At 40.3% G+C, this 72,089-nt stretch overlaps 2 protein-coding genes and 1 long non-coding RNA gene across 4 annotated transcripts; 2 read left to right on the top strand and 1 right to left on the bottom strand.

Annotated features, from left to right (window-relative positions):
- Positions 1 to 32,043: 32,043 nt before the first annotated feature.
- On the top strand, positions 32,044 to 33,383 carry LOC121190920. Its single transcript, XR_005895046.1, has 3 exons — positions 32,044 to 32,125; positions 32,235 to 32,281; positions 33,342 to 33,383. It is a non-coding gene; the product is annotated as an uncharacterized LOC121190920 (long non-coding RNA).
- A 5,759-nt stretch (positions 33,384 to 39,142) lies between these two features.
- LOC121190895 lies at positions 39,143 to 42,818 on the top strand. Of its 2 annotated transcripts, none has more exons than XM_041051927.1 (13): positions 39,143 to 39,239; positions 39,326 to 39,424; positions 39,508 to 39,740; positions 39,833 to 40,011; positions 40,104 to 40,197; positions 40,323 to 40,667; positions 40,790 to 40,835; positions 40,983 to 41,074; positions 41,150 to 41,267; positions 41,351 to 41,458; positions 41,534 to 41,719; positions 41,835 to 41,987; positions 42,095 to 42,818. In XM_041051927.1, exons 1-13 carry the CDS (start codon positions 39,203 to 39,205, stop codon positions 42,289 to 42,291), a joined length of 1,887 nt encoding a protein of 628 aa, XP_040907861.1. In that variant the 5' UTR covers positions 39,143 to 39,202; the 3' UTR covers positions 42,292 to 42,818. The 2 variants fall into 2 exon arrangements, with proteins under 2 accessions (XP_040907861.1, XP_040907860.1); XM_041051926.1 differs by having other exon boundaries at positions 40,790 to 40,907.
- A 26,668-nt stretch (positions 42,819 to 69,486) lies between these two features.
- LOC121190953 (proteoglycan 4-like) lies at positions 69,487 to 70,231 on the bottom strand. Its single transcript, XM_041051975.1, has 2 exons — positions 70,193 to 70,231; positions 69,487 to 70,101 (listed from the first exon to the last, which is right to left on the bottom strand). Exon 2 carries the CDS (start codon positions 70,090 to 70,092, stop codon positions 69,487 to 69,489), a length of 606 nt encoding a protein of 201 aa, XP_040907909.1. The 5' UTR covers positions 70,093 to 70,101; positions 70,193 to 70,231.
- Between the last annotated feature and the right edge of the window lie 1,858 nt (positions 70,232 to 72,089).

Raw genomic sequence — 72,089 nt, 5'->3', positions numbered from 1 at the left:
GACCCTCGACTTACTGCACCTTTTTCATGTCTGGTGGTGGGACCCAGCGGTTGTGGGAAAACCCATTTCTATTCTAAGTGTTTTAGAAAAGATGTTGTAAATATTGTACCTGAAAATGTAGTGTGGATTTATATTTCCTTTCAACCTATGTATGCTGAGCTGCAAAAGATGAATAAAAATATTAAATTTGTTGAAGGTCTGCCTGAGTCTTTTGAAGACAACCTGTTTCCTCCCGAGCAGAGTCACCTGATTATTCTGGATGACGTTATTTTTCAGGCCTCTGACCATCCTGAAGTGGTTAGAATTTTCACACAGTACAGACATCATAGATGTATGAGCATCATGATGCTCACTCAAAATGTATTTCATCGAGGCAAATACAGCACCATCAGTCTGAACAGTAATTATATGGTGCTCTTTAAAAATCCTCGGGATAAATTACACGTGAATGTATTAGCTCATCAGATCTTTCCTTCCCAAAAAGCATTTTTTCTGTTAAGTTTTGAAGACGCCATCAAAGACCCTCACGGCTATTTAATCGTCGACCTCACACCCACCTGCCCAGAACGGTACAGACAGAACTGGGATACTCCCTGGTCAGTGGCTGACGGTTTACGTTCCAAAACCCAGATAAATTCCTCCTCCTCCTCCTCCCCATGTTGACCCTTATAAAAAAGGAATGGTCCCTTACTCAAAGCTCTGTACCTGGCTACGCCTCAGAAACATTGAGATATTCTAGTTCACTCCTTGCCAGACTTTCTCAATGCCTTGTGTGAGATTGCAGTCAATTTTTTGAAAGGCAACATTCCCCTCTCATCTCAGCAATATACAAAACTAAAGAGACAGAAAAAAAATTATCATACTGCTGGCAGACAGGAAAGTGGGTTTGAAATGCAAAAAGCAAGTGCTGAAGAAGCAGACAGGCAGATTTCTTTTACCCCTACTTTCAGCCACTATACCTATCATCGGAAACCTCGTAGGAGGACTTATTAGAAAATGTCTCTGAAGACGACCCAGAAAATGTTTCTCCTCTCACCCCAGCAGTTGAGCCGCCTGATCCGCCCTGAATCTTCTACTTCTATCAGACAGCCGAAGAGGATTTGGATGTTCAAATGAGGGAGATTTTAAGTGAACGCGAATTGAGTTCTTATGAAAAAGCTTAAAAATATGCAGGTGAACAGTGTCATCGTCTCAAAACGGACGACATGCCTGGCAAGGCATCTTTAAACATTTGAAAAAAGCAAGTCAGGTGGGTAAAAGAGTCACAGGGTGTAGACTTTCGGATACAGCGTTAGTATTTTTTCACAAAGTCAGAGACAGTCATCATTTTTGGATGCATCCTGGTGGTACAAAGACAGTACACGTCGAAACAATAATCCGCAGGCACGCTGGCAGAGAAGATAAATGCAGTTTTGGCCACAGGTGGTGGACAGGGGGTGCTGAAGCTGTCGATTGGTTGAAGCTGTTGGTATAATATCTCAGTAGATCGGTCTTCCAAAAACTGCAAGATACTTGAAGGGTAATGAGCAAAGTCAAGGGGCAGACCGTAAGAGTCAAAAAAGGTGGTTATGCCATTTTCTTCCAGGGTTAAAGCCAGCCAGTGTTCACCAAGCATGTGAGACGGGTGTGTGTTGATGATAAAGCACGCGGGGGTTCTGAACGACAAAGTCAGCAAGGGGAGCTGGTCCGAGGCCCACACGCCGCAAAATACATCACCCAGCAGATGATGCAAAAGATTTTCCAGCTAATGATTATCCATTTTTTTAGTTAATAATAATCCACCAGCACCTGTCGTTTAGAGTTGATCTCCAAAATGGAATCTTAACAAGCGTACACAGAGTGGTAGTGTGGGGCAGGGGAACTCATTTCCAGTCTTAGATTTCTATTGGAAACGGGGGACAAAGCGTCTTCTCCCGAGTTGAGATTGAATACAAAGAGTAACCTTTGTTAAATTCTTGATGGTTGATGCTCAGAGGTAAAGCTTTGAGATGCCTCCCAGTGGCCACAAACATGTTGTAAAACTCTCCCTATTTCTTTATATTTATTTCATCTCATGTCGTCTTGGGTGGGTGGGGGTGTAGGAAGTGATATCAGAGAAGGGGCATGAATGTAGGGGGTGGAGGAAGTGATGTCAGAAAAGGGACAGGGATCAAGTGGGAGATGCATAAGAAGTGACATCATAAACAGGGCGGGGCTCAGGCCACGTGGTCAGACCACATGGTCAGGTCGGTCGGGGGTGGGGGGAGGGTTATCAATCATTTTGACAGAAGGGTGTACTCTTACTCTCTTATGAGATCCTCTGGTTAATGTACCTGTGCACATTTTTATTTCCCTTATCAATAAAATCTCTGCCTGAGATCATCTCTCCTCCATATGTCAGACCTGCTGCTGTCAGTCAGGAGAGATTCAGATATTTTTTGTGCCAAACCTCATTCAACCTCTGATATTTTCTCTTTTTCTTTGAAGATGACATCTCAAATACAATTTATTCTTTTAATAACTATGACTACATTTTAAAACACATCATGTGCTTTAACCTCCAAATGATATTGAACTGCTTTATTCTGGAATGCAACCCTTTTAGTTTATCAGGATCAGCACTGAACCACAATACTCTCATTTTTTTTTCTTTCTGGTTTCTATGAACAAGTGAAGAGTCATCAGCTGTGACAAATTCAATGTGACTCCTGCTGCAGGAGGTTGTTAAAAGGACGAGACAGAGAGAGCAAAACCAAAGCTAATATCAGAGTGTGAAAGTACAAACATGGTGTGAAACTGTTTGGAGCTGCTCGTGTTTTCTTCTCTGACATGTCAGTTTTTTAGAACAGCCTGCTCCAGACAGACATACATCATTCACCATGTCACACTCCTTCCATTTCATAGTGATTGGTTTAACTGTTCTTCAAGGGAAGTTCAGTGACTTGGAAATTCTCTTGTATCCAGCCACTGATTTCTGCTTTTCAATCCCATTTTCTCAACACTCAGTGTTGTTCTGTCTTCATGGTGGAGAGTTTCTCTGCTCACTCACCAAAAGCTGGATCCTCCAGATGCAGGTGTATTTATACTACAATCACCTGAAAGCCCTTGGCTGCACACAGGTGATCTCCATTTATCTAATTATGTGACTTTTCAAACCAACTGGCTTCACCACTGATGATTTAGATGTGTCCTGAGTGTTTTGTGTTTTACATTAATAATGAATTCAGATCACATCATTGAGATCTGTTTATCTTTGTCATTAAAGGGACTTTTTCTGTTTGCGAGTGTCAAAAGAAATTCAATTAAATTAAATTCCCTTTGATTCAGTGTTATGTTGTTGTACAACACTGAATCAAAGGGAATTTAATTTAATTTAACAGAGACCCAGAGCATAACTGTACTCTGGGTCTCTGTTCCTGAAAATTCAGAAATGTTGGGAACTGCATCACACACTCATTCAAGTCCCCCAAGAAGGCTGGTCGTCCACGAAAGACAAATGCAAGAGAGGACAGGATAATGCGGAGAATCTCAATGGGCAATCGGTTCAATGCTGCAGCTGGAATTGCTCGCCAGTTCAGCGCTGAACAGAGTAAGGATATGTCTCGTCATACAGTGTCTCGACGTTTAACAAAATTTGGACTCAAAGCCCAGAGTCCTGATCTAAACCCAACAGAAAATCTCTGGAAAATCCTTGGCGACAAAGTTATGGCTAAGAAACCCACTACAAACATCGAACTGTGGAACAAACTGGTAGAAAAGTGGACCAAAATCACATCAGAGCAGTGTGAGAGACAAGTGATGTCCTGTGGCCGCAGATGTGCTGAAGTCATTCAAAGCAAGGGCCTGTATACTTCCTACTAATTGTTGACTGTTGGAACCTTGGGAAATTTTAGTTGTAATCTTTCTCCGTGCTACAGTCATTACTGTTCTCTAATTTTGATCACTGTGTTTTCCTCAAAAAAAAAAAGATTTTTGTTGACGTGCCTTGGTTATTTTGTAAAACACTGTTCTTGTAGCATGGTATAGCCACAACAAAGATTCCTTCAAATTTTGAGCAATGAAGATTACATTATTTCTGAAAAAATCTAGTTTTCATAAATTCTCTAATTTTGATCTCCACTGTACACTGCAGGCTGAGGGTGTGGCTGATGAGGTGATTGCAGACAGGTGAGCAGGAGCTCTGGAGGGAAACCCAAAGTAAGTCAACCACACCCAGGCCTACACACACACAGACAAGAACACAGACAAACAGGGGACAAACAAGAAGCACTAGGGAGGTTCTACCAGAAACACGAGGAAGGAGGGAGAGACTGTCGGCTCCTAACATGACTTTGTACCACGCTCTCCACTAAAAGATGGTGAAGAGACAAGTTTCAAATTTCAAATAGATAATTAACCAAATGTGAATCAGGCCCATTTTCAATCTATACTGACTGATTAACAAAATGCTGATTTTATCTATTTAAAATTAAATCTACAACAGTGAAGTCTGCAAAAACTGAAGGGGTCTGAACCAAGGGGGCAGTTGTAGGTTTCAGCAGTGAGGATCACTTCCACATTCAAAAAGCTGCAGTTCCTCGGCTGCCGCTGGGGGCTGGCTCCAGAAGTGAGCAATTCTCCATTGACCCCCATGTTAAAATGGCCAACTTTACAGCCTAAAAAAACCTATTTAAAGCCTGGTACATTTTTTGTTTTTGGTCTCTATTGATAGTTTCCACCTCCGTGAACACTGTGAGGGGGGTGAATTTTTTTGTACCACAACCGTTTTAGTGTTATTTAGGCTTAATAAATTGGGGCGTGGTTACGTTGAGTGACAGTCCGTAGACAGACACTGACAGTTAGCTCTTTGCTAAAGCATCGGCTGGGCTAGGCGGCTACATCCAGAGGCTTCCGGCTACCTCCAGTGGTTGACTGCAGTGCTGCAGTGTCCGTGTTTGTTTGCCAATGTTCGGATAGGTTTTTGTGACAGTATGGCTTGTTGTAGTGTAGACTGTACTAACCGACCATCAAAGGAGTCTGTGTTACAGTTTTTCCGGTAAGTAAATTTCTCACTATTTTACCTGGATGTTTGCACTAATTAGTACCGGCATATTTTGCCGCTGGCTTATGACTTAATTGCCGATTTATGGTCGCTGCTGATACAGATAGAGGATTGGAGCGGATAATGTTAGGAACACTGCTGCGGTGTGTTCCGTGCTCTCAGAGTCCGTTTATTGCGGGAATACTAGGCTACAACTTTATTTCGTCTCATTTTTCTGTTTAAAAAGTCCGACATTGCATGGACAGAGGAGCTCCGTCAGTAAGCGGCTGCTGTAACTGTAAGTGGATAGTGGGTGGAGGCAGAGGTGAAAACTGGTAAATATTAAATATTAAACATTTTAATATATTATTATCATAAATTTTTATCGTTCTCATTAATAATGACAATAATAATAATAATGTTTTTAACTTTTTAATATATTTTATCAATATGAAATAATGATTGTTTCACAGATAAATAATAGGCTAGAAATAAATTTCTCCCCACAACTCCACCAAACCCTGCAGCTCCACCTAAAACAGTCATGTTTAAAACACAGCAGCAACAGTGTTTCATCTGCTGCTTCCTCTTCACATCCCACTGGCTGAAGCTCACAGTTGTTTAATGTCAGTGTAACTGAATCACTTCATTTAAGAAGTGGAGAGTTTTTCAGGCAGCTACACTGAACCACACATAAAGTCTAGTTTACTGAGCCCTGTTCATGGCCAGAAATCTGATTTCAGGCTTCATGACCTAAGTATATATGATGTGTTTCTTTGGTGAATTAGCATAGAAATAACTGCCACTGCTTATCAAGCTTTATTTAAGAGGCCAGAACAGAGAAAGAAGGAGTGTGTGAGAGAGAACAACTTGCTTACTTTGGAAAGTGTCACTAAAATCTATCATTTCTTATCTAAATGGATTAATACTTTTCTTCTTTTTTTCTGTTAAATGTTTATGTCATTGTGTAGCTGTTGATTTAAAGTGCAGGTGTTTCACCTGCTTGGAAATTAAATTAAATTCAGTGTTGTACAACAACATAACATTGAATAAAATGGAATTTGATTTAATTTAATTTCTTTTAACACTCACAGAAAAAAAGTCCTTTTAATGACAAAGATAAACAGATCTCAATAATGTGATCTGAAATCATTATTAATGTAAAACACAAAACACTCAGGACACATCTAAATCATCAGTGGTGAAGCCAGCTGGTTTGAAAAGTCACATAATTAGATAAATGGAGATCACCTGTGTGCAGCCAAGGGCTTTCAGGTGATTGTAGTATAAATACACCTGCATCTGGAGGATCCAGCTTTTGCTGAGTGAGCAGAGAAACTCTCCACCATGAAGACAGAACAACACTGAGTGTCTCTGAGAAAATGGGATTGAAAAGCAGAAATCAGTGGCTGGATACAAAAGAATTTCCAAGTCACTGAACTTCCCTTGAAGAACAGTTAAACCAGTCACTATGAAATGGAAGGAGTTTGACATGGTGAATGATGTATGTCTGTCTGGAGCAGGCTGTTCTAAAAAACTGACATGTCAGAGAAGAAAACACGAGCAGCTCCAAACAGTTTCACACCATGTTTGTACGTTCACACTCTGATATTAGCTTTGGTTTTTCTCTCGGTCTCGTCCTTTTAACAATCTCCTGCAGCAGGAGTCACATTGAATTTGTCACATTTCACTTGTTCATAGAAACCAGAAAAAAAATGAAAATAATGTGAAAACATCAAACATGGAGGATGAAAAGATTTACAATATACTTCACACAACTATAAATGTTTGAACCATATATTATCAATTTCTTGTGAGTTTCATATTGTCAATAACTTTTAAAAGATTTGTTTAAAAAGACTTGTACTGAATATAAGATTTTAAAAATCATTCTGAAAGTTAAAATAAATAAATAAACACACTCATGATTCAAACTAATATTCACTGAGATACTTTAGCATTTGGTCAGATTATTAGGAGGTGGTGATGCCTGGAGGGGGGGCTTCTTCTAATCTCCCTGCCACACTTTATTTGCCCTCTAATGAACATTAATCCAAAAGAATAAAAGCAGCTCAGAACCAAATGAAGCATTTAGTTTGGCTCATTTCAAATTTTCTGTGAGACAAGAAAGTTCATAACATTAAAGTCTTTACATGTGGAATAATAACCTCAGCTCATCATTCTCAAATATGGTTTGTTTACATACAGTGACTTCAGAAAGTAGACCAGTTTAACACATTTTCAAATGAACCTTTGCACTTTCTCATTATGTCTCACCCTCCACCTTTGGCCATGGCAAATTCATTTAGCATCCATAGTGGATTCCTGTTAAATCAGAGCATCAGCCTCATATTCTGGATTCCACTTTCCATGTAACTGAAACCCAGAGTAGTAAAAGTACCGCTACTACTATTGCTGACTACCACAAAGTCAGCAATAGATGATGATTTAAATATGTCATCATTAAAGTCTCCTACAAGAGCAACTGTTTCTCCAAGACTATCTACTGACTCCAACAACTTCCCTAAATTCTCTTTAAACAATGACAGAGGACATGATGGTGGACGATAAACAATCACTAACACTATGTTGTACATAAAGATTCTACACACTGTGCAAACTATATTGACCTGTGGTATGTGTATAATATCACCTACCACATTCCCTTTACAATACATGCCAACACCACCATGTTGTTGGGCTTGCAATTCTAGCAAAGCAGCATAATTGCTAGTATACGACACACTTCATGGACAGTGGTTGAAACTGTAACCAGCAATCTGGATCATATCTAGCAAGGAGTCTGCAGTAAGCCATGTTTCTGTTACAGTAATACAGTTAGGCTGCAAATGCTGTGTACACATCACCACATCTGCAACGTGCTGAGTTAAACTTTGCACGTTCATACAAAACACTCTAAAAATATGTGGACTTGATGTGCCCCTTGGAACATCCTCTGTAAGAAACTGGCACATGTTATTAATGACATCTAAAATGCTCTTTACAATAAATCTTCTTCTGTTCAAAGTTCTCAGTAATTAACTCTGACAGACTCCTAACACGGCTTAAAGCCACATATGCTTGTCCTGCTGCAAAAATCTTTCCTAAATTAAAAAAAATAAATTAACATCATCAAACATCACAAAGACCTTGTGAGGAAACCTCTTGTTTTCTAAGAAAACAATGTGAGTCACTGTACCACAAACACCATTAACAAGACCATTTAAAACATATAAATTCTTACACAACATGACATGTGCACCCTTGCCTAAAAACAATTTCTCTGACAAACAAGTATTGGAAGCTTTGGCATGATGCCCTTCTAATAGCTTCAGTTTGTCATTAACATAGTCTCTCGCCTCTACAACAACATATTCTGGTCTCTACAACAACATATTCTGGTCAGGACTTCAACAACTGTTGATTATTATGCTCATTTACTTCTTGATTTGTAGCAAAAATATGTAAGGCAGAGCTGACCTCACCAGTTTCACAACTCTTTAACAACTGCACGTCACTGTCCAGCATCACTGTTCCCTTTGAACACGTTCTAACCCGATTTAACAGTTGTGCAAAAACACAATCTTTCTGCTGCATTATTTCCTTTAATTCTACCACCTTAAATACATTTGTCCATTATGTATTTCTAACATCATCTACATACAGTGGCTTCCCTTTAACAGGAGGCAGTTGGAAAAAATCAGCAACCACACTAACATTTCCAAAGGTTGACAGGTCACCACTTTGTTTAATTCGCCGCAACTTCCTGTGAATATATGCTAACAAACTGTGATCTATCATAGAAATTTCATCTATAATCACAAGCTGTAGATCACGATATTTGGCACGAAGAGAATTTAACTTCTCTTCGCCCAAAGGAGAATACGGCAGCTTAACATTCCTCCCTATACTAAAGGTGGTGTGAATGGTTGTTGCTTTCAAATTATAAGCAGGAATCCCTGTAGGAGCAGTCAGTAAGACACAAACAGAGTCAGGATGGGTACATGTCACTGACAACAATCTCATTGATTCATACTGAATCGCCCTTATCAAATGACTTTTACCAGTACCTGTGGTACTGTGCAACGGTGCAGGATTTTTACCATTAACCTTCTCTAAACACCTCTGTCTAATTTGGTAGAAAACAGACAACTGTGTCTCATTAAGAGACCGAACAAGAGCTAAACACAGACTGTTCTTTCCTTTAACTCATCTATGCTCTCTAAACGCTCTAATTCCTGCTGTGGACAGAGCTCACACCACAAATCTTCACCAACACCATCACAATCTATGCTACTCTGAATGTTTTCTAAATCCTCTGTCTCCTTCTCAAACATGCTCCTACTCAGATCAACTACAGACTTAACAGAATGTAGTGATCCATCCCTAAACCTGACCTGGTGTGACTCATAGACCTCCTGAGATTCACAGTTGAAATGGATTAACCATATATCAACTCTGTGGCAGAAACAACTGCAGAATACTCTGGTAAAACTTCTCAGAACTTCTCTTTGTGAGTGAAAAGCGAGCCTAACGGACAACTGCTGTCTGTGTTTGTGTTCTTTTAGCTATAAATCCACCACCATTATTTAATTCTATCCATGACACATATTTCTCACTCTTAGACAGGACACAGTATTCAGAGGCAAAAGACGCCAGAGACATATCATCAAAGGTGCTGTCACTTGGCCTGTTCTTATTTCTATCAACAAAACCTGTCATCCACATCTCATCTGTAGTATCAGCACCTTCTGCCTCAACACACTCAAAGGCAAACTCATCTTAACTACTTATTGTCCCCAGTGGGCACAAACACAACCTTCCTAGAGCACTCCTTCAGGTGCATGTTACTCAACCTATAAACTGCCTCCTGAGCACTGACATCCCTGTTGTGTAAATACACACTGCCAAGGCTTTTTAAAGCTTCTTACATTGGCATCTTTTTGTGCCTCTTTCTAGGCACAACAACAGCTTTCCTAACAACAAACCCATCTCTTTCTCTGCCTTAGAGATGTAAGAAATGATATAAACAACAAACTGGATATCTAAATTTGAGTTCCAACACTTTAACAAAGGCCTACTATACTGATTAATCTAAGCTTCAGTAACTTGCCGCTTCAACACAACATGCATATTGTGCACCCATTTGTGCGCAGTCTCATATAACTGCTGACTCACACCTACACTACAAAACAACTGTGCTACAATATCAAATGAGCAATTCTCATCTGAGAGTGCAGTCTTAATGGCAGATAAAATCTCAAATGCTCGTTCTTTCTTCATGATGTTTTGCTTAACAGCACATGCACAAAGAGTTATGTGTGGTGGACAAGTACACTCAACTACTACTCAACAACACACTGTCTTATTTTTCTTACATGTTTTTGAGTGTTGCTTCGAGTGCTGCTGAACAGGTGTGACAGTGTCCAATAATACATCATCATCTGACGTTAGTCCACACGTTACATATTTATCAATAAACTGAACTACCTCTTCATCACTATCCCTATCTATCACAGACGCACCCTCAACCCAAAACAAACAGTGAACATGTGGAGAACCACGCTGCTGAAACTCTGCCCTATTAAAATAATCCATAATCTTACCAACAAGATGCAACAGAGACATCAAGACCTCCCTCAAAAAACAATGGCACCGGAAATCAAACATTCTAGCTGCAGTGACAGGATTCTGACGTAACAATTCACACCTATCAGCTCACTCTAAATCATCCACTGTCCCTGTTCTAACCTCCTGCTTTAAAATACTTGTCAAAAGATTCTGCCAGTGCAAATCAGCAGAAGAAAACAGGCAAAACCAAGTGGGAACACCAAGCTGACACACACAGGCCAGTAGGTCACACTGTGCTCCCTGCCAAAAAGCAGGAGTACCTCTAATAGGTTTAAGGAAACGATAACCATCATCAAACTCTAACAATTTCTTCAGAGCTTCTTCATCCTGCAAAAGATTTACTCTCTCTGAAGCACAACCTCTGTTTCCTTTCTGCAGAGCTGTGGACACATTGGACACAGCCTGCTCAACCTCTGACATATATTGTAAAAAGAAAATGTATTCTACATTTCATGCAAACCTGCCATCTGCATGCAAAATCCTATTATTAAAGTAACGGGACAAGGTTAAACGATGCTGTCTAACACTGTGATAAGTAAAATGTCCATGTGGAAGCAACACAGGAAAACATTTAGCTTCATTAGCATGATCAGACAGCAGCCTAACAGGACTATTTCCCTCTCCTGGTGCTACATTCAATACATCATTGAAATACTGATCCAAAACATCCTGACCAATGTCCACAGGCATAAGACAAGTATCCTGGAACATACAGTGCTGCTGTCTATCATGGAGAAGCTCATCCTGACCACCTTCAACAACATCAGGGTTGCTTTGTGCAACATTGTCACAGTGTGCCACCACTGTAACCTCATTATCTTCCTCCCTACAAAATGCATTAATCCATGCATCATTAAATTCAACATCTTTATAATGAATGTTATTCACCTTCAAATACTGCAACGCTTGCCTAACATGCATAGTATCAACAAACTGATACTCATAGTGGCCTTTATATCAGTCAGTTTGAGTTTTAATTCAACTCACAACAAAGACCCTTCCATGTTAGAACGAGGCAGCAGATTGGTTGTGTCTACAACGTTGGCAGGAACACAGGTCACTGGTCCATGTACTCCATTTTGCCCACCTTTAGGCAATGCCACCATCTTCATAAAAGGAATATGTAATGCAACCAAATGTTGCTCTAAACTATTCAAACATGCCAGTTCAGCTGGAACCATCAAATTGTTCCCTACATATTCACCTTTACTAATTTTAGAATGGTATGTATGACAAATCCATAGCTGACCTCTAGGTGAACCAATCCACTGACATGGCAATATGCAGTCATCATTACATGTGTGCAGGTATTGGTCAGTAATACACTGCTCTGCAGTTGTACGTATTCCCTCCTTGCTATCATACTGTTCTCTCTTACAATGTAAAACCTGGTGCCTGAACAACAACCTGTGAAAAACACAACAAACAAAATCAGGCCCATCTTTAACTTTGTCTAAAAACTGCTCCATAACTACATTAAACTGCTCTGACAGTTTTTTATTCTGCTGTCTCTTTAATTTCACAGCAGCCACAACACGCTGCCTATGTTGTGGATTTACTTGATACTTCCTAATGCTGGTAGCTTTGACTTACTGTTGATGCACCTTATTTAACATGTACTACTGCCTACTTGCAGCTTTAACACTATCCCTATGCACCTTATTTAACATGTACTACTGCCTACTTGCAGCTTTAACACTATCCCTATGCACCTTATTTAACATGTACTTCTGCCTACTTGCAGCTTTAACACTATCCCTATGCGCTTTGTCTACTAAATATTTCCTAACACTGAAGGCTTTCACATAGGCTCTATGCACCTTGTTTAACCTATAGTTCTTAACACTGAAATCTTTTAACTTCTGTCTGTATAAATCATTTTGCATATATTTAACTTTTTTCTATATCTGTCTCTGCTGCCTGTGCAGCACATTTGACTTGTATTTAATTACATGTTGCAACAACTTCTTCTTTTTTAAATATTTTGAATGGGTCAAATTCAAGTGCGTCCCTCCTACCAACCCCACTGTTGCCTGTACTATGCAGTCTAAGATTATATCTCCTACAACCAGGTGTGTTAACTGTACAGTAGCCATAACATGTCTGTGTCAGGGGCTGGTTAACACACACAACAGTCTCATAATGATTACCATGTACATTCACTAAATAAACACCATGATGTGACACATGCTTCTGCTTACAACTATATTCAAGCCAGCGATCATTACAATATGTAAAGACATTAACACCAAAGCAGTCAGCTGCTGCTTGAATCTCTAACTCAGTGGCCCAGTTACCAACATAGCGCATCCTTGACACATTGACATTCTGAAATTGAGGAAAACTCACTTCTCAGAATACTCTCATATGCCACAGGATCGCTCTCTAACTGCTTGACAACTGCATGTCTAATTTTCCTATGATACTCTTGTGTACCACTAATGGCCTGGCTAAGAGCCCTGAAAAAACAGTTCCCATCACCCTTAATCTTTTCTGTCTTACAAGGAGTTCCTAAAGGACCAACAGCAGAAGATGTAGAATCAACCTTCTCTAAATCTACATCTAACTATTTACATAAGGCAAGAGCAACTTCCTTACAAGATGTTTGTCTCTCACTTGCTGGTAATCCAGTTAGCGTGAAACAACCACGCCAGCAATCGAAAGTGAAGAGTATTTATAGAACGTGTTTATACGAAGACCTGCCCAACCAATCAAGGCATAGCGGAGGCGGGGACTAAACCGGAGACACGCAAACAATGAAATAAATTTCTAACTGAAAAAAACAAAAATGACATACCACAGTAAAACTTATATTAAATCCTGCTGCAGCCTGTACATTTCATGTAAAGACAATAAAAACAAAAACAAATATGGATTATTAACACAATGGTGTTAATAATACTGTCATAGTAAAATTTGGTTTATATTCTAAACCAGGAGTGGCCAACCCGTGGCTCCCGAGCCGCATGTAGCTTTTTGCATGATTTCATGTGGCTCTTACGTTCATATCGAAGTTTGTGATTGTGTTTTTCTTTTGTTTTTTAATTCGCGTGTTCGCTTCGCTTAAGTTCAATATGGTATTTTCGTCAAATGCGCATGTGCGTGAGATAAAAATACCGCAGTTTCCCAGTAGGGGCAAGATCATTTAAGTAAACAATTTCTGTCAACTTCGCTCTAAAAATGGCAGGGAAAAAATGCATAGCAAAACGAAAAACAAAGATGAAAACAGGATGTTTTTAACAGAGTGGGAGAGTTTATATATTTTGTTAAACATAATGACAAGCCATTCTGCTTTATATGTCAGGCGCCATTAGTACATTTCAAAGCTTCAAATCTTCAGCGCCACTTCAACTCACTCCATGCTAACATCGACCAGGAATTTCCAAAAGGAGCTGAACTTCACAAGCACAACTTGGTCACTTTGAAAAGTCAGGCAGAAATTTACAAAGCACTCACAGACCATAATGCTTGCATCATGTCAACTGGCTTGGAACAGTTAGAACCACAACAAGAACTAAACTATTAAATTAAAACATGGTGAAAAGAAAAGCATGTTTATATGTATTACTGCAGTCCTGTTCTAACTGTACATGTCAAACATCACATTTATACATTGTGATTGTGCATAACTTAATAACATGCCAATAAAAAATAACATGACTGATAAACATCATAGATAAATGATGTATAAATCCATGTCACTATGTTTCATATAAAATACAGATAAACCTACTACATATTTAAAATGGTCACAAACATCAGTTTCAGTGTGAAAAACATGTAGGTGAGTCACAGGAATTTCACACCTAAAGGTGGTCTGACCAGTTGCTCCCCCTCCCTATTGTTGAAGGCCTGTCTTTATTCAAATGTACAAAAATGAGACTTGTTAGTAAGTCACTGCTACAAAGTTATGGTTGTAGGAGTACCTATTTTTGTTCATGAAGCACTTGTTTTGTGAAAATGACAACTTGTATTGCTACAACTTGCCTATTTCCCAAAATAGAGACATCAAAGTGCCAAAGTACTCCTACATGGTAAAAGCTGTAAACATGATTTCAACTAACTTGTAAAACATGTTGATGACATTTACACTTTGAGTTTGTGTGCTGCAGTGAAAAGCTGAAATAATTGTAATAATTGTATGCATTTTTAAACCTACTGTCATGTACAGTTTACAACTTTGTGCAAGCTGAGATCCCAAATACTCAACCACAGGAGCAGGACAGGAAAAAGACAGAATGAGAGAACAGGGAAGGGTATGCTACAACATACTAATTTTATGCTCTCACATTCTCTACTCTGACCAAACTCTGCATTTTCAGACACTAAAAACAAACACCAATTTTGCCATGAAGGGTATGAAGCATTCCATGTTTAAAATCACCTTAACCAACAAGTGCCACTTAGAACACTTCTGCCAATTGCCAGATTTCTTCACATCAAGTGGACATCATTCCCTGCTCTTCAAAAACCAGTAAGTACACTTTTAACACTTATCTTGAAAACTCAGATTCATTCATATTCTGATTCAGATTCAGAAAACTTTATTTGTCAACAGGGAGCAATTTAAGGCACACTGACAACATAAAGTGAAAAAGGAACATTTCAATCAAGCCATACACAAAAAAACCACAATATATACACAGTGGATATAGTAGGGTGGATAAAGTGCAGAAAGTGTAAATGTAAATTGGGATTACAGGGATTATATATTTACATCTTATTGCAGATGAAGTATGGTTAATAAATAGTAATACATAGTCACAGAAAGGTGCACTCAAAGAAAATGCATAAAAAAGTGAACAGAAAAAAGTGTAGAGTACAGATAGAGAAAGAAAAAAGAGGAGGACAGAGTGTGTGTGTGGGGGGGGGGGCGGGGGGGCGTGGACATACAGAGCACGACAATGGGGGGGGTGATGAGGTAGGAGTTTAAGTTTAACAGCAGAATAGCTTTAAAACAAAGATGGTCGTTCTCCTCTGGCTTTGGCAGACAAGACAACAAAACCACCGAGAGAGGATCCACTCAATGCTAAGTAAAGGACTTATGACAGATCTTTGATTATCTTGCCTACCAACCTGAGTGCCTCTTGATCATGAATATATGAAAGAGATCAGACAGGCAGGCTACACTCTTGGAACACACTGAAACACTGCGTTGTAGCCAGTGTATTTTCTGGAGACTAATGGAGTGTAACCACCATGTTATAGAGAACATACTGCATCTATACTACATAAATTTAAATATAGTTTCCATTTTCTTCACAAACATGGCCTTTTCATTACCATCAAAATTGCCATCAATGAACCACTCCCACATACAAGAAATCCTACAATCTCTGCAGCTACTTAATGAAAGTGCCTTCCTATTTCTGCAGACTAATATACTAGAACTTTGTCCATTTCCTTGACACATCTTCTAACTAACTAATTTGTTTGGTTCCAGTACACTGCATGTGGCTCCCAGGTGCTTCAACTTGAACTACATAACAACATAACAACAACAGCTCCCAAATACTCAACCACAGGAGCAGGACAGAAAAAAGACAAATGAGAGGACAGGGGAGGGTATGCTACAACAAATTAATTTTGTGCTTTACATAGTATATGAACACTCTATTTTTTTCTTTGTTTACAAGCAAACATGACATTTATTAATGCATACACTGTAATACAGGTTCCCATACTCATCTCCTAAACATTAATGGAAAACAACACGTCTTTCATAAAACACATATGCTAAAACTCACTCATACTCTCACAGAACAAAGACTGCCTGACTTAACTTAAACCTACCTTAAAAATGCAGCTCTAAAAAAAAGTCACATTATACCTTAATACCTTTTGCATAAAAATCAGGATTAAAACAATACCTGCTCTGTCAAACCTCTGCACTTTCTAACACTAAAAACAAACACCTATTTTGCATAGAGAGGAGGAGCCACTCTGCAGCACTTTGACCTACAACTGCCACTAAAAATCAGAATCAGCTTTATTCGCCAAGTACGCAAACACATACAAGGATTTTTTTGCCGGCAGTTGTTGTCTCTCTAGTGGTAGAAACCAAAACAAAAAAAACAAACAAGTCTATATAAAATATTTTCAAATATACAAATATACAATCATACAAATATGTAATATACATGAAACATGAAATGCATACCAGTCCAGTAGTGAAAACAGGCCGGGTCCGAATAAAAAGTTGGAAAAGAGTCCGAAGTGAGCTTCCCAATGTTTAGGAGCTCATCCCTACTATAGGTGATGAGGTTTGAGTACGCAGGTACGCAAAAAAGGACAAAAACTACACAAAGTACTAGAGAGCGCAGTACCGAGGCCTCCATCCGCAGCGCCATCTTGAAGAATGAAACACTTCTCCCTGTTGCCAGATTCTTTCACCTCACGTAGACATCATTCACTACTATTCGAAAAACAGCAAGTACATTTTTAACACTAAACTCTGTCTAAATAAGTTACATTCACTGCATGCATACATGTTAAACCTTACTTTACCTGTACAATTTCAAACTCATTCACATTCTGATTCAGATCCAGAGAACTTTATTTGACCCCAAGCAGCAATTTAACACACACTGAGCAGCATAAAGTGGAAAAGCAACATTTCAAACAAGACACAAAACAAAACAAAACAAAACAAAACAATATATACACATATTTATAGCAGGGTGGATAAATGCAAAAAGTGTAAATGTAAATTGAGATTACAAGAATTAAGAGTTACTTTATTAATCCCAATGGAGAAATTCAAAACAAAATTCAGTGCTTATAAATTTAAATGTTATTGCAGATGTAGTATGGTCAATAAAAAGTAATAACTAATCACAGTGCATTTAAAGTGAAAAAAAATCAAGTGCATTTAAAAAAAATGAATAACAAAGGGTAGTAAAATAAAGTGTAGATTACGAATAGGGAAAGAAAAAACAGGAGGAGACAGTGTTTGGGGGGAGGGTGTGAAAATACACAGCAAAACAGTGGGGGGATGATGTGCTAGAAGTTGGAGTTTAACAGCAGGATAGCTTTAGCAGAAAAACTTTGGCAGAAAAACCACCAAGAGAGGACCCACTCAATGCTAAGTAAAGGACTTATGACAGATCTTTGATTATCTTGCCTACCAACCTGAGTGCATATAGATCATGCATGTGTGAGGGAGTTCAGACAGACAGGATACAATCTTCAAGCACACTGAGCGGTGCTTTGCAGCCAGTTTCAGTTCTGGAGACTGATGGAGTGAAAGCAGCAGGTTATAGAGAAGATACTGCATCTATACTACATTGTTTATAAGTTTCCATTTTCTTCACAGACATGGCATTTTCATCACCATCTAAGCTACCATCAATGAATGACCCCAGTGTACGAGAAATCAGACAGTCTCTGCAGCTACTATATGTAAGTGCCTTCTTATTTCTACGGACTAAATTACTAGAAATATGACCATATCCTTGTCACTACTTCTAACTAATATTTGTTTGCTTCCAGTACACTGCATGTGACCCTCAGGTGCTTCGACCACAACTACAAAACATCATTTACCAAACCTCAACAGATGTGATAAACAACACAATAAGACAAGCACGAAGACTCACAGCACAACAAAAAAAGCTGGAATTCACCCAAAAACAACTCACAAAAACAGAAGAAGAACTACAGTGTTGCAAAGAAGCCCTGCATGCACTCATTCCAGCAGGTACTGAAAATTCACAAAAGTATCTCTACATTTACAAACCAATACAAAATGTTTCTGTCACATTCTGCTCTGCCCCTCTCCTGCCCTGCTGCTCAGCCACACCCCCTCATCAGCCCAACTACTTCCACCTGCTGCAGTCACCAATCAACCCAGTATATATGCAGCCTTATCCCCTCACTCTTTGCCAGATTGTCTTTGCTCTCATGCCTGACTCTCCAGCACTTGTTCCTGGACTGCTTACCTGTTATCGACCCGTCTTGCTCCTGACCTTGCTTCACGTCTCTGCCCCGGTAACCCACCAGCCTTCTGTCTTTGACTACGAGTACTGCCTGCCTGTTCTCCATTCTTCACCTGCCTGTGGCTGCTCGGCACTCAGCTTCCCCTCTCCGGCTCACCCCCTCTGTCCTCAGCTCCTCCGACTCTGCCTAAGGTCCGGATCCACGCCAGGCCCTCATTCAACCACCTTCCAGCAAGACTTCACCAGCAGTGAGTTAGAGACATTTTGCTTCCTCGAACTCGTTGAGCCTGTTAAGAACTGTTGGACTGATTACCTGCTCACGAGTCTCCCATACTCCCTGTCTGCCCCGTTGGTCCTGTGGTTAAGTGCTTGCTTAGCACACGGGAGACCTGGGTTTGAATCCTGTTGTACTCACCTGCACTGCATCCTCTGGTTGATTGTGTACTTGCTGAATAAAGACTGTTTATGCTGATTCGTGCTGCAATTGGGTTCATTCAATACCCGTTACAGTTTCACATGTCCTGCTTTGAATTTTCTCAAACTAATTTACTTTTGTATTCCACTAGAAATGGAAGAAGACACAACACTGCACATGCCACGCGCAGACAACACCACTGTTCAGCATAACCTCTTAATGCAACAACCCACAAAAGGTATAGTGGACCTAAACTTTGTACATCAAGATTAACATCACATCAACATAAAACTGTCGCTCCAAACTCATGATCAACATCTCATCTGTCTAATTTCCCTTAGAACCCACATCCTGAAAAACACACACACTCATTCTGTCCACAAATGCAAACATATTTTTTATATATTTTTTAGAAACTGTTGACATCAACCCTTTGGACACAACCGACGATCCTGAACAGCACCCTTCACCTGATCAAACAACACAGGGCAAAACACTGAACCATATGCAGCAATATCTTAACATCACCAAACAAGAAATGTTACTATATTAAAACATCCTATTATAAACACTAATTATATCTCTTTTCTTTTTTAACCAGATATTGGACAGAAGACCACACCACCAAAGAAGAAAAGATGCAAACTACAAGAACCATAAACCTGGACCCACAAACACTTGACCTGTTATTACAGTGGCCTTATAATACTTATATATCATAGTGTGCGTAATTGAGTGTGTTTAAACTTGTTTAATATTTGTATTTGACAAACCACTGTATAAAAAAACATTTGTGTAAATGTTCATATTTGTTTTACAATAAAAACACTATCACAAATTCAACTGTTCTTTTTGCACAATCACACAGATTTTGATAAGAGACTTCTTTCACAGCTTCTGCTGTTAAACTAATGTGGATGTTAACTCACTTTGTGATAATATCTTCAGTTAAAACACAATCACATGAGCTGCAGCCAAACCACAGGCTCCTATAACTGCACTTATCATCTCTCTGAATTTCTTCTTCCAACAGACGTTAAACTACATGAAATGATCAGGAAGTCAGTTTGGACGCAGTGGACAAAACACACACTTGGTATTTGTTGAACTGACTTCAGGTTTCATGCTGTTCCAGCAGAAACATTGTGACTCTACAATATCCACATGCTGAGCAACACACTGCACAACAACATGATACAACACTGTGTTTGTGGAAAACAGCATCATTGTCATTGAGCTGATGAGTGTCTGTCTCATTTATTTTCCTCTTATCTGTTTTGTCTTTGTCTCCATCTATCTGTCCTCTGCCTCTAACAACTCTTCATGTGTCTGTATGTGCATGTTCATTTTAAAGGCTCAGGATGGTTTCCATGTGAACAGGCCTTTCTCTGGAGGAAATATTTGCCTACAGTGGTGGTCCTGCTGCTGTCTCCCTCCACTGCTCTGTGATCTGACTGGACTCCAGTCCAACTCATTCTTCTGTCTTTACAGGTTTACAGTTACAGAGCAGCTGCTGCTGTATTTTATTGCTACTTATCAGTCTCACTTTCTGCAGCAGGAGCCACATCCCATCTCTCAAATCTGATGCTGCTTGTCCACAGAAAGTCAACAATGAGAATACTGAAGATACAGCTGCCTTCCACGGACAATATGAAAACTTCAGTAGTATAAATTATAGAGCAACACAAGAGAAATGAAGAGATGAAAACCAACACCAACAGCAATCACGTCTACAAATGTTAGAAACATTCATTTTCATGAGTTACTGATTTTCCCTCCATCTCCATCTAAACCTCCACCTGAACATCACATACAAAGGAACATTAGTCAGTTTGTGTCTCTTCTGTATCATTTTCAGCAGGTAACCAGCCAACATTACATCACCTTGATCTATGACAGGATCCTGTCACATTTATTGCCTCAGTGTCACTGTAAATCTTTTCCTTATTGAACTTCATATGCAGTGTGTATATTTGAACATGTCTGTGCTCAGAGATTCACTTTGAGTTATGAGGTTTGGTCTCAACTGCAGAAGTAAACTGGCAGAACAGTGAGACCTTAAATGAGATTAGTTTCTTTGTGAGCTCATTATCAAGTCTGTCGAGGGCACAGGATGAAGCAGGATGAACGGTTTGTATTTTTAGGTAAGAAGTTTTTGGCCACAATCCCAGTTGTCATTTAAAGCACAGACTCATCACTCTGCCTCCACAAAGGCTCTAATCTAGTCACACACTGCTTCAGTCAAAGAGAGAGAAACAAATAAATAAAACAATAAGAACAGAAGATAAAATACAAGAGAGGAGCAGATATAGAACACAAGTGTAAAATACTACGTTACCTAAAAACCTGTCTGAACAGATGGATTTGTATCTGCTTTGTGAAAGAGTCCACAGAGTCCACACACCTCAGACTCACTGGGAGATTATTCCAAAGTTTAGAGGCTGCAAACTGGAAAGCACAATCTTCCTGAGACTTAAAACATGTCCGAGGTACATTTAGAAAGTCCTGACCTAAGAGATCAGCTCATGGTGTGGGGGTGCAGAAGGTCCATGGTATACTGTGGAGCCTGGACATGTAACAGTCACTTCTGCACAATGAACTTCAGTGATGGTTTAGGAATTCATTTTTTTGGAGTCAGCACATTATACAGGGACAGTGATACACCTGGATGTGTTTCATCCAAAATAAAAATACTACCTTCTTCAACTAATACTGTATGTCAGCTTTCAGAGAGTCTGAAGACGCCAACCACCAACAGTGTGAGCTGCACACTGAATGTGATATTTCAGTGTTATTTGAATTAAACATTGTGATTTTTGAAGTCCTCATATTAAAATGTGAAGTTGAAGGAGCTGGAAAAGTAAAACACTGATAACTACAATCAATATTCCTACAACTTTTCCCAGTTAAGCAGGAAAAGTTTGGTTTGCATTATCAGTAACATAACACAGCTCTGATATGGCTGTAATTGATCAGTAAACAGTGACATAAGGCTGATATCCCAAAGTACAAACAAGAGCACAGGAGTGAGACTAAACTCCAAACTGTAGAGACTGAGGTAGAAGCTGCAAAAGTCCTGAGAGCTGAAAACAGAGAGACGTTTTAGAACAGAGCTTTCTCTCTAATCTTCAGCATAGATACACAAGTTTAGCTACTGAAGACACAGCTAAGGAGAGGAGAATGTTAAGAGTTGGCAATGGCCGACTGTGTTACCAAGCCGGGTCACAGCAGCAGTGCAGCCATCCCCTACTACCCTGGAACATTGTGTTCCCAGAATGCAGGTTTACTTGTGGTTCCTAAAGTCTCCAATAGAGAGAATGGGAGGCAGAGCCCTCAGATATCAGGCTCCTCTACTGTGGAACCATCTACTAGTTTGGGTCTTGGAGGCAGACGCCCTCTCCATGTTTAAGAGGAGGCTTCAAACTTTCCCTTTGATGAACCTTATAGTCAGAGCTGAGTAAGGCTTTCCTGAATGAGCCACTAGTTATGCTGCTATAGGTCTACACTGCTGGAAGACTTCACATGATGCACTGATTTCCTCTCTCCTCCTCTCCCTCTCCATCTGTACACATTCATATCCCATTAATGTATGTTACTAACTTGGCTTCTTCTCTCTCCCATGGTGTTGTGCTTTCTCGTCTCTGCAGTTACTTCCACCTCCAGAGCTGCAGAGTCTGGATCTGTGGCTGCAGGCAAACTACTGTTCCACATGCAAAGCACTGGTGGTTGATCTTCAACATAAATGATAAAAAAGACTTGGGGGATGCCTGTTTCAACTATATAAGTCAGACTGCTGAAGCCTCATGTTTGCTTCTTTTGAACTTTGGAAGTCCCTTTTACACAGGACATGGACTGTGGATTTTATGCTCCATCATTTAGGAGGATCCAAAGCAACAACCACAAATGATTTCAATTTACATAAAAGCATGTGAATGTTTTTGAACATTTGAAGTTTAAAAGATAAACTTGAAAAAAATAGGCACCTTTCCTTTAACACAAACCATAATGTTTTGAAGACAAAAATGGAAACCTACGTTGACAATAGGAAAATCTCACAGATACAATCAGCATAAATAAACTGAACATGTACTGAAACCTTTGGGCTGAAGTTCTTGTGTGATTAGACATCATGTCAGTTTAACAAACATCCCACTGAACTGAAACACTGACATCAACTAAAAAAGGTTTGACTTACTGAAAACCTTGGAGCTGATCTGGACTTTCCTGTAGTTTCCTCTTGTCCTTGTAACAGCAGTAGCTCCTCCCTTCCTTGTCAATAATTGTGCAGAAATATCTGAGTGCTTCTTTCTTCCTAAATCATGAGCAAGTCCTGTCCAGTCCAACTGTTTCTGCTCCTGTTTGACTTCTGAACTTGTCTCTGGCTGTGTGTCCACTTACTGCAGCCTGTGACATCAGACTGTAGAATATTGATACATCAAAGGAATCAAAGGACAAACACACACACTCTCTCTCTCTCTCTATTTTCTTACTATAGTTGTGAGGACACATGTTACCATAATGCATTCCCTTGCCCCTTAACCTAACCTAACCTTAACCATCATAACTGAAAGCCTAACTCTAACCAAAACATAACTCATACTAATGATATTCAATCTTCTCAAAAATACCAAATGAATTACAACAATAAGCACTCAGGACCATTCAGCTGGGTTGGTGAATTCAGCACCAAGGACAGCAGCAGCTGAACTGTACACAACTACATGTACTAACACACAGCAAATTCACAAAGTACTAAAATCTGGAGTCAGGCAAAAAAAAAGTGTGAAAGAGTTACATTTCTGGAGTTTATTTTATAACTCTGACTACAGTTTGTGTTAAGGTGTACACCCAGGCCGAGTTGAATTTCGGAGTTTATTCCCTGGTGTTCAGGATCTGGTTTTAACTCTGTCCCTGGAGTTCACGACGCATTTTATCGCGGCATGAGCAGCACAAGGAACGTCGTCACAAGGCTGGTAAGAGCATGATTTTTATCAGAAAGTACTTTAAATGTGTGATATTTTGTCATTGTTCTCACTTTATCTACTTACTTAGTACCGCTAATGACTGCGAACTTGATGTTGAACGTAACCCCATTGCTTTTACTCCATTAATTAGAGCAAGTAGCTCCCGCAGCATTAGTTAGCTAACTGTCCTTAGCTGCCATTGTGGAGCTGTTAGCTTTCACTCAAACGTTAATGTCGGCCATACTGTCTGTGGCGTGTGATGTGTCTGTATGACGGTAATGACAAACTGTTTGATAAGCTTCACAAATTAATGACGACGCGCATCTTGAAGGTAATTAATACTGTTTTGGAAATAACCATCCAACAATGCAACCGCATGTCGGTGTTTTAAGAGTATAATTTCCGGCTCAACGGCGCAGACGCAGCTGAAAAGTCAGTTTTGGCTAGCATGCTAACAGTTGAGCTTATAAACTGTAGCCTTGCTGTTTTGAACAGCGATGAGAAACGTGTATTTTAACAGTATGTAGTTGGGATAAACTTTAACTTGAACATGTTATTCTCAGACATATGACATTTTCTTCCTTTATGTCAAACCAACATGTTGATCAAAGTACAACATGGAGGGAAGAAGAAGGACATTAAACTGGAAGAGGCTTGCTTCTCAGATTTTCTCAGTGCAGGTCAGTCAGATGTTTAGTATTAAATTAATAAAGATGTAAACATTTTGTAACGTGGAGTTGTTATGGTATAGTCCAGCAGAAGTTTCTTATCCCAGAGACTACAACACTGAAAGTCACAGATCAACAGGGAGCAGAGGTGGATGAGGATGTTTCAAAGATCTGTGTTTCTTCATCTACAGTGATGATGGTAGGACATTTAAACATTCATATTTTGCTGCACTTATATTTTGAGAGATTTGTGTCTTGACACAGACAAAAATATGTGATTGTGAGAAGTGGATGATAAGAATTCCAAAGTACAGTATTTAATCAGTTCATATTAAGCTGTATGTGTTGTCTGCATTTCAGACCTCCCATCTACTGAAGCATCTATGAACCTGGCTGATCGTTCAGACCTGACAGAATATGTGACCCTCACTACTTGTGGTAAGCAGAGTTATAGGTAATGCTAATGTTTTGTCTTGAGACAGGTAATATCCAGCCAGGTATGTGATATAGTTTTAATGTACTGGACTTTAGATTTTATTTGCCTTATACTTGTGTGTGTGTGATCTTCAGATCTAAGTGTCCTGCAGCAAGGGTGTGAAGGCTCCTCCTCTCCAAGTCTGACAGATACACTGTCAGTCTCAAGCACTTTAAGCAGAGACACAAGTGATTCTGGATGCCAGCCTTTGATGGACAGTGTGCTTGCAAAAAATTTAATGGTTTTCCAACTTGTATACAACTGGATTTTAATTATTATTTATTAGACACAATTCCTAAAAAATGCAAGTAATATGTACAGGTATTAGATAAATGTATTTGTTTACAACATAGATCTAAGTGTAGTTGTAAATATGTTTCTAATGTTTTCTTTTTTAGAATGTGGAGCAAATTCTTACTTCAAAACCAGCAGTGATGTGATTGTGACTGTGATTAAAGAGTATGAAGAGACTGGAAGTTTGAAAGATTCCACCACACGGTTACTGTGAGACAATAAGAGACTCCATTCGAGATCAGGTCTGAAAAATACCAGGAAAAAAAGATCTGACGTAGAATTTAAAACAAGTAAAAACACACCAACCAAACAAAGGCAAATAGAAAGGGACATGCCCAGTTACACCCAGACCTGTCCCAGAACCTGGTCAACAGTCTGCCACTGGTCATGTGTAAAGGCCACGTGATGTACATTTTTCATACAAGATGGGAAGGGCTAAATTTTAGATACAAGTAGAATCATCCCAAAAATAACTAATGAAAGGGAAAAAGGGGCAAGGTCAGACATGCCCCTTGGTCTGAAACACACCTACAATTTACAATATAATAAGTGATGCACAGATGGTAAAAGTCAGTTTTTTCTGCAGAAGAAACTCACGCTTTTGAATTCTGTTTTTGAGGAATAAAGCTTTCTGGATTCAACTTCTCTGATCTCCTGTATTTGATTGACTTTGTGAATTTTTTCTCAGCAAAAGACTTGAATACTTAGAAGTTTTTGGAAGAAAAAGACTTAGAGAATAAAAGAGAGAGTAAAAGAGTAAGGTGAGAGGACTCAGCTTCAACTGGCCCTTGGTGGGGTCCACAGCCTGGCCAGAAAAATCTGCATCAATCCCCCTCTTCAGGTCAGCTCTAGTGGCGCTGTACCGTGCCCTATCACCTGACCTGAAGGCGGAGTCAGGGACTCTGAGGAATGACCGGATGTGGCTGTTCATCCAGGCTTTCTGATTGGAGAAGTCCTGGATGAGTCTTTTTGTTGTCACATGTTCCACAGAGAACCTGATGTAGTTCAGTACAGCTTCTGTGTGTTCAGCCAGGTCCTCGTGTTTGAGGAGCTCCCACTCTGTCTGTGAGAAGCAGTCTGAGAGCTGAGTGAGTGCTTCCTCAGGCCAGCTCCAACACTGCTTCTCACAGACAGCGTGGGAGCTGCATCAACTCATCTTCAGGGGATTCCTCACCTGTTCAAGACACCAAAGAAGAAAATGGGACCTTTCTGTACCTGGAAATGAAAACAAATACCTGAAGGTAACTTAACCTTCCTCTCACCTTCTTTAACCCTTGTATTGTCTTCCCATTTACTACGCACCTTTTGTCCTCCCGGGTCAAATTGACCCGTCTATTTTGACTGCTTATAAAGCATGAGGTATAAAATGATCACCAAATTTTTTTGTTTCATCTTTTCAGTGAACTTGTTTCCAACACATTAACATATATTTTACTCTTATTTTTGTAATTTATGGTATAATAGACCTCATTTACATAAAATTACACCTCATTTTTGGGTAAAAAAAAGCAAAAATTGTGAATTATTTTGACTGTAGTTATGATCAGAGGCACATATGTTGATGCATTATCACAGACTGGTATATGTAAGAGTTTAGTCAGGATACTGTTTTGAAACCATTTAAAATTTTTTAATGGCAGCAAACAGTCACACCTGTTGTCCTCCCGGGTCAAATTGACCCAGTCTATTTTGACTGCTTATAAAGTATGAGGAATGAAATAATCACCATTTTTTTGTTTCTCCTTTTTAGTGAACTTGTTTCCAACACATAAACATATATTTTACACTTATTTTTGTAATGTATTGTATAATAGACCTAATTTACATGAAATTATACCTCGTTTTTGAGTAAAAAAAGCAGAAATTACGAATTATTTTGACTGTAGTTATGATCAGAGGCACAAATGTTGATGCATTATCACAGACTGGTATATGGCAGAGTTCAGTCAGGATATTGGTTTGAAACCATTTAAAATTTTTTAGTGGCAGCAAATAGTCACACCTGTTGTCCTCCCGGGTCAAATTGACCTATCTATGGAATTGATTACTGGTTGACCCCCCCCACCCCGCCTTGGCAACAATAACCTCAACCAGGCGCTTCCTGTAGCTGTGAATCAGACCTGCGCATCATTCAGGAGGAATTTTAGCCTATTCATCCTGGCAGAACTGCTTTAGCTTTGTCATATTTGACGTCTCGTGTGTATGGCTCTCTTCAAGTCATTCTATTGCATTTTGCATCTGTATTGGGTTGAGGTCTGGGCTCTGACTTGGCCACTCCAAAAGGTGGATTTTGTTTTTCTGAAGCCAGTCTGTTGTGGACTTGCTCTGGTGTTTTGGGTCATTGTCCTTTTGGATCATCCAAATACTACAGAGTTTCAGCTGACATTCTTACATTATCCTGAAGAATTTTTTTTCAATTCAATTTTCAATTCAATTTTATTTATATAGCGCCTTCCACAATCAAATTTGTCTCAAAGCGCTTTACAGAGACCCAGAGCCTGACCCCAGAGCAAGCACTTAAGGCGACAGTGGCAAGGAAACTCCCTTTTAACAGGAAGAAACCTTGAGCAGAACCTGGCTCAGATGGGGGACCCTCCTGCCGATGGCCGGGCTGGGTGAAAGGAGGAAAAGGAGGAAGATAGGACAGCTAGGAATGGAGGAGAGGGGGAGAAAGACATGCAGCATAATACAGACAATGTGGGTCAGTATTTACATTACAGTTAGTGAACAGTTATTGGATAATGTGTGCTCAGCAGATTAGAATTATGAAACAGAGCACGGAGGCAAAAAGCTGTCATGACTGGTAATTATTTACATTACAGTTTGCAAAGAATATTAATCAAATATTTTTCTGTAGCAGAACGGAACATTAAACATGTTAGAAATAGATCATTGTAAACAATAAACAGCAGCAGGTGGGTGGAGCCAGGACCATAGGACAAGCAGCTCCGGAGCCAGAGGTACCTGCAGAAAGGTACAGAGACAGAGAGACCAGAGAGAAACAAGCACAGGACTACGGGACAGAGAGGACACAGAGTTAATGACATGTAATAAAGGCTAATAAATTTGAGAGTGGGTCTGAGGAGAGAAAGAGAAAGAAGAAGAAGTGCGCAGTAAATCATGGGATGTCCCCCAGCAGCCTAGGCCTATAGCAGCATAACTAGGGGATGATTCAGTTGCCTGAGCCAGCCCTACTAAGGGCTATATCCTTAACTGTAACAGTGTATATAGAGATAATTGTGACTAACTATAAGTTTAATAAATAACTAGGACTGTAACTACAACTAATTATAAGCTTTATCAAACAAGAAGGTTTTAAGCTTCGTTTTAAAATTAGAGAGGGTGTCTGCTTCCCGAACCCAAACTGGCAGTTGGTTCCATAGGAGAGGGGCCTGATAGCTAAAGGCTCGGCCTCCCATTCTACTTTTAGAGATTTTGGGAACCATAAGCAAACCTGCATTCTGGGAACGAAGCAATCTGTTAGGATGATATGGTACTATCAGCTCTTTGAGATATGAAGGAGCCTGGCCATTGAGGGCCTTATATGTAAGGAGAAGGATTTTAAAATCAATTCTGGATTTTACAGGAAGCCAATGAAGAGAAGTTAGTACAGGAGTAATGTGATCTCTCTTGCTAATTCCAGTCAGTACTCTCGCTGCAGCATTTTGGATCAGCTGGATTTTTAGAGAGTTAACTGGACATCCTGATAATAGGGAATTACAGTAGTCCAGCCTAGAAGTAACAAAAGCATGGACTAATTTTTCAGCATCACTCTGCGACAGAATGTTCCTAATCTTACTGATATTGCGCAGGTGAAAGAAGGCGGTCCTAGAGACTTGTTTTATATGTGAGTTAAAGGACAGATCCTGATCAAAAATAACTCCAAGGTTCCTCACAGTCGTACTGGAGGCTAAATTAATGCCATCCAGAGTAACTATATGATTAGATAAACTGTTTCTGAGGTGTTTGGGACCAAACAAAATAACCTCAGTTTTGTCTGAATTCAGAAGAAGAAAGTTACAGGTCATCCAGGCCTTTATGTCTTTAAGACATGCCTGAAGTATGGTTAACTGATCTGTTTCGTCTGGTTTCATAGATAAATATAGCTGGGTATCATCCGCATAGCAATGGAAATTTATTCCATGCTTCCTAATAATATTGCCTAGGGGAAGCATGTATAAGGTGAACAGTATCGGTCCAAGCACAGAACCCTGTGGAACTCCATGACTTACTCTGGTATATATGGAGGGATCATCATTAACATGAACAAACTGGTATCTATCTGATAGATATGATTTAAACCAGCCTAGTGCTGTTCCTTTAATCCCAATAACATGTTCCAATCTATCCAATAGGATATTATGATCAATGGTGTCAAATGCAGCACTAAGATCTAGCAGGACAAGTATAGAGACGAGTCCATTATCTGATGCTATAAGAAGGTCGTTGGTAACTTTCACCAGTGCTGTCTCTGTGCTATGATGAACTCTAAATCCTGACTGAAAAACTTCAAACAAACCGTTCCTATGTAGATGGTCACACAACTGAGTTGCAACAGTCTTTTCAAGAATTTTAGAATTAAAGGGGAGATTGGATATAGGTCTATAGTTTGCCAAAATGTCAGAGTCCAGAGAAGGCTTTTTAAGTAAAGGTTTGATAACTGCAACCTTAAAAGCCTGTGGAACATATCCTGTAACCAACGAGAGATTTATCTGATCTAATATGTGAGTGCCAATCAAAGGCAACACATCTTTAAGAAGTCTGGTCGGGATAGGATCCAAAAGACATGTTGATGATTTAGATTTAGAAACTATTGAAGTCAATTCAGCTAGACAAATCAGGACTGGCAGACATTTCTAAAGATGCTGTTCTAGACATACCTACATCATTAACAGTTGTAGGCAGGATGAGATGGATTCTGTCTCTAATGTCTACTATTTTCTTGCTAAAGAAGCTCATAAAGTCATTACTAGTGAGAGCTAGAGGGATGGATGGTACAACAGAGCTATGGCTCTTTGTCAGCCTGGCTACAGTGCTGAAAAGAAACCTAGGGTTGTTCTTGTTTTCCTCTATTAATGATGAGTTCTTGCCTTACGAAGGGCTTTTTTATACGTTATAAAGCTGTCTTTCCAGGCTAGGCGGAATTCCTCTAAATTAGTGGATAACCATTTCCTTTCCAGCTTTCGTGATATCTGTTTTAAAGTACGTATTTGTGAACTGTACCATGGAGCTAGCTTCCTCTGATTACTGACCTTCTTTTTCAAAGGGGCAACAGAGTCAAGGGTTGAACGCAATGAAGCAGCAGTATTATCAACTAGATAGTCTATATCTGCTGGAGTAACGTTTAGGCCATTGCCCTCTGTAAAACTGGCACATGGCAGCGGAGATAATAAAGATGGAATAGCTTCCTTATATTTGATAACAGCATTATCAGACAGAAATCTACAGTAGTTAATTTTTTTCTCAGATGCTGTGCAGTTCATTATTGTAAATTCAAATGTTACTAAAGAATGATCAGATAAAACAGGGTTAAGAGGGAATACTGTCAAATATTCAGCTTCTATGCCATAGGTCAGTACAAGATCAAGGGTGTGGTTAAAACAGTGAGTTGGTTTGTTAACATTTTGTAAAAAGCCAATTGAGTCTAATACTGAATAGAAAGCAGTCTTAAGGCTGTCATTGTGGGTATCGACATGAATATTAAAGTCGCCCACTATAATTACTCTATCCGTACTAAGCACTAAATCAGATAAAAATTCAGTGAATTCAGACAAAAACTCTGAGTAAGCAGCAGGTGGACGATACACCACAGCAAATAGTACTGGTTTTTCTGTCTTCCAATTTGGATGTGAGAGGCTGAGGATAAGGCTTTCAAATGTACTATATTTCGGCTTAGGTCTACACTGTAAATAATTACCACAATTTCACAATATTCAGCTGTAAAATTTCACACTAAATTGCCATATTTTTACTTTACAGGATTTAACTGTAATGTCCACAGTATGAGACTGCACTTTCAAAGTTTACAATAAAAACAGTGTCATCACATTAAACTACGGTATTATTTTCAGTTTTAATTATTACCAGGATTTCGCTGTATTTTATTGTGTTATTTCACCGCAAAATACTGTATAACAGGCCGTTTCCAATACAGCGAGGGAGAAGTCAAAGTCTGGCCATCATGGCGGTCATAAGCGGAGTCAGTAGTGTGAAAACACTTACACGATTAAAACGTTTCTTGTTGACCAGAAATTTGTTCATCAACACAGATTGTTGTTTAGACGTGATATGAATATAATCGAGGCAAATACACTATCGTAGACTGCCATATAAGCATTCGTTTTTCAGATAGCTGCCTGCTATTAGTTAGCTAACTAGCCATGTCACCAATTCTTTAAAGTATGCTCACGTGGGCTATCATCGGGGAAATACTGAATAATTAAATGATTTAGGAGGACTTTGTTGAAACCATGAACACAGATTCTTGGCGACGAATACTGAAAATTATATAACAGACTAAGGTGACAACTTTTTCCATGATTTCGACGGATTTTCATCAAGATCGAAGACCCTGGTGTCTTTGCGTCGTATCCCAGGCAACAGGCAACAACACAGCAAATTACATGATTTGCAATGAATTGTGGGACCTGCTACCGCCAGTTATTTCAAATATCAACCGTTAGCAGTACCTGGACTTAATACTACCCGCCCGCAGGAGAACAAGAGAGAAACCACTGAGAAGGTAATTTCCCCTCTTTTTTCCCCTTTGCATTCGCTCCATATTGACATTTTAAGTGTTGTCATGATGATTGTCATATTCATTGTTATTCTCTGACCATTTATTTCTACAGTCACACCAAGTGACACCCACCACCTCACCGAAGTGGAAACCACACAGGTTAGTTCAGTTGGTTTTATTAACTGTTTGTGTGAGCTAAAAGGACGTGTTGTGTCACGGTAGAATGAATATTTGCTCCACATTTTGATTTGAGGCTATGCTGCGGTAACGTTAGCAAGTTAGATAGTTGGTTTAGCACTGTCGAAGACACCCACGCTGACGTTTCTCTCTCATGTGTAAAATTCTCAGTAGAGCAGCACGTAAGCTAAAATAAAGTGTTTTTTTCAAGCATTTCTTGCGTTGTTTTCAACGCCCAAATCCGTTGCATTAAACGTAGTGCAATAACCGAAATCTTCTGTTGAAAACTCGGTCAAACTTTGAGACGTATGTTTTAGCAAATGAACCCTTCATATGCTGTAGCGTTTGATGTGAATTGGTCGTCCTGTTTTTTCAGTTAACGACATTTTGCATAGGCAGCGGTACATTTTCCTCTTTACATAGCAAGTTATTTTAATTGCCTGTATTTTGGATTGTTGATTGAGGAATAATGTTCCACTGTAAATTTAGTGGGTGTGTTTATGTGTCTGATAACGTTAGTCACTTTATTAAGCACATAAAGCTGCACAGTAACACTCACAATTATCGCTATAAGTGTGGTGCGCCTGACTGCACACAAATGTACCTCAAAGCTCCTGTTCTACAAACGCATATGTATAGAGAGCACAAATCAGTTAGATTGCCATGCAAAAAAGTGGACACAGTCTTAAAGTGTGTGGCTCACCCTTGTGCATTCAAGTGTGATACTGTAACCTCTCTTATACAGCATTTGAAGACACACACAAAAGAGGGATTGGAAATCAAATGTCCATTCAGAGGCTGTGACTGCAGCTTCACAGTTTCATCTAGTTTTGACTCGCACATTTCCAGGAAGCATAGAGGCAGACAAGTAGAGGATCTAACTGATTTGATTCTACACAAGTCTGTTCCCACAGAGCCTGAGCCTGAGCCGGGGCCCTCATGTTCAGAGGTTTCTGATGAACAAAATGAACAAGACATTTCTTTTGCTGTTGATGAAGCCCTATTCCTACACAGTCTAACACTTCTCTACTTGAAATTACAGGCCAAGTTATTGTTACCAGCAAGCACTATTCAAACGATCATTGAGGACTTTCAAAATGCTCATGAAATTGGCCTTTCACACATGTTTAACATTCTTAGAGAAAAATTGAAGGTTCTTGAAATTCCTGAGTCCACAATAAGCAACATTATTGATGAAATTAACAAAGGGGATCTACTTAAGCTCTATAACAAAGGAGTTTTGAGCACAGATTTTAAGAGGAAGAATGCTTTTAAAAAGACTTTCCACTATGTTGAGCCTGTGCCCGTATTCTTGGGAAACGATGAAAATGGTAAAGAATGTTTTGCTCAATATGTACCGGTACAGGAGACATTGGCTGCCCTATTTACAAATGAGTCTGTGCAAGAACAGTATGCAACAACGCATATGCAAACCTCCACGGTTAATGTCTATCAGGATGTTAGGGATGGAGAGGTAGTTAAAAGTAATCTTCTGTTGAAAACTGAGCCGTCCTCAGTCGGCGTGATACTGTACCAAGATGCATTTGAAGTGGTCAATCCGCTTGGCTCTGGGAGAAAAAAACACAAAGTGCTGGCTGTATACTCAACTCTGACTGACATTTTGCCTCACAACAGATCCAGTTTAAATCAAATGCAACTTGTCCTCCTATGTAGGGAGCAGGACTTCAAGTACTTTGGGATGAGCAAAGTTTTGGAACCACTTATCAAGGACCTTAAAGTCCTTGAGGAGAGAGGTATCGTGACAAGTGATGGTACTGCTATAAAAGGTACATTGGTTGCCATTTCAGGAGATAACTTGGGATCCCATTCTATTGGTGGCTTTTTAGAAAATTTCAGCCGGGCGGATAATTTCTGTCGCTACTGTGAGGTAGATAGAGCCACATTTTTGAATGAACCCCTCTTGTGTGGTTCCCCCAGAACAGCCCAATCTTACCAAAGTCACTTGCAACATCTAACAACTACTGTCACTGACTCAGTATGTGGCATAAAGTGTGACTCTCCTTTTAACCAGCTGGCTCATTTCCATGTCTGTCAGCCTGGCCTTCCACCATGTTTAGGCCATGACTTATTTGAGGGCATTGTCTCTTATGACCTTGCATTGTTCATCAGCAATTTAGTCAAGGATAAGCATTTCACTTACCTGCAATTAAATCGGTGCAAGAATCAGTTCAAGTACCAAGGAAGTGATGGCTTTGACAAACCAGCAGATGTCCTCCCTGGAAGTGAGAGATTAAGTGGGCATGCAGTTCAAAACTGGTGCCTGCTCCGATTGCTACCTCTCTTGGTGGGAGACAGGATTAAGGATCCTTGTAACAATGATGTTTGGCAGCTTGTTTTGCAGTTGAGAGAGATAGTGGAGCTTGTCTGTGCACCAGCCATTACTGCAGGCCAAATAGCCTATCTGAAAGTCATCATTGAAGAATACATATTCCACAGGAAGAAGCTCTTCCCTGGTCATTCCCTGAAGCCTAAGCACCATTATTTGTGCCACTATCCAGAGCTGATCATACAATTTGGCCCACTTATTCGCCTGTGGACTCTCAGATTTGAAAGCAAACACACATTTTTCAAGCAATGTGTCAGAAAATTACATAACTTCAAAAGTATTTGCAAGACCATGGCAGAGAGACACCAACTTCTGCAAGCATATTTGAGTGCAGGCAACCTTTTTCCTGCACCTATACAAGTTGAGAAGGGCACAGAGTTTTATGTAAATGATTACAATGACAAGATTAGGTCATCTGTTGCCAGTTACGAGTTCGAATCACAGTCTGCCATGGCTTGTAACAGTGTCACAGTTAAAGGTACTCTTTACAAAAAAGGAATGTTTGTTTTGCTTGGGAGCAGTGATGAAGAACTTTATGCTGGAGAAATAAACCTAGTCATTATTTGCCATGAGTGTGTGCACTTTGTGACAGAGAAGCACACCTATGTAAAGTTGAGAGACATGGGAATCTACTGTGAGCTAGGCAAAGCCCAAGAGCATTATGTTTGCATCAAGCATGATGATTTGCTTGACTATTATCCTCTTCCAGCTTATGAAGTGTTTGACCTGTCACTAATTGCTCTTCACCATTCTTTTTCAGAGGCAGTATAAACAAGCAAGTGATGAAAGCAGACAGAACACCTCAACTCTGGACCAGGCTGCTGAGGTAAAAATAACTTTTAAGTTGCGAGGAAAAATAGGTTTATGGTGTATAATTTGGTTAGACATTTGGTGGAGAATCAAACTAAATTATTCTTTGGTATATTCAGAACTTACCACAAAGTTGCCATTTATTTAATATGACTTGTACTTACAATTTTTGGAATGCACTTAGCAGCCATCCTAATAGAAGTGCAATAGAATATAGAATAGTAGTGCAACTGGAAACAGACTAAGATGGGAATTGTTTTAGTGGTGGCACTCTTAGGGTCCCCACTGTTATAATAAATCAAGCTCCATTAATTGAAGACTGTACATTGCTGTAATCAATTTGTCTGTCACTCTCTCCTGTGTTAAAGAACATGAATCGTGAAGACATAAAGGAAGCAATCTCAACATATCTACCTGACCTGGCTGCTCAAACTCTTACATCCCTCCTGGAGGTGTTGGAAGAGCTTGGTGTTGAGAGTAGAGCAGACCTTATTTTTCTTCAAGAGAATGATCTGGTGAGATGTCTTCGACCAATTCAGTTCCGCAAGCTGCTGAATGGCCTTAAGAATGAAGGTAAATGCACATTAATTAATTTACTTTTTCAGCAGTATATTGTCATGCTTTCCATTTACTTATTGATATTTTGTTGTACTCTCATTTCCAGCACTTCCAGTAGTTGAAATGGAATTTGCAGCTGTCCCCTCTTCACCTCTCACAAGTACTCCTGATCCCCAATCCTTGAGTTCAGCAACAAGTTCAAGCCCCTCTTTGCCTTCATCTCCACATGCTGGCAGGCCATGGTATACAGACTTTCAGGTCAGATGGAACATGATGCCAGCAGCAATTCGAAGAGCATTGTCAAATCACACAAGACCATCACCAGGGGACAGAAAAGACATGGTAAGGGCAGTTGTTGACCAGATGTTTGAGCATGATCTCAACCCAACAAGAGCAATATGTCCAACCCGGTCTCACTGGAATTCGTGAAATTGTCACGTTTGTTAATCTAATGTTTCGTGCATGTCAACACGAATTTTTCATCTTTTTCGTGTTCCTCAGAACGAATTTTAAACTAATGTATTTCAATGCGAAACTCGTTTCGTGCTCTTAAACACGAAATTAAATGTAAAGCACAGTGTACAGAGGGGGTTCAAGGTTCAAAATACATTTAATTCGAACCCTGTTTGCAGTTCAATACTGCATTTTAATCATCGGATATTTGTCGTATATTATTCTTTAAACATTATACTCCTCGTTTTAGGTTTATCCGTTTTTTTTATCAGTTTTTATGTTTTTATTGTTATACCTCTGGTACATTTAAGAATCCAGTGTTATTTTTAGCAACATATCGTCCAACATTTACGATCTAATGTTTTTATTATTCTTGTTTGCAACAGGATTGATTTAGTCATTTTGTAATAATATAATGTCAGCTTCCTGTTCCTGTGTTACCTCTATACCACCCCGGGTTGTCTATATAAATGTCCGGATTTGTTTTTCACATAAACGGTAATGAAGATACCACAATTCCGTCTGATATAATTTAAAAAAAATTTTTTATAACTATTATTGTGGAACCGCGTTTTAATTTCATGATTTTCGGTACACCACCACGACACCTGCTGTCGGAAGCGGATCATTCCTTCACCAACCTTCCTCCAGGTAAGACGTGCTTGTGAGCTGATGGCTTACTTTACCATTAGTTACATGTTTTGCTTACTATACCAATGATTTACAATGCTTTCATGATTAAACACATGACTAGATAAGCAACATTACATTTATGAGGGAAAAAATGGCGATATCTTGTAACTCGCGTTTAGCTAGCTTAGTTACGGCTAAGCTAATATTACAAGCTAGTTATTCCTGCGTAGGAAAGCGTGTAGCAAAGATGCTATAGCACAAATCAGAATGTCTCATCCGTCACACTTAACCTTGATTTAGAAAAGAAAACTGTTAATTTTTGTAGTGTTTAGTGCGATTGTTATTAACTAATGTTTGTCTCTGTTCTCCTTGTAGTTTCTGTCAACCCATCCCCCTTACCAACTATCTATCATCTATAACCATCTATAAAACCAAAGGCACTTTTAAGAGCCATCCTCAGTCTATCTATCTATCTATCTATCTATCTGTCTGTCTGTCTGTCTGTCTGTCTGTGTATCTGTCAGTCAGTCTGTCTGTATTGCAATGGATAACAGATTTACCCTTGTCTGTCTGTCTGTCTGTCTGTCTGTCTGTGTATCTGTCAGTCAGTCTGTCTGTATTGCAATGGATAACAGATTTACCCTTGACCCCAAGAATCCCCACTACAAAGAGGGGCGGCACATTGCTGCTGAACTGAAGCTGAACCAGAGTCTTGTTGAAGCCAAGGTTAGTGATGACTTTATTTAGATATGATTTTTATGCTGTTAACAACAATTAAAGAAACTGTCCACAGACAGAACTTTAATGACTGTAGTGTTTCTGCAATCATGAAATGTGTATTCAAAATATTGGAGAAGGTTTTCCAATCTATCTGTTCTTAATTACAAATAGGGATAGTTTGTTAAGGGCCAGTTAGTGTAGTCTCTCAATACATGCTTGGGTTTGCTTTGATTTGTCACAAGACTTCTGTCAACACATAGGAAGCAGCTGATATCCGGAAACGTGCATGCTCTGCAGAAGACTTTCCATCAAAGTCTAAGAGGACAGTGCCAGCACGAGGCAAGCCCAGGGGGAGGCGTGGTGGGCGACCCAGAGCCTCGGGTGCAGGTTGTTTGTTTAAAGTCTTGATGTATTGAAAAGTAGATCAGATTTTTCACTTGCATTATGGTTGATGACATAACCATGTATTTCATGTGAATATAGCTTGCCTGATGTAATTAATTGTTAATTACTATGTTGGTATAAAAGAAACTGACCATAGTCCTAATATATGCTTCTATGTGCGCATTTACAGTAGCACAGCCTCCAGCTGAGTGCTCCCTGTCATCTGCCGTGGACCTACCAACTTTACCCTCAGTCAGCCCTCTGACAAAATTAGGTAAATTATAGTGATGAATGAATTTAGCTTTAAAATGTAATCTTCAAATGTCATCATAGAATTGAATTTAAGATTGACACTGATACAAATCTTAAACTCCAAAAAACAGTATACATTATTACATTTATAAAGAAACCCTAATATTTAGCTAGCTCCATTCTGATAATTAATATGTATATATAAATTAGATGTATTGTATTAAATGTATATTTAATGGTTGTTATTTAAGTCATCTTTTATAATAAATTATATTATATATAAGTTTATATTTTCTTTACAGAAAAAAATATGGAGAGGCTCTCTGCTATTTTGGCATCAGGTCATTCTGATGAGCCTCAAAAAAGTTCAGCGTCCTCCTGGTCATTTCGTCAACAGAAAGCCTCAGAGCGTTGGAAAGAATCAAGACCATACAACCTCCAATGCCTCATCGAGAAAGAGGCAGTTGGCCATCCTTTCTGTTGCCACTGCAATGAGCCTGGTGTCATTCGGTTTGTATTCTTACATACTAAACTTATTAGATGGTGGTCTAATCCTAGAGGAATGTGGAAAAAATTCTTATGCATGCATCTCCTTTTTGCCTTTCCCACCTAGGTGCAGAGATTGTCTTCCTGAAGAGTGGCTCTGTGGCAGCTGTGATGTACTGCATCACAAAAAGCAGCCACTGCACAACAGAGAATCCATCATTGACGGTTTTTTTAAAGCTATTCCTCCAACAACATGCATCATGAGACAGGAGGATGGTTATTGCACCAATGAGCAAGGTATGTTTTAATCTAAGTATTTTCTTCCATATATATTTCTTCCTTGTTACAAAGAATGTAATAGAGGAACTTATTGTTTTTGTCAGCATGCATTTTGCCAGCTGCAAAGGCACCATGCAGTTCTTGTGCGGGCACAAATATACTCATATCGCCAGGGAAACCAGTGATTTTAATTACCATCAATGGTAAGAACAGTTCACTACACATACCATGTATATTAAATATTTATTTTGCATGTATTCATGATTAATTTGTATTTCATTCGAAGGGCGTTATGACTTGCATCTGCCCCTATATTTGTGTGGAACATGCCAGAGACAGTGGACTCCTGAATTGAAGGATCTGATTAGGAGTGGATACTGGCCGGCCTCCCTTAATGTGTGTACTTTATACACATTGGACCTTTTGAGTTCCTTCCAGGAACTGAAGGTCATTTCACCTGGTTTTGCCAGACAGGCCTTTGCAAAGTTGCTGGAGCACCGTACAAAGTGTGGAGGAAGAGTAAGTGCATTTTTTCCTAACAATATAAATAACTGTATTTATATACGCAGACAACATCAAAAAAATGTATCATTTTTTGTATGTTCTTCTAGTCTGGACAGATCAATGGAGATGCACTGCAGCGAAGTTTCTTGGAGTTTTCATACTCTTCTTATGAAGAAAATAAACTCTGCCGTAGTGCTGAATTTACCTGTCCAGCATGCACTCCAGAAATGTTGGCTGTTTCGGCAGATGGAAACCGGAAGCTGTACCGCTTTGGACAAAATGGAAGGTGATCTTTTTTTTTTACCCATTTTTTCTATTGATTAATTTATATTCCTCTGTGATTAATAGATATCTTTTTTTCCTCTTTTTCTACTTCAGCACTGACGACACTGCCTTTTTTGAGGGGCTCTTTGTGGCAAAAGACAGTGAAGTGTCCACATTTACTGAGACCATCCAAAAAGCAGTGAAAAATGTAAGTTATATTTATAATGTGACAAAATTGTAGTATTATAAGTATTTCGTAAATATAAAACTGAAATTAGGAAAAACATTGTTCTTTAATTGCATTAATTTAATTCATGTTTGTGTATCTCATAGACACATGGAAAAGGAAAATGTGGGGACTCCCATTGGACAGCAGCACGGGAGACTTCAAGGAGGGCTTCCAAACTGGATGAAGAGGGGATGGAGGTGGCTGTATCTCGCCATGGCTTCCTATTGAAAGCGCTCAATATGTACAGAGGGGAGATATTTGCGTACCCCCTCTTTCTGCAAAAAGAGTTGATGCTGGTCAAGCCTCAATTTTTTGCAATGGACGTGGCTTGCAAATATTGGCCCTACCTAGAAAAGGCTGCCAGTGTCATTCCTGACCTCCAGGAGCTGACAAAAATGAAGCCCTTCCTCAGTGTTATGCACGCCAGAGCACATACGACAAAGTGTGAGGTACTTTTGACAGTTTTGTGTCATGTGCGTTTGTAATGTTTACAAGGAAACTAATAATGTACAATTTAAGTTTATGCATAACTGTTGTATGTAGCCTTATGAAATGTCTTTATTACTTATAGATCAAATGGAGTGGTAGGAATCTCGAAGGAGCAGGAATAACAGCTGGTGAGGAGGTCGAACAAGTCAACAGCTACCTGTCTCGTTGTGCCCTGACAACAAAATATATGTCAAAAGCAGGTGATAAATCTGTTAACTATATTCTAAGACCCTTTGTAGATTGCATTTCATAACCTGATAATTTGTTTTCAACAGCACGTGTGGACATGCTTACACTGCATGCATTGGGGTGGAACAACAAAAAAAGGGCCTCTCTCCACAAAACACTTTCCACCAGATATGTTAAGGTAAGCTGCCATTTGTTTGCACAGTTTTTGTCTACTTGGCTTGTTGACTGATTATTGTATTACATTGTTGATCAGACATGTCAAAGACTTGTGGACGAGACTGCAAGGCTAGCTGAGCTGAAAACCGAGCTAGATTGTGCAGATGAAGTGGTTCCCCAGTGGATCACAGAGGTGATTCAATGGGCAGCTGGTGGTAAGCAAGACCAGATACAAGAAATCTAGACTAAAACAAACCTACATTTAAAATCATGTGACTGTTCAATTCTGTTTCTATAGAGACACCAAACACATCTGAAGACAGCACACAGATTGAACTTCAGCAATCCATTGTGGGACTCTACCTTGGTGTCAGACAACGAAAGCAAACCCTCTACCGTCAGAATGGTAATTGTAACTGTCTATTGTCTAATCTGCCATTTATATGATTTGAATTTTGTTGTAATTTAAATGGTTGTTTAGACAGCAGCAAGCTTCGCCACCGTCTTCGTAGGAAGCTGGGGGAGGACAAAAAACGTCTTTTTCAGCAGATACAGAGCTATAATGCTCTAGTGCCAGACTCTGCTATTGATGTGGCTGTTGTGGAGGATTCATTTACTGGAGATGTGACTGTGTCTCCTGTGTGGCCGTGGGAGGTTCATGGCAGTGGTATGTTAATTTTGTAAAGATCCATAAGTAAACTAAACTACGGTAAATCATATAAGGTGTGTTAATATTCATGTTGTTTGTGGGCCCACTTTAATTTTACAATTAATGTGTTTAGCAAACATCACAGTCAAGAAGAGACTGTACGACCAGACGATGCTAACAATGCGACTACAAGAGGAGAAGAGCATTGTAGTTTTGGAGATGGCGCAGCATTGCACATGGTTGCAGAGGCAGGCAGAGGACATTCAAAACAAGTTGGCCGAGAATGGTAAGCTGAAACAAAAAATATTTATTAAAAGCCCAACAGTCACAGAAGAAAAAAAAAGACTGTGTAGTGTGTAAAAAATGCAATCTCTTTTGTGCTTTGACATTTAGAACAGGTCAACGAAGGAATTTCCTGTCTCTTAAGAAGACAACTGTCCGAAGTGTCCGAGCAGCTGCAAGTGGTCTTCCTTGAATACAAGACTGCTTTAGGTCCGGAGGCCTCTGTTCACCTACAAATTGAAGAGGAGGATCATAGTGCCCTCAGCAGTCCAGACAGCAGTGAAGACGAAGAGGATATTACAATTTAGGTCATGTGCTCATTTATGCACTGTATCTCTCATTCATCCAGGTCATGTTATGTCCAAGGGTTTAAATTGAGAAAAACTGAACTCAAGAACTTTTTGTTGAAGACATTGCGCCACTTCACCAAGTGCCTTCTTCAGTTCCTCCCTTTGTACTGTATGCTATTTTTTGTACATGTTCCTGTAACTTTCCAGAAGGATAATTTATCTATTCTACTCTGTGTTCATGAAAACTTGTTTATTCTAGACATAATTTTCTCTTAACAATTTTTTTTTTCTCAGATTACTGTATGATAGACTGTGACTGTGCAAAGATGTGGACTTGTATTATTATGTATTATATAAGATTTAACTTACCCATTTACACAATGCTTGAACATTACTTATGATATGATATGATAGATGTATATACATATATACTAACCTTAGGTGCACTGTTAAGAAACATGGCCTCGTTGGACAAGTATGCATTTGCAATAATATACCATCATAATCATCTCAATAGTCAAATACTGCAACAAATAAAGATATTTCCTGAGATTCTTGTGTGTTTTGTATCTAAATCTAATTTATCTAATTTACACCAGCGAAAAGAGATATGCATCAATTAATAGAATATAATTAAATGCTTTTTTTTGTCAGTATACACATATGACTATACATTTGTGCATGAGTACAGTCATACACATAAAAGACAAATTTAACGATAAACGATATTTACAATAAAACAGAATGAAGATATAATACTGATATAAATATAATATAAAGACAGACGAAAGAAGACATTAATATCGAATTTCATATATAACTGCTTTGTTTTAATTACAAATGGACTTAACATTACGCGCGGCCGTGTTGACAGATGATCACTGAAACAACCCTAGTTTCCTGCTTCCGCAACTGCCCGCCCACCTGTCAGTCTTGGACTCGGCGGGCTTCAAAACATTTTTTTTCCCACAAAATGTAGTTTATTTTTTATATATACATAGCCTACCCAATGAGACAATATAACTATATATCATATGTTTAAACATTTTCCCGTAAAACTCACTAGATATATTTTTCTCTACCGTAACCACATCAACTGAAAAACTACAGAATGATGCGGTTACGTCAGGAAGTTGCAATACACAATGATGTACGCCGCCATATTGTTTTGTAGTTCCAATGTGTGTTCTTACTTATCTGAAGTTATAATGAGTAATATTAGGGTTCCAATAATAGCTGCACAGTATGGAGAGCAGAAATAATTCTACATCACCCATTTGCAAAGGAGAAAAAACACGTTTTTTAAAGATTTTGTCCTTACCAGTAGCGCCCCCTATTGACATTTGTGTCGGTTATAGTAGTATAGGTCAAGGGCTTTCCAAAACTGTTGATCTCATGTCTGTAGCACATTTGGTTGTATTTCTATGAGCCTTAAAAAATGCCCCAGTTTCAGGGTTCAAAGGTGATTCATGAGGAATAGGGACCGCTCACAACTCCCATTCTGAAATATATTACTCCCTGGGTGAAGACCTTTCCAATGATGTCTTCATTGTTCACCTATGATAAAAAATTGTTTTAGTCTTGACCCAAGCCAAGCCTCTTTCAGGTATACTTTCTTGAAAGCCTTTTGTTTCCCAGCTGCAGTCAGTCCAGTGTTTTTAAAGCCTCCTCAATAGCCATATATGCTCATTATAATCTCTCATAACAATTTATATTCTTGCAAATAAGCATATATCCAGATTATTTACTTGATTCATAAGGATTAGTGATGGGGACTTCAATCATGTGAACATGGACAGAACTCTTACTGAATTCACTCAGTGTGGACTGCTCCACCTGTGACAACAAGACTCACTGACTTTATGCTAATGCAGAGGGAGCATCCACTCCCACTCCAGATGTGGTCTGGACTGGAAGAGAGAGCTAAAGAACTGAACATCCTTTTCAATAGCCTAGGTTTAATCCTCAAATGGCCCAGGTCTCCTCTACCTCTCACCTGCCACTCCCACACCTCCCACCCTTCCTCTCCTAGCTACCTCCCCTTAATCAGGCTTTGAACCACAACCCATTCCGCCATCTTGAATGTGTCAATCTGGCAGGTAAAGTGACAGGTTGAAAAAATCAACCTGAACAAGGCTCATGGACTGGGCAGCAGCTGTTGTCTTCCAGCACCTCTTCAACCTGAGCCTCAGTCTGGTACCCAAGAAGTGATTACCGTCCAATTGCCCTCACATTACATATCACATATCACATGTGATGTGAGGGTAACTGGACGGTAATGACTTTACCTGTGGCCTCAGGTGGGCCAACACCAGCCTCTCCAGCACCTTTGTGATGAAGGTGCTGGAGAGGCTGGTGTTGGCCCACCTGAGGCCACAGGTGAAGTCATCTGCAGTTCGCCTATCAGCTGCGGCCACACCGGGGGGTGGATGATGCTGTCATCTATCTGCCGCAGCATGCTCACACCTGGATCACACCAGCCTCTGTTGCTGGGTAAGAAGCTGCGGCCGATGGGTGTCAGTGTGTCCTCCGTCTCCTGGATCACTGATTACTTATCAGACAGGCCAGCAGTGTCCTGGCTGATGTGGTGATGAATGGTGTGGGACCCTCGGGGCACTGTGCTCTCTCTTTTTACCTATTCACCTACCAGTTATTTCCAGGGCAACTCATGTGATCTTCAGAAATTCTCTGACGACTTGGCAGTTTTCAGATGCAGTGTTGTGCAAGTTCAAACTTTTTATGCTAGTTCAAAAGTTCAAAAGTCAAAAACAATTGTGAAACTTAACTATGACTTCAATCACTATCCCTACCTTCTAGGCTAAAACATTTTCCTACTGAATAGGTGATTTTGCATATATATGGTGCAAAGGACAAACAAAAGTGATTTTTAATTATTTTTTATGGGACTTCACTCACTGAACTCAGTTTAAACTAACGCCAAGACAATTTAACCACATATAAAGATACAATACGATAGTACAACGGTGTTGCAACGTATGCTTGTGGTACAATGCATCATGGGTAACGTAGTGTAAAGCCGAAGGTATTATTCGACTATCTCCGGCTTCATACTACGTTACCCATGATGCACTGCACATTCCCGCGGGGAAGTGAGCAGTCAGTGACACTCGATTCAGGTTAAGTTTAACTGGATGTCGTTCATTTCACATAATCTGAACGAATAGTTATACGAATTTTTAATTTACATGTGTGTTGTTTATAATGTGTTGCGTTCAGTTAAAAGTTCATAGAAAAATTCATTAGAAGTCATGTGACAACACTGGTCGGGTGATTAGCTGGAGGGCTGGAGATTTGTGGAGTGGGCAGGAGGTGGTGATGGACTTCAGAAGGACAGGACCAACCTCTAGACCTCAGCATCCTGACCTGGGCACAGCACAACTGTCTGGGCCAAGTACTTCATCACAGAGGAGAGGAAAAACAACTTATTTAAGGGAAATGTTCAATTCAGAAGGCTACAACTGCGTTTTCCTGGCAACAGTGATTCAGGCTTATGGATATCATTTCACTTTATTAAAATATGACAAGTTTTTTTGCTTGATGTCAAGCTAAAAAATATCTCCAAATGGAGTGAAGCATAAGCAAATTGCCTCAAACCCCCCTTTTTTTCCATTTTTATGTTTATTTGTTGTGTAGCGATGACCCTATGACCTTATATAAACCCCAATGTATGTGGAGTAAACATATGCAGAATAAAAACACATGCTGAAACAAAAATTATTCCCACTAAAAATGTTTATTTTTAAACATCTTGGAGAAGATCCATTGGCTGCCAGGAACGGGCCAATTTCTTGCCACTGAAAACAAGGAAGAGATGATAAGAGGTTAGAGGTGCACAGCATCAAGCACAGAGCTTAAAGAATATTCCAGGGAAATATTTCATTTCCACCTATGAAAGACCACTCCTACTTCGATTAATAAAAACTAATAAATTCAGCAGTAATAAACTAAGTAATAAAGTAGAGGTTTACAGAGGAAGAGACTAAGCAAAATTGCAGAATACATACCAAACTGGACAGGGCTCCCACTCCACCAATATCTCCGCCTTGCCCTATAAAGTATAACAAAAAGAGAAAGCATCAATTAAAATCATATTCCCAGGAATGCAATATAATCTGTGGTTGCAGCCCTTGACTTTTTTTGGTGCACTGCAACATTTTTGATATTTATACTGTTATAATGATATGTTAAGCATAACCTGTTTTTAATGTGTGATTACAAGAGACTAAATATTTATAGTTAGCTACTAGGTATTTTTCAGTTGGATGTTTCCATGGGTATCTGAATACCCTATCTAACCTTTCTCATTCTCTCTTTGATTATTTCCTTGATGGGGAAAGTCTCAAGAGAAGCATGGTAAGAGCAATCTGTAAACATAAAAACACATGAGTACATGAGTACAACTGTAAATCCTTGAACGGCATGCATGCATAATGATAAAGGCACGAGATTACCAGTACCAGTACTTCAGTCAGGAGCACTTCAGATAAAGAAACAAAATTATAATTACAATATTTAATTTTGGCAGTGTGGCTCTGTTCTGGGACCTCCCTAACCTTTTATGTGCCTATGTGGAAGGCATGAGGAGAGTCCAACTTGTCCAACATGGCCTGCCCACATCAGCTGATGAGTTGAGCAGCATAGCAATGTGGCCGGCTTTAATTAAAACTACACACCATTTATTGCAAAGAGGAAGCCTATATTTTGTGAGTAAGTTAACCAGTAAACCAAAATCTAAGTGCCAAAGAGAGTTCTTGTGAAAACTTAAGAACTGATTGCTGTAATCACAGGGATAATTAATAAACTTACCTTTTTGCAGCTTCTTTCGCTCTGGCATATGCCTTGTTGCCACTGCAATATAAGATTATATTTCACTAATATGCTTTTTTAAAAGATGACCCTCTTAACTGTATGTAATGTATTAATAAACAGAAATAATAAGATATTGACATTCAACAGAGACACTTTAACTGATGGAAACTACAAACATTACTTCATACCTGGCTTTTTCCTCTTGCGGCTGAGATTCGGAGCACCACTGGAGACAGCTGTGGGTTTGCAAAAAATAAGCTTAACTTTTCATTGTGAATAGTAGAAGATCAAAACATCTACTTATAACACAATCAGGGAAAAACATTGACATCATCGGCCCATTGACATCACTGTCTTGAACACTTTTTGCAATTGAAAATTGCAATTATTAAAATATGACATCTTGTTTATAAACAATAGTGTCAAGACATCTCATTTTTATGTCACTGGAAGTTTCACTGACATGAATACTTTTTAAGGAATGCACAATCCATTTTGAGCAAGTGATGTTCTTTTACAGGTTGTCTACTAGGTTTTGCAGTTTGTACTAATTGTTTTGAGAAATGCACTAAATGCTGAGCAAATGTTAACTGTGATATGAGCAAAGCACCAAAGCCATTGAGAGAGGGTTTATTTAAAACAATTACCCTGTTCCTCTCCCGTTGCTGCCATGTCTGGGGTGTCCTGCCCTTGTACATCTCTTTCCTCCACTCCACTTGCACGGGGCTCCTCCATTTGCACCTCCACTGGGCTCGGCTCCTCTACTTGCACCTGGCTCGGCTCCTCCACGGGGCTCGGCTCCTCCACTTGCACCTGGCTCGGCTCCTCCACGGGGCTCGGCTCCTCCACAAGCGGGTCACAAGGGATGAGGTCCAATGTTATTAGTTCCTCCTTATTTGAAGAATCCTGGCTCCAACCTGTAAAGTTAAAAAAACATCCTTTTCAATATATAAATTATAATATAATAAAATAAATATTTTTTGAAGCATACAGTGCATGACTAACCTTCACAGAAATACTCATACAAAGAGCCTATTTTTTGTAGATACTCTTGAGAACCTTCACTGAACCTGCAGCGAGGTGTGAAGATCTCACATTTGGTTTGGGAGCTCTTAGATGTCTTCCCCAGAAGTAGCACTGGTTTATACCCAATGGCATGGAGTTTCTCAAGCTGCAATGACAAAATTCAACATTATCAGTAAGACAAAATGGAATAGCAATTACAAAACTAAGTTCACATATCAATAATTGACAAAAGTATTCTAATTAACCTATGGTGGGATTAACATTTGTATAAAAATGTTTGTGGTAAGTGTGAACCAAAATCTTGAGTGTCAAGCATGTGACATCAGCTTGAGTTGTCTGCTTGAACTAGATTTGCAGGCTTTGCACAATCTTTAGCACTGTTATTTTCACGCATTGGCAATGACAATATCAAAATAGAGGAAAACCTGTAATTCTATGACTGGCCAGGTGACTTTTTGGAGATGAATATATATCTGGCAGTGTATTCATTTTAAATGCTGTTGTAGTATGAGTTCAGTTGTAATATGATTACATGATTAATTATGATTATACATTAGATTATTGGATTGAGGTTGTTTTTTTAGTTGTGAACAAAAAATACCTGAGGATCACCTTGATTTCCAGTGTGAGAAATTATTTCTGGCATTATATAAACCAGTGGTTCTCAACTCCAGTCCTCAGGGCCCCCTGCCCTGCATGTTTTGGATGTTTCCCTGCCCCAACACACCTGAATCAGGTAATCAGCTCCCAGTGCAGAGCTTAGTGATGAGCTGATTACCTGATTCAGGTGTGTTGGAGCAGGGAAACATCCAAAACATGCAGGGCAGGGGGCCCTGAGGACCGGAGTTGAGAGCCACTGATATAAACAGTTTACCATCAAAATCTGTACAAACCATTATGATGGCTTCATCCTTGATGGATGCCGCATTGTGGTTTTTCTTACGGCCAACCACCCAGTCATCTCGCCTTGCATCAAATTTTTGAAGCCTCTGTTTAAGGCGCTGCTTCTGCGGCTGCTCCATTTTACAATGACTGCAGACCTTTTGTGCGCAGAATAAAACGCCTTTACAAAAAGGACAGATTTTTTTTGTTGATCCTCCTGGCATTATTACATACAGAACAGAATCAAACAGACAGACAAAACAGACCAACAGGCAGACTAACAGTGATACAGATAGCTAACAAGACAGACAGACAGACAGACAAATAGATAGATAGATAGATAGATAGATAGATAGATAGATAGATAGATAGATGGCTCTTAAAAGTGCCTTTGGTTTTATTATTAAAGATGACAGTAGGTGGCTGGTAATGGGGATGGGTTGACAGAAACTACAAGGAGAAAAGAGGCAAACATTAGTTAACATAGGCCAGGCAATCGTACTAAACACAACAAAATGAATAGTTTTCTTTTCTAAATCAAGGTTAAGTGTGACGGATGAGACATTCTGATTTGTGCTATAGCATCTTTGCTACACGCTTTCCTACGCAGGAATAACTAGCTTGTAATATTAGCTTAGCCGTAACTAAGCTAGCTAAACGCGAGTTACAAGATATCGCCATTTTTTCCCTCATAAATGTAATGTTGCTTATCTAGTCATGTGTTTAATCATGAAAGCATTGTAAATCATTGGTATAGTAAGCAAAACATGTAACTAATGGTAAAGTAAGCCATCAGCTCACAAGCACGTCTTACCTGGAGGAAGGTTGGTGAAGGAATGATCCGCTTCCGACAGCAGGTGTCGTGGTGGTGTACCGAAAATCATGAAATTAAAACGCGGTTCCACAATAATAGTTATAAAAAAATTTTTTAAAATTATATCAGACGGAATTGTCAGTGGTATCTTCATTACCGTTTATGTGAAAAACAAATCCGGACATTTATATAGACAACCCGGGGTGGTATAGAGGTAACACAGGAACAGGAAGCTGACATTATATTATTATATCTATTCACAAAATGACTAAATCAATCCTGTTGCAAACAAGAATAATAAAAACATTAGATCGTAAATGTATTTTGAACCTTGAACCCCCTCTGTACACTGTGCTTTACATTTAATTTCGTGTTTAAGAGCACGAAACGAGTTTCGCATTGAAATACATTAGTTTGAAATTCGTTCTGAGGAACACGAAAAAGATGAAAAAATCGTGTTGACATGCACGAAACATTAGATTAACAAACGTGACAGTTTCACGAATTCCAGTGAGACCGGGTTGGGGTCAGAGTACAGCTTATTTCTGACTTGTTTCTGATTAAAGTGCAGTGCAGCATGAGTGTCTTTTTGCAGGCGTCTAGTGATCAGCCTTTGGATTGGTGGAGGGTGGATGTGTGAGGAGATGGGGTGATGGATTTCACAGCTCTGGGGAAAAAGCTGTGTCTTAGCCTATTGGTGTGGGTTCTGATGTTCCTGTACCTCTTGCCAGAGGGGAGAGGTACAAACAGTTTGTGACCTGGGTGGGTGGGGTCTGCAGCTATACGACTGGCCCTCCTTTGAACCCGGCTGTCGTATATAGAGTCCAGTTGTGGGAGAGGACTCCCCACGATCCCCTGTGCTGTTTTCACCACCCGGGCCAAGTCCTTCCTGTCTTGTGCAGTGCAGCTCCCGTACCACACTGTTGCACTCAAACAGAGGATGCTCTCTATTGTGGCTCTGTAGAAGTTTGTCAGGAGCTGAGGGGAGAGTCCAGACCTTTTGAGCTTCCTGAGGAAGAAGAGCCTTTGTTGAGCCTTCTTCACCAGGTGGGAGGTGTGCATGGACCAAGTGAGGTCAGATGTGATGTGGATGCCCAGGAACTTGATGTTGTCCACCCGCTCCACCTCCTCCCCATGAATGAGGAGAGGGGTGTGTTCCATCCTCCTGGATCTCCTAAAGTCCACAATGACCTCCTTGGTCTTGCTGGTGTTCAGGACAAGGTTGTTGTCTGCACACCATCCTGTCAGGTGCTGGATCTCCTCTCTGTAGTGAGTCTCATCATTGTCCGATATGAGACCCACTACGGTGGTGTCGTCTGCAAACTTTACGACTATGTTGGTGGAATGAATGGCGGTACAGTCGTGTGTGAACAGGGTGAAAAGGGCTGGGCTGAGCACACACCCCTGCGGTGTGCCTGTGCTCAGGATCAGTGTGGATGATGTGGTGTTGCCAATTCTCACCACTTGAGGCCTGTTGGTGAGAAAGTCCCTGATCCAGTAGCACAAGAGGCCAGGCAGTCCCAGGTTGTGAAGTTTCAGAGTCAGCTTGTCCGGGATCACAGTGTTGAAAGCTGAACTGAAATCCACGAACAACATCCTGACGTAGGTGTTGGGGTGCTCCAGGTGAGTGAGGGCTGTGTGCAGTGCTAGAGAGACCGCATCTTCTGTTGATCGGTTCTCTCTGTAGGCGAACTGATGTCTGTCCAGAGTAGCAGGGATGGTGTCTTTGATGTGACTTAAGACGATCCTCTCAAAGCACTTCATGATTACCGGTGTCAGAGCGACTGGGCGGTAGTCGTTGAGGCTGGTGACGGCAGATTTTTTCGGCACAGGCACAATGATGGAGGACTTAAGGCATGCAGGAACTGAAGCTAACTGCAGGGACAAGTTGAAAATGTCCAGAAAAACACCAGCTAGCTGATGTGCACACAGCTTCAGGACCCGACCTGACACCTTATCTGGTCCTGCAGCTTTGTTGGTGTTAATCCTCTTCAGGGTGGAGCTCACCTGGTGATACTGCAGGACGAGAGGCTGGGACTGCTCCTCTAGCTGTGGGAGATGAACAGTCTCTCTGCTGCCAGGAGTGTCAAAGCGTGCAAAGAACGTATTTAAGGTGTCAGGCAGAGCGGGATCGTGGCTGATCTGCTGGTTGCTGTTCTTGTAGTCTGTTATGGTCCTGATGCCTCTCCACATTTCCCGTGGGTTGTTGTTGGAGAAGTGCTCCTCAATGCGTTGTCTGTACCTGTGTTTGGCCTGCTGGATGCCCTTCCTCAGTTCTGTCCGGGCCCTTCTGTAGGCCAGCCTGTCACCTGACCTGTAGGCTACATCCCTAGCTTTGAGCAGAGACCTCACTGTGCTGTCCCACCAAGGTTTCTGGTTTGGAAACACCTTGATGGACTTTGTGGGCAGAACAGCATCAGTGCAGAATTGCACATAGTCCAGGACGGATGATGTATAGGTCTCCAGGTCCGAGCCATCTTTGAACACTCCCCAGTCAGTGAGTTCAAAACAGTCTTGTAGTGCTGAGGAAGCCTCCTCAGTCCATACCTGAACTGTTTTGGTGGTTGGTCTTGTCCTGCAGATCAGAGGTTTATATGCTGGGATTAGCTCCACAGAGATGTGATCCGACATGCCCAGGTGAGGTGCTGCTGCAGCTTTGTATGCTCCTGGGATGTTGCAGTAAACCTGATCCAATATATTATTGTCTCTGGTGGGAAAGTGTATAAATTTCTGGAATTTTGGAAGCACTGCTTTCAGTTCCACATGATTGAAATCTCCAGCCACAATCACAGCTGCCTCTGGGTTAGAGTTCATCTGCCTGCTGATCAGACAGTAGAGCTCTTCTAGTGCTAGCTTAGCGTTAGCCCGCGGTGGAATATACACAGCTATGATCAGAATGGAGCAGAACTCTCTCACCGTCTTGAATGGTCTGCATTTCACAGCCAGGTATTCCAGATCAGGAGTGCAGAGCGTTCCGATGATGTGTGCGGCTGTACACCAGGAGTTGTGGATGTAAAGTGCAAGCCCTCCGCCTCTGCATTTGGCCGAGTCCGCAGTCCTGTCTGCTCGGAACAAAGAGCGTCCCGCTAGCTCGACCGCGGCGTTAGGTGTGCTGCCGTCCAGCCAGGTTTCAGTGATGATGACCACACAGCTGTCCATCCTCCGCGTGACGATCCTCAGCCGAATCTCGTCCATTTTGTTGGCCAGTGATCTTACGTTGGCGAGGAAGAGACTGGGGAGAGCCGGACGGTGGGGTTTAGCATGTAGCCTAGCACGCACGCCGCTCCTCTTGCCCCTTTTTTGTTTATAATGCCTCCTCCGTCTCCTAGGCCACAGAGGGGGGGCGATGGCGAAAGCCGTGGTGGTCCGCTGGATCTCTGGCAGTATAAAATCCGGCTCAGGGTATGCATAAATTTGGCAGTTTCTTCCTATGTACAATAGTTCAGCCCTACCATACTGAACTAACGCTTCAAGTGGTTGTAACCACAACAAAAACACGAACAAAACAAACAAACGCCGAGAGCCCTGAGCCGCTGCGTGCGTACGCGCCGCCATCTTGAAAAAAAAAAAAAAAAAAAAAAAAATTGACCCTATGTATGTACAGAAAAGTTTCCAAATAAGTTACAATGATTGGTAATAACTTCCAATTGTCAATGTATATATCACCATGAACACAAACCTTTCATTTTGGTTTCAAAAGGAAACATATTGTTTGGGATGTAGTGAACTTTACTGGGGCCACAAGAGACAAGGAGGCGTGGCTTCCAAAACCACAGAGCAAGCTTTCCAAACAAATACACCAGCTTCCTTATACTAAACTGGGAAGGTGAGTGGCCTGGAAATGTGACATCTAAAATCAATATACTCCTCGTTCTAACAAATAGTGTTTTCCATTGTGGAGGTGTACTCACATTAAGCCATGCTGTGAAAAGGGAGAAGGGAGCTCAGAAGGATCAGCGCGAGGAAGGCTACGGGTCCAGATGGAATCAGCTCCATGCTCCTCAAATCCTGTGCAGACCAGCTCTGTGGGATTGCGGGGCATGTCTTCAACCTCAGCCTGAAGTTGGGAAGAGTTCCACAGCTGTGGAAAACATCCTGTGTGGTACCGGTGCCTAAGACAGCGCACCCGAACCACCTCTTCAATAACTATAGGCCTGTGGCACTTACATCACATGTAAGACACTGGAGCGACTAGTACTCTCCCATCTCCACCCCCTGGTGAGGCCGTCGATGGACCCATTGCAGTTTGCCTACCAGCCTGGTATTGGAGTGGAGGACGCTGTCATCTTCCTCCTGCACAGAGCTTTCTCTCACCTGGAGCAGCACTGTGAGGATCATGTTTTTTGATTTCTCCAGTGCCTTCAATACCATACAGCCGCTGCTCCTGTGGAGTGGATACTGGACTACCTCACCAACCGCCCACAGTATGTGAGGACAAAGGACTGCGAGTCTGACATGGTGGTCAGCAGTACAGGGGCTCCACAGGGAACAGTCTTGGCTCCTTTCCTGTTCACCCTGTACACGGCTGACTTCATGTACAGGACAACCAACTGCCACCTGCAGAAGTTCTCCGATGACTCTGCCATCGTCGGCCTCATCACAGACGACGATGACAGGGAGTACAGAGAACTGATCCAGGACTTCGTGGAATGGTGTCGGCGGAATCACCTCCAGATCAACTCAGGGAAAACCAAGGAGCTGGTGGTGGACTTCCACAGACGCAGCCACTCCCCCTCAACACCAGTGAACATGCAGGGAACGGACATTGAGAGAGTGGACTCTTACAGGTACCTGGGTGTTCACCTGAACAATAAACTGGACTGGACTGACAACACTAATGCCCTATACAAGAAGGGTCAGAGCAGGCTCTACCTTCTTAGGAGACTCAGGTCCTTTGGAGTGCAGGGGGCTCTCCTCAGGTCCTTCTTTGACTCTGTTGTGGCATCAGCCGTTTTCTATGGTGTGGTCTGCTGGAGCAGCAGCATCTCTGCGGCGGACATGAAGAGACTGGACAAACTGATCAGGAAGGCCAGCTCAGTCCTGGGTTGCTCCCTTGACCCAGTGCAGGTGGTGGGAGAGAGGAGGATGGTAGCAAAGCTATCATCAATGATGGAGAATGAGTCCCACCCCATGCAGGACACACTGACTGCACTGAGCAGCTCCTTCAGTGAGAGGCTGCTTCACCCCAAGACAGTGAAGGAGCGTTATCGCAGGTCCTTCCTTCCTGCGGCTGTTAGACTGTACAACCAGCTGTGCTGAGCAAACCACATGCACACAAACCACTTGCACACATACTCTGTTCTGGACTTAAAAAAAACTGGTGCTATATGTGCAGCCTTCTTCTTCTTCTTTTTTCATACTGGTTACTGTTTATAGTATTTATTATTTTTTATTATTATGTGTATTATTGTGTAAATCCTGAGTGTCTTCTTTGCTGCTGTAACAGTGCAATTTCCCCATTGTGGGACTATTAAAGGTTTATCTTATCTTATCTTATCTTAAAAGCCACTATCACTAAAGCTGTGCTGGAACGCTGCAGCAAACTGATTTGTTCATCTGAACCACTAATAAAGTGATGTTGACTCACTGAGAAACACATTTCATTTTCTTACAACCTTTTCATAGTTTAAGAGAAACAGCAAAAAGTTTGCTTTGCATTAGTAGTAACATAACAGCTGTGATGTGGCTGAAAATGATCAGTAAACAGTGAAATGAGGCTGATATCTGAAAGTCCAAACTGGAACAGAGGAGTGAAAGTAAACCCCAGATCACAGAGGTTCAGGTAGAAGTAATTAAAAAATAAAGTAATTTAAAAAAAAAAGAATAAAAAATGGCCCCGACACTGAGACAACCCACTGCGTGAGTACTTTTACTTTAAAAAAATACTTTAAAGTAAATTTAAAAGTAAGTACTTAGTACTTTTACTGAAGTAAGATTCTTGATGCAGTACTTCCACTTTCACTTGAGTATATTTTTTGCGGGATATTTGTACTTTTACTTAAGTACTAAGCTTCAGTACTTCCTCCACCACTGATCACATGTAGCATCTTGTCAGGACAGGTGCATGAATGTGAGCTTCAGCTGTGGATGATCATGTATGAACCTACAGTATTAAATGAAGTCATACATAACAAATGTTCAAATCAAAGTGTAGAGCTGCACTTGATCATTTTTATTCTTTACATTGCCTTTGGAATGTTTTTGAATTTTTCAACAATCTGACTGATGTATCAGAACACCCCTACACTTGCTGGGATTTTCACTTGCAACGGTTTGTAGGGTTTAACTGTGAATGTAGTCAAAAGCAAAAAGCATCCAGTGAGCAGCAGCTCAGAGGAGGTGTGGCTCATGACGTCACAATCTCACCTGCCTTTGATTCCCAGGCAACGGCTCTGACGTCACTACGGCGGCAGTCAGATGATATAAATGAGGAGCCTTCCTTCACTGACTCAACGTTTCTGAGGAGGTAGGGACAGCTCTGGTGGCGGCGCGTCGCCGGTGTCTCAGGCTACCAACATCTTTGCTGGGGGCATTCAGTTGCTTTCGTTCCGCTCATGCTGCGGATCCTTACTGATAACGGTTCATTTTGAGCGTCTGTGAGGTTAATATCCAGGAGAACTGAATACAGATGTGATTATTTCCATTTCTATACATCATTTCTCCAGCAGGGAGAGTTTTTGCCTCTCTGTGTTTTCTCTCTATATGCTCTATAGAGTATATTTATTTAATTTCTGATAACTTTAATTTTGAGTAATTCAATGTAGAACCGCCACTGCGTAACGCTAACTCTCTTTCTCCACCGAAAGAGAAAGAGAGAGAACTCTCTCTTTCTCTGCTTCTCTTTTTCTCTGCTTCTTTCTTTCTCTGCTTCTCTCTATCTCAACTTCTCTGCTGTTCTCTCTCTCTTCCCCCCGCAGACAGTTCTTCTCTCCTTCTCTTTCGCCACGAAAGAGGAGAGAAGAACTTTCTCTTTCTCTGCTTGTCTTTCTCTGCTTCTCTGCTCTTCTCTCTTTCTCATCCCTCCACAGAGAGAAAAAACTCTCTCTACAGTGTTACTACAATATAAGGAATGCTGTAGAAGAGAACGTAGAACAGAATATTGTAGAATAGAATGTAGAACGGAATGCTGTAGAAGAAAACGTGGAACAGAATATTGTAGAATAGAACGTAGAACAGTGTAAAATATAACTTAGAAGGGAATACTGTAGAATAGAATGTAGAATACTGTAGAAGAGAACGTAGAACACAATACTGTAGAAATGAACGTAGAACAGAACGTAGAACGGAATACTGTAGAATAGAATGCAGAACAGAATACTGTAGAATAGAAAGTAGAATGGAATGCTGTAGAAGAGAACGTAAAACAGAATGCTGTAGAAGAGAACACAGAACAGAATGTAGAACAGAATGCTGTAGAACAGAATGTAGAACAGAATGCTGTAGAATAGAACGTAAAACAGAATGCTGTAGAATAGAACGCAGAACAGAATACTGCAGAAGAGAATGCTGCAGAATAGAACGTAGAACAGGATACTGTAGAATAGAACGCAGAACAGAATACTGTAGAATAAAACGCAGAACAGAATGCTGTAAAATAGAACGAGAACAGAATACTGTAGAACAGAACGTAGAACGGAATGCTGTAGAATAGAACGCAGAACGGAATGCTGCAGAATAGAACGCAGAACAGGATACTGTAGAATAGAACGCAGAACAGAATACTGTAGAATAAAACGCAGAACGGAATGCTGTAGAAGAGAACGCAGAACGGAATGCTGTAGAATAGAATGCAGAAGAGAATGCTGTAGAATAGAACGTAGAACAGAATTCTGTTGAATAGAACCTAGAATTCTGTAGAATAGAACCTAGAACACTGTAAAATATAACTTAGAAGGGAATACAGTAGAATAGAATGCAGAACAGAATACTGTAGAATAGAAAGAACAGAATGCTGTAGAACAGAATGAAAAACAGAATGCTGTAGAATAGAACGTAAAAAAGAATGCTGTAGAATAGAACGTAGAACAGAATTCTGTAGAATAGAACGTAGAACACTGTAAAATATAACTTAGAAGGGAATACTGTATAATATAATGTAGAATACTGTAGAAGAGAACGTAGAACATAATACTGTAGAACAGAATACTGTAGAACAGAAAGTAGAACAGAATACTGAAGAATAGAACGGAATGCTGTAGAATAGATCTCAGAACGGAATGCTGTAGAATAGAATGTAGAACGGAATGCTGTGGAATAGAACATAGAACGGAATGCTGTGGAATAGAACGTAAAACAGAATGCTGTAGAATAGGATGTAGAACAGAATGCTGTAGAATAGAACGCAGAACAGAATGCTGTAGAATGGAACGCAGAACAGAATGCTGTAGAATAGAACGTAAAACAGAATGCTGTAGAATAGAACACAGAACAAAACAGAATAGAACGCAGAATATAATACTGTAGAAAAGAACGCAGAACAGAATGCTGCAGAATAGAACGTAGAACAGAATACTGTAGAATAGAACACAGAACAGAATACTGTAGAATAGAACGTAGAAGGGAATGCTGTAGAAGAGAAAACAGATCAGAATGCTATAGAACAGAACGCAGAATATTGTAAAATAGAACTTAGAAGAGAACACTGTAAAATAGAACATAGAATACTGTAGAAGAGAACGCAGAACAGAATGTAGAACAGAATACTGTAGAATAGAACGTAGAATGGAATGCTGTAGAATAGAACGTAGAATGGAATGCTGTAAAAGAGAACGTAGAACGGAATGCTGTAGAATAGAACGTAGAACGGAATACTGTAGAATAGAACGTAGAACGGAATGCTGTAGAATAGAATGTAGAACGGAATGCTGTGGAGAGAGCGTAGAACGGAATGCTGTAGAATAGATCGCAGAACGGAATGCTGTAGAATAGAATGTAGAACGGAATGCTGTAAAATAGAACGAGAACAGAATACTGTAGAACAGAACGTAGAACGGAATACTGTAGAATAGAACGCAGAACGGAATGCTGTAAAATAGAACGAGAACAGAATACTGTAGAACAGAACGTAGAACGGAATGCTGTAGAATAGAACGCAGAACGGAATGCTGTAGAATAGAACGTAGAACGGAATGCTGTAGAGTAGAACGTAGAACACTGTAAAATGTAACTTAGAAGGGAATACTGTATATTCCTTACAGAGAAAGGGAGAGTTTTTTTTTCTCTCTCTTTCTCTCTGAGGGAAAGAGAGTTTTCTCTCTCTTTCTCTGTAAGGCGCTGTATAATTAATGAATAAATTGAATTGAATTGAAGGTAATAAAATAAGAGTTAGAATGATATCCTCCATCATCTCTGCCCTTCATTTTCATACAGTAGATAAGATAAGATAAACCTTTAATTGTCCCACAATGGGGAAATTACACTGTTACAGAAGCAAAAAGCAGATGCAATAGGGTACAGGCACTCAGAATATACAGAATATACAGATAATACAGATAGAATATAAAGACTCCAAGAAAAACAATACTTATTAGAGGAAACAATAATAATAAATACTATAAACAGTATGACCAAAGTGACCATGTGCAGTCTTTGAACAGTAAGAGAAATAAAAAGAAGAAAGGCTGCACATATAGCAGCAATTTTAAGTCCAGGAGTGAGTATGTGTGTGTTTTGTGTGCATGTGCTTTGCTCAGCACAGTTGGTTGTAGTTCTTTAAGTGGAAGAAGAAAATATTTTCTTGAATCCACATCAGTAACTTGCCATTGAGGAAATATCCAAATTACAAGTAGGCACGTTACAGGCCATGAATGAGGCAAAGTGGTAAATGCAGCTCCGAAAGTCACAATTGGAAGAATCCAGATGGCTCAAATTACAAAGTGTGGATACATTACAGATAGCTGTTACTGTAGTATGACTGAGGTGTACCATGTTGGAAATAAAGCTCTTTATACTGTATACAGACAGTATTAGATAACAGTATTAGTAACAATCAGTGTGGAATTCAGCCCAGCACAGAGTGCCATTGTGCCTTCAAGGAAACTTTGCCGGAAAGTTTTCAGAAAGATGGAAAAAAGAAGCAAAGAAGGAAAGAAAGAAAAGAAAACATAAGCTCAACAAAATATGTGTAGTTTTTTTTCAGCCTGGTTTAAGAAAATCACATCAACACACAGACACACACACAGACACAGACAAAGACACACACACACACATACAGTTGTGCTCATAAGTTTACATACCCTGGCAAAATTTGTGAAATATTGTCAATTTTTCAGAAAATATGTTTGATCATGCAAAAGCTTTTCTTTCATTCAGAGTTAGTGGTCAGACAAAGTTATTTATTATCACATAATTATATTTGCTCTTTTTAAATCATAGAGACAAGTTGAAACATGGCCCTGATCATGGCCCTGATCAAAAGTATACATACCCTTGAAGTTTTGGCCTGATACTATGCACACAAGTTGACACAAAGAGCTTTAAATGGCTCTTAAGGGTCACTGTCCACACCTGTCACCTGTTTGGCTGTAATTAGTGTGTGTGTATAAAGAGTCAGTGAGTCTATGGGCTCCTGACAGACGCCTGCACATTTCATCTAGTGCTGCACTGACTTTGCTGGATTCTGAGCCATGGGGAAAGCAAAAGAACTATGAAAAGACCTACAAGAGAAGGTATTTGAACTTTAGAAAGCAGGAAAAGGATAGAAAAACATATCCAAACATTTGACAGTGCCAATCAGTAGTGTTCAAACTCTGATGAAGAAGTGAAAAATATGAGCTTCTGTTGATACCAAGCTACGCTCAGGTAGAGCAAGAAAAACTTCAGCCACAAGTGGCAGGAAAATTGTTGGGGATGCAAAGAAAAAAGCCAGAAATAACTTGAGCCGACATATAGGCTTCTCTACAGAAAAGTGCTGTGGCTGTTTGAAGTGGAGGTGGAAAGCAGATGTTTGGGCAAGATAATGCCCAAACATTGACCTTGCCACGCATCCAGGTCAAGTAGAACTTGGCTGCAGTATCCAGGTCTTAGAGTGGCCAGCTCGATCCCCGGACATGAGCTCCATTGAAAATCTTTGCTGGATTATCAAAAGGTCTGTTTTCAGCAAAGAATTTGGAAGAATTAAAAACAGTAATTGAAGAAGAATGGGAGGAGATTACCTCTCAACAGTGTGAAAGGCTCGTGGAGAACATGCCAGCCAGGATTAAAGTGCTACTGCGTGCTAATGGCAGGAGTACTAAATATGAATTCTGTTATGTGATGCTTTATCCTTTGTTCTGTTTTGAAGACATTCTTTGCTATTTGTTAACTTTGATACTGACAATGTTGAGAACTGACATGTTGACACCATGAAGAATTTACTTTTGCTAATTTTTTGTCTTGATAACAATAAACAAAAGAAATGACTTTGTTTGTGTCTGTCTGATGCAGCCACACCTTGTGAAATCCTAAAAAGATTTTTCTGCAAATATTGCATGATAATATTTGAGATTGTGTAAAATTTGAAGGGTGTCCCAAAACTTTTTTCCACTACTGTACATATATATATAATGTGCTTATTGAATTGATGAATTTGCTACTTTCTTCTATACACCCCTCTGGTGATATTGACAGTACAATTGCTGTACTGCAGAGAGGAGTATCTATCTATCTATGCTATATGTGTAAGAAAAGATCTTTGACTCATAGTGAGGAAACAGTTTATGGCCATAGTTTAGTCACCTTGAACCTGATGACACTCCACGGTAGCACAAGACTCTGACACACAGAAAAGCTAATCTAAGTGATGATATGAAGCCTTGTGAGGTATGAAAGGATTTGTAAGACTGTGTCGGAAACAGGTTGATGCTCTGAGCTTAGAACAGAGTGTCCTGCCATCTTGTGCTGAAATAAATGTCCTGCTAATAAGCTGGGACTTGACAAGTGCCACACAAAGGATCCCTGGTTTGAGTGTTTACCCCACAGTCACTGAGGCGTGGACGTCACTGGCTGTAGTCATGCCAAGGTTGTCTAAGGCGTGTGGCCAGTGGCTCTCACTGCAGGAGGAGCTGCTGGAACTGGGCTGGCAGTTTGATCCTCAGCTCCTCCTGTTCACATGCAGAAGGGGCAAGCACTGCCATCAGTGTGCGTGTGTGTGAGTGTGAGTGTGTATTTGAATGGGTAAACAAGAGCCAAATATAAAGTCCTTTGGATATAAGCACTATGTAAATGACAGGCAACATATAGAATAGCAAATAGTGTGAGTAGCAGACAGTCTAAAATAGTGTATTAGCAATTTACTGTACATGCCAATGAAAATCAGTGCAGGTGTAAAGATACGAGTTGATGCAGTGAGATTTTCATCTTTGCTTTAAGGTTATTGTGATGACAGTGTGTGGTTTTATGATGCTATAAATCATTGATAAAATATTATCAGACACTGAGATTGTGAATGAGCGACAAGCCACAATTTAATAAATGCAATTTATTGATGTCATATTTATTTAAATGAAGACATGAGACTAATCTATGCCAGTGTGAGAATCTGGACCTTGAGTGAGAAATAAAGAGACGATACAAAAGGAGGGGAATGGCAAAAGTGAGTCAAAAGCTTCACAGCCACATTCAGCTGGGGTCTGGTTTGTCAGTCACATTCACCGTTGTGAACACACGTGGACGTTTTATCACCTGTATCACAGTAAGTGTGAAAATGGAGCAGAATAAAAGAGGGAGAAACTGCAACAAATAACCATGAGCTGCCTACCTTTAGGTTCTCGTAGTGTTTGATGGTTTTGCAGTGGTTGATCGCAAACTTCACGACCATGTTTGTGGGGTGGATGGCAGAGCAGTCATGTGTGAAGAGTGTGAAGAGGACAGGGCTGAGGACACAACCTTGTGGCGTGCCAATGTTGAGGATCAGTGGGGCAGATGCAGACTCTCCTATCCTTCCTCACCACTTGGGGCCTGTTGGTGAGGAAGTCACTGATCCAGGAGCAGAGCAGTGTTGACAAACTCAGGTTGTGGAGCTTCAGGGCCAGCATGTCTGGGGGAACAGTGTTAAAGGCTGAGCTGAAGTCCACAAATAGCATCCTAACATAGGTGTTAGGATGTTGCAGGTGAGTCAGGGCCGTGTCAAGTGCTAACGAGACTGCATCCTCCGTAGAACGCTTCTCCCTGTAGGCAAACTGGAGGCTGTCCAGGCCAGCAGGGATGGCGTCCTTGATGTACCTTAGGAGGATCCTCTCCAAGCACTTCATGAGGACTGGAGTCGGGTCGGTAATCATTGAGGCAGGTGATGGTTGCTTTCTTGGGCACAGGCACAATGATGGAGGACTTCAGGCATACAGGGACCGTGGAAAGCTGCATGGACAGGTTGAAAATGTCCAGAAAAACTCCTGCCAGTTACTCAGTGCAAGACTTCAGGGTACGACCTGACACCTTGTCTGGACCTGCAGCCTTGTTGATGTTGATCCTCCTCATGGCGGAGGTCACTTGGTGCAGCTGCAGGACGAGAAGCTGATGCTGCACCTCTGGCTGAGGAAGATGTACAGTCCTGCTGCTTGGAGAGTCGAAGTGTGCCAAGAAGCTGTTTAAGGTGTCAGGCAGAGTGGGATCATGGCCAACCTGCTGGTCGCTGCTCAAGGTTCACTAACAACTAGAAATGCTGCACTAAGCACAAGATGAAAGAAGCAAGCACACAAAAGGAAGCTATTTAATATAGAAGATTAGAGCAGAGGAGGAGAAAAAGATGATGAGTGTCCTGTAAAGGATGTGGGTGAATGATGAGAGGCCTTACCGGTGTGCTGAGGCCAATATGCTGTTTGACATGGATTATCTTCAGCTCACAGTCTTTAATCTTGGTGGGGATGAAGGAGTGGACTTTCACTATCTCTTGAGCAATCTCCGTGTCTGCCACTGACACAAGCACCTAACATACAATACCTAACATACGGTGCTGTAGGAAGATGAACTTTGTAACAGGTCAACAATCCAGAAACTAGTATCTATGGACAGAGTGAGTGTGTAGACTGCCCACAAAGCAGTCCCACTGAGCCTGTGATAGTAGTTTAAGCTATGACAGAAGCAGCTTGCATGGCTACATGTATTACTGGTGTCCAGGTGTTTTCTCCTCTCCTCCTGGTGTGATCACACCAACCTTTCCCATTTGTTTTGCCAGGATGAGGTCCGAGGGCGTGTCAAAGGGCTGGATCAGCTTGATGATGTCACTCTCTGAGCAGCTGCTCTCAGGAAGTCCTGTGATCAACACCATGCCTTTCTGTAGGAGACATTACAGAACAAGTGAATTTAACAGACATTTAGCTGAACTTAGCTTTTCCTTTTTAATACATTTCCAAACATAAAATTCTGTTTTCAGACTGATGAGGGGGAAAATGACCTGAAAGGATTTTAGTATCAGGCTGAAACACAAGAAAATGTGATGGAAGTGAAGGAAACTGTACCTCATCAGACGTCTTGTGTTCAGCCTCAGCTCCTGCAGTGGGGAGTAGGAGGGGAAGATGCTACACTCAGTATGTTTTCATACACATCACAACTACAAGCCAGCAAAAGCAAGACATCACAAACCAGACTACATGTGACTAAGCTACAGTTTATTCCATGTGATCAGGTATAGTTAACAGACTGTGATTTTAACTAGATATACTGAGTATTTCTTGACAGTGATAGATGTGGATATATTAGCACTGACTGTCTGCAGACTAGCATTTTTGTGTTGTCCTACCTGAGTCTTCCCCGGCAGGACCCTTCTCCTGTCCTGAAGCAGGTTTGCTGTGAAGTCAGAAATAATCATATCTGAGTGCAGGTTTGAAATGGGCAGGTTGAGTGAACAACATATGGGGTTAAAAGGGAAGAACAGTGATGATAACTGTGGCAGACCTGTTGTTGGCATCAGGAGACTGCACTCCTTCAGGTTTCTAAAGGAAATCAAACAGAAATGAGACTTCAAACATCAAAAAATAATAAAAAACAAAAAGGAATTGAAACTAATTTTGTGTATGAGATGGTTTCTGAATCAACAATTGCATTTAGACAGAAAACAAACTCCACTCAGTGTTTTTGTGGAAGCTTTATGTTTTCTATGATTGAAAGGGTTTAAAGTGAACATGCCTTCAGTGCCACATGTGTGTGTGTTTTCCACATGGTACCTTGGCTGTTGAAGCAGTGATTTTCTGGTCTCTGATGGAGAGATTTGTGGAGTTAGCCAGTGCCTGAGCGTCTTCAGCCTTCACCATGCATACAGATGCCTGCAGCAAGGGAGGGAGACAAAGTGATGACGTGGCACAGACAGAAACCAGGATGACATTGTGCAAAGCAGAAGCAGGAAACCTGCACAGGCTAAAATATCCACAGCCACTGTTTTGTTGACTGAAAAGTGACAGATGAACAGGCCAATGCTATTCTTTCTTGTAAAACACACTTAGAGAAAATGTTAATTCTGCACATTTTAATACAACAGAAAATAAGCATCCTGTTTTCAAGAAATGGACTGATTACTGAAACATGTTCTTTCTTTTTGCCTGTAATATTCACAACATGAGCAAACTGCAACACTGACTACACTTCGTTTTTCTTCTTTTTTTTTTCTACCATCTGTTTGAAACTGTTCTGGAACTTCAAATCTCAAAGTGAAATTTCTTGTAAAACACATGAACATGTAGATACTCTTAGACGTACCTTCTGTCCTTGGCTCTTCTCACTCTTTTCTTCTGAGCATGGCATGAGGATCACGTTGTTGATCTTGCCAAAGGACCCGGCCAAGTCAGTAACTTCCTGCTCCGAGGCGTGGTTTGGAACGCCTGTCAGATAAAGCAGACCATCTGCAACAGACGAGCCCAGAGAGGCTGGAGTGGCTGTTTTCTTCTTCACTGCAAAAACTCAAAATCTTGCCAAGTATATTTTTCTCATTTCTAGTCAAAATATCTCATCACACTTAATATAAGACAAAATCACCTAAAGAGAGAGATTTAAGCGAGATAAGGGAGTTTGTTTTTAGACAGTGCATCTTGAATATTAAGTGAAACTGTCTTGAAAACATCTTGTTTTGAGTCATATCTCAGATGAAACAAGTTTTTTTTGACATGTCATAAGGTTTTTAAGCTGCTGTGTTATTTGTAAAAGATGAATCGTCTTGTTTTAAGAAATAGACTCAACTTGAACTGAGACAACAGATCTGCTTTATTGAAAACTGCAGGTCAACATGCACAACAACTCATGCACAATACAGTGTGGCTATTTTTCTTACATTTCCATCAAACTGTCCATATATCTAACAAAGACAAAGGCAAAAGCTGGAATTGTTTCCTTCTCTGTTCTGTTGTACACTAGACATACTACACCACATTATTACAAAAGTAATAAGTAAAAATAAATTCTGTCATCAATTACAGTGTTTGTCAGTGCTTAAAATTTTTTTTTAAAAAACAGCCCAAATTCCCACGCTCAATACAGACTCAAGAATGATGTTTGATGATGTCTGTGAGATCATACTTCAGTGGAATGTACTTGCTATTATTGAAGTTTACATAGTAGTATGGTGTATAATCAACAAGCTTTTCAGCATCCATGAAAATATTGGCTTGAGCTAGGTCGGGAACTTCTACCTCGTAAGCTAAATAATGATCATTCCACCCAACTGTAGAGAGAGGTTGGCATTCAAAACAATACACTGACGCATTTAAAATAGAAATGTTTTTCACAAGTGCAAACTCTGGAGTATCGTTGATGACATTAGAAATAACCAAAGATTTTCCACATGTATGCTTATTTCCATGCTGTATAATCCACTGTACCGAAACTATATGTTCAACGTGCTCTATTCCTAAGAAGGCTTTAATCTTTCCTTCTACATAGTGAACATTTTTCACCTCAGAGGTTGGGCCCATGTCAACGTCACTTGAACAAATTGGATGTTTCTCATGCACATTCTGACTACATTCATAAAGTTGGTTGTGCTTCACAAGAGACTTACAGATGTTTTTAAAACTACTTTTCAAAGTCCACTGCTTAAAAAAGCAGTGCTTTGACTCAAAGCGCATACACATATGTCTCACCGTAGGACCAAGTGTCTTAATCTGAGAAGGAAGATGCAGCAAGTAATGCTGTTTAGGTATAATATTTGCATCTGGAAACAGTTGTTTGAAATGTTTTAAATGTTGCTCTATTAAAAGCTTCAGCCTTGAAAGAGCAATAATAGGTTAAAATAGATTTTTTTTTTTAGAATCTCTAACAACTTAAGTAGCACTTGTGTGTAATCATTTTCTCCAATTTTGTCAATGAGAAATGGCAGGATCTTTAACAAAACCAGCATCTGCCCAGCTGACTGTTTCAATTTATTGTCATTTGATGACAGTGTATTGACAGATATGGGGCAAGGCTTATCCCTTGCATCCACAGGAGAATAAGGGAAACAAATAATTGCACTGTTGAATGCGTCTAAGTCCATTTGCCCTGAAAGCACAAGATGCTTTAAAACACATTTGATTTCATATGGGGCAACACCTTCAAGAATGACATGCATGATGTCCTGTGGGGCTTGATTGATTATATCAAAGTGAGGAAATTCTGTTCATTTGCTTCTCCTGTTTATGCCATATGTCAGTTTTAGATTGTCTTTCAGAAAGTCAGTATTTGCCTTTTCAGTGTCATTACATTGCCTGTTATGACTTGCCATTGTCCTTTTAACAAACAAATCTTCATTAAATTGCTCCTGCATGTCTTCAAAGTTGCATTCGCAGTGCCTGCATTTACTGTAGGCAAATCCCACTCACTCCCACTATCTTAAATCCAGCCACTTCATGCTGAGCTAGAGTGTCTCCGCACACAGACATAAGTGCCCCATAAATTGTCCTCTTACCATTTGTAGTGACAACCTGGACACCATCACTCAGCTCAGTTAAGTCACGGTTAATCCTCTCAAGTATCTCATCAATACCACAATGGGAAAGGTTGTTTCCTCAAGGACATGTTTGCATGTCCTTGAGGTGAGCTGTTTAAAATGTTGCAGGATAATTTTTACTGCAGTATCGGAAAAAAATTATCACTGAAGGTGCTGCCCCTGATGACTGGCAATGTATTTCCTATTCACATACTGTATGTTCTAAGCATCAAAGAAACCTAAAACATTTGTGAGGATTTTCACTGGGTAGATGTCTTGGCTATGTCACAGTATGTACAAAAACGGGCGCATTACATGGTAGAAGGTTTTATCACCTTAATGATAACCAAGCCAGACTAGCCTAGCCTTGGTTTTTAGTTCTTTTGGAAGGCTAGATGTGTGTAAACAGTAAATGCATTGGGGATAGTTAAAAACAGCACTTTCAGACGGAGCTTTCTCAGTACTGTAACTTTTGTCAGACTTTTACTTTGTAAAGTTATGTGTTTGTAAACAACCCTCTACCCTATGTTCCAAATGACCAAAATGTATTATCCAGAAGAATGTCTGTGTTATGTGTTACAGGAAGCAGAAGACCCCAATTCCTACTTGAAGAAACGCCCTCTCTCCTGCCCAGTCCTGATTGTCAGTCCATCCAACTGCCTCCTAGTGGTAGGAGATATGGCAATAACCACCTTTCCAAAAGACAAGTTTGCCGAGAGTGCTTTATACCTTATGGCCTACTATTATACCCTACACCTGACTTATCCAAAGTGTGTAGCCACTCTGCTTTCAGTCATACAGACGGAGGTCCTCTTAGACAAAATCCATGAGAGAGATCTCACATCGTCTTACAAGAGGAGCATGGCTGAGTGGAAAGCTTTTATTGGCCAATAAAACCAGTGGTCAGACATGGCGTAGGATAGCACTTCCTCTCTCCCCCCAAGGGTACTACAGTCCCATGTTCATTGCTATTGATTCTTGGTCTGAATTTGGCTAAGTTAGCAGTTGTAGTGTGCCTAGTGTGTCGATGCTTTGAGTGTGCCTGGATACACATATTTTGTACGTGTATCGAGGGGCAGATTGCTCAGATGTTTGGACCTGACCTTAACTCACTCACATATTTGGCATGTTTTGCTGTGTTTTCATATTGCAGTTCCATAAATACTGTGAGAAATGTAAAATGAAGCTGTTTCCCTTTTATGCAGTTCTCTGTGACTTTTTGCTGTTTAAATAAAAAAGTTGGTTAAATGCAAGACTAGTTTTCATTTTTTCTGTCTTATAACAAGTAGTTAATGTCTTGAATCTAGAACAGTTTTACTTTTGTAGCACTTACAATAAGGTAAATACACTTGAGATGATGACAGGATGGTACGGTTTATTATGGCAAAAGAGCACTGCATAATACAAGTCATGAATGCTAAATTCAAGTCATTTTGTCTCAAAATGCCAGCTTCTAATCTTATTTCAAGCAGATGGTGGACTTAAATATAGAACAGTGTAACAATTATAGAACTAAAAATTAGTTAAATATACTTTAAACAAACAGGGTGACAAAAAAGATGCTACTTTTGAGGGGAAAATACTATTTTTGCACATCACAAGCTTATTATGAGACACAAAACATCACAATACTAGTCAAATATAGCTAAAAATGAGTTTTCCCAGCTAATTTCAAGATCACTCTTATCTTGTAAGGCTTAAATATAATGTCTTATTTCAAGAAATCTTACCAAGAGAATTTTCACCTGTTCCATTCGCAGATTTTTTTGCTTATTACAAGCAAAACTATCTTGTATTAATTTTTTTTGGCTGATTTTTGGAGTGGCCTTTTTTTCCAGTGCTCCCTGCGGGTGTCAGGAGCAGAGGACGGAGCAGCCACTGCACCCTCCCTGCGGGAGTCAAGAGCAGAGGACGGAGCAGCCACTGCACCCTCCCTGCGGGTGTAAGGAGCAGAGGACGGAGCAGCCACGGCACCCTCCCTGCGGGTTTCAGGAGCAGAGGACGTACTCGCCGCAGGTTGTTGCAAGTGAGAGGTAGGAGTAGAGCAGGGACTGCTGGCTGTGGAGGCAGATGCTGTCGCCGGATGTAGAGCACACAGTTGCTGTGTCACAGTCTGTAGAAGCTCAACCTCCTCCAAGAGCTTTTTCAGCCTGTCTTTAATTGAGTGCAACCCATTAACCATGAAGGTCAGGGTTGGTGGTGGTGGGGACAGTGCTCCAGTTTGTGCAGGCAGTGCTGGTGGAGGTGGAGATTGGGGCGCAGGGTTTGTCGACGGAGTCCCCGGGGGTTGTGTCGGTGGAGCTGGCAGTGGTGGTGTTTGCAGTGGTGGTGGTGTTTGGTAGAGGGTCCGGAGTTTTTCTTTAATTGCGGCTTTCTTGGCCTTGGTCATGAGCTTTGTCATGCGCTTTCCCTGTGGGAAGAGAATGAAATGATTGAACGAAAATGGAAATAAGAATACGGTTTATGTTTTCCATGAATTTGTCGTGTAAAGTGTATCATACCCGGGTTCTCCCATGGGCAGAGATGAGGTGCTTGTCGAGCCTCGCATAGTCTTTCTGTGATCCGCAGTCTTTGATGGGGCACCTCAGTCTCCCACCATATCTTAGATGTTTCTTACTAATGAAGAGACGCCTCTGTTTATCATCCTTCATGTCATGCCGGTCCCGCAGATGGCGGGAAAGGGACACGTAATGTCCTCCACACTCTGGGCACTTGGTCTTTGTCTACGATACAGAAAGGCGTGGCAATGTAAAATGTTTGAAATCTATATCAATGTCCACAAATGTTGATGAGCAACATTGATTTCCCGATATGTCTATTTACAGGAAGAGCACGTCTACATCCAGGATAGTGACCTTAAACATCTACATGAAAGAATGTCAGATATGTCTACATCCAGGAAGAGCACGTCTACATCCAGGATAATGACCTGAAACATCTACATGAAAGAATGTCAGATATGTCTACATCCAGGAAGAGCACGTCTACATCCAGGATAATGACCTGAAACATCTACATGAAAGAATATGTCAGATATGTCTACATCCAGGAAGAGCACATCTACATCCAGGATAATGACCTGAAACATCTACATGAAAGAATGTGTCAGATATGTCTACATCCAGGAAGAGCACATCTACCTCCAGGATAATGACCTGAAACATCTACATGAAAGAATATGTCAGATATGTCTACATCCAGGAAGAGCACGTCTACCTCCAGGATAATGACCTGAAACATCTACATGAAAGAATGTCAGATATGTCTACATCCAGGAAGAGCACGTCTACCTCCAGGATAATGACCTGAAACATCTACATGAAAGAATATGTCAGATATGTCTACATCCAGGAAGAGCACGTCTACCTCCAGGATAATGACCTGAAACATCTACATGAAAGAATGTGTCAGATATGTCTACATCCAGGAAGAGCACGTCTACCTCCAGGATAATGACCTGAAACATCTACATGAAAGAATGTGTCAGATATGTCTACATCCAGGAAGAGCACGTCTACCTCCAGGATAATGACCTTATACATCTACATGAAAGAATGTGTCAGATATGTCTACATCCAGGAAGAGCACGTCTACATCCAGGATAATGACCTTATACATCTACATGAAAGAATGTGTCAGATATGTCTACATCCAGGATAATAACCTTATACATCTACATGAAAGAATGTCAGATATGTCTACATCCAGGAAGACCACGTCTACATCCAGGATAATGACCTTATACGTCTACATGAAAGAATATGTCAGATATGTCTAGATCCAGGAAGAGCACGTCTACATCCAGGATAGTGACTTTAAACATCTACATGAAAGAATGTCAGATATGTCTACATCTAGGAAGAGCACGTCTACATCCAGGATAATGACCTTATACATCTACATGAAAGAATGTCAGATATGTCTACATCCAGGAAGAGCACGTCTACATCCAGGATAATGACCTTATACATCTACATGAAAGAGTTTATCAGATGTGTCTACATCCAGGATAATAACTTTATATATCTACATGAAAGAATGTCAGATATGTCTACATCCAGGAAGAGCACGTCTACATCCAGGATAATGACCTTATACATCTACATGAAAGAATATATCAGATATGTCTACATCCAGGAAGAGCACGTCTACATCCTTGATAGTGACCTTCTACATGAAATAATTGGGTTCTTACCTTCATAGTCACCGGGTGATAACTGCAGGTGAAAACCGCTCCTATTTATATTGGGCTGAGGTTGGACACACCCATTCGGAACGAGCTGATACCAAGTTCGTTTTCCGGAAAAAGCACCTGGATCCGGTAAGTACCACCGAGCTGTATATTGGAATTCCAACTTTTCAACACGTGGTCATGCAAAAATGAATTTTTGGTGTGTA

This window comes from Toxotes jaculatrix, chromosome 12 (assembly GCF_017976425.1).
Source record: "Toxotes jaculatrix isolate fToxJac2 chromosome 12, fToxJac2.pri, whole genome shotgun sequence".
NCBI lineage: Eukaryota > Metazoa > Chordata > Actinopteri > Toxotidae > Toxotes > Toxotes jaculatrix.
The sequence above is the reverse complement of the archived record's forward strand: the minus strand, read 5'-3'. Positions and strand labels throughout refer to the sequence as shown.

What these genes read in the sequence shown, in the direction of transcription:
- LOC121190953 (XM_041051975.1), bottom strand. Translation starts at nt 70,092, where the DNA reads ATGACAAAGCTCATGACCAAGGCCAAGAAAGCCGCAATTAAAGAAAAA.
- LOC121190895 (XM_041051926.1), top strand. Translation starts at nt 39,203, where the DNA reads ATGAGACAGGAGGATGGTTATTGCACCAATGAGCAAG. An exon ending in GTACAAAGTGTGGAGGAAGA is followed by an intron (nt 39,741 to 39,832) that starts GTAAGTGCATTT and finishes ATGTTCTTCTAG; the next exon opens with TCTGGACAGATCAATGGAGA. An exon ending in CACATACGACAAAGTGTGAG is followed by an intron (nt 40,668 to 40,789) that starts GTACTTTTGACA and finishes TATTACTTATAG; the next exon opens with ATCAAATGGAGTGGTAGGAA.